Consider the following 72,089-nt stretch of genomic DNA (forward strand, 5'->3'; position numbering starts at 1 on the left):
CTTAATGAGATTCATACGTAGCTTTAATAAATACAATATTTATTGTTAATGTAAAATATATATATATATATATATATATATATATATAAATAGATTTTCATAGTGTAAGTAATGTTTATGGTTTCTAGGTGTTTGCTAAGGTTAGGCTGTTTTGGATTGTTTGTAGCACATTTTAATGCAGTTGCTAGGGCATTGCTAGGTGGTTGTTATAATGCGTTTATCCATTTTTGCACAATGAAATACTGCTGTTAGGACTAGTGGATGATAATAATGTTTTGGCTGGATGCACATTTTTATACAGTTGCTAAGCAGTTGCTTACTGGCCCATGTCATGGTTCATGGTCAGTTAACATGAATTTTACACAAGCACATATTTTATTGACCTTTGATCTTATACTCAAACAAGCCAGTTATTATTAGTACCTTCATATCTTCATTACATTAATTTACCATTTTTTCAAATGCTTTTTCAAGAACTTCTCAAGTAACTCACGTCCCACAAAGAGATATTTGAGACAAACAGGTAAGGTATGTGAAATAAGAGAACAAATACAAGAAAGAGGATTAACAAACCCGAAATAGAAGCATTACAGACGTAAGTTGACTTGAGATTTCAGCACTGTTGGGCTTCATTTGCGCAGATGTTCAGGCCGACTAGGGAAAGACATGACACACAGTAGGACTTCTCATCTTCTGCCAGTTTGATTAAAATATTATGAAAAAAGAGAGAATGTTTTATATAACCAATATACATAAAAACTTATTTTATATATTTTTAAATGACCTTTTTTGTTGTATTTTGTAGTATGACACAGAACATTTTTGTATAAAATGCATTATATTTAATGTACAAAAATATTCACAATTTGTGACTTCAAAGCACAAACCAAACCTAAAATCACAAACAACAGATATAAACATTAATCTGTTAGCTCAATTTTTACTTTGACCTGTATTAGTTTCCTTTACCAGGTCTATTTTACACAGCACACTCATGCAAAACAGACCAATATTAGGTTTTATGACTAAAAAGTACACAAAAGCGAGAAAAAAAAAACGGCATCAAATCATATGCGTGACACGGAAAACACAATTCGGACTGACCGAAAACACCTTCATCCTTCTATGTTTTCACATCTGTCTGCTTCCTCTGAGCGAGGGTGGTCGAGGTTCAAGAGTAACAAAGCAGGAGCGGAGCGCCAGTGTTTGGAAGGTTGTGGGATAATGAAAGTACTTGTTGTGATTATTGCCCAAGTGTGTTGTGTTACAGAGGCGCTCTGTTGCAGGGGCTGAAAGGCCCTCCGAAACCACAATCCTCAGCTTTGTTCCGCAGGCCCACGGTCGTCTCCTCTGGCCTGACCGCGATAAGAAACTTGGATGCTGTTACAGGAAGTTGGAAGCTCCTCTGGCGATAGGCTTCTCCTGCTGAAATCTTCTCTTGTTTCACTTTCTATGCCATTGGCTGCCTGGAAGGTGAAAAGAAGGTACGGAATATTATAAACATGCTCAGCATGTTTAGAATTGGTTTAGTTACTCTTAATTAGCGGTTAACCCATTTATCCCTAATGAGGGTGGAAGGGAGAGTTTTGTGGTTTCTAAAAAGAACAAGAGTATAATTAGTCAGTTGCTGTAAAAAAAAAAAAATACATTTACGGAAAAACCATGAGACGGGCATGTGAAGTGATCAAACATCATCGTATTTCAGACAGCTATACACATACCAGATACATAATACACGTCTTTTAAATTATAGCACAGATGCAGCAGCATACCATACGGTGAAGAAATATCCACATCAAAAATAAGAAATGACATTTTCCATACAGAAAATGTTACTTTTAAGACCATTAAGCTGTGAAATTATTTTCACCAAAATTCTCATTATTGTTCATTTATTTAATTCACTATAAATCAAAAAGTAGTACAGTGCCGAAACCGCCATAGACATTGATTCATTCTGAGCAAATTGTCGGCTTCAACATTCTTGCACTTCTGCATTCCATTGAACAGCGCTCTTATTGTTGTTTTAAAATTAACATTTTTAGGCAGATCTGCCTCGGGGGTTAAATGCTGTCCTTCCACTAAAAAAATATTTCCTGACAGGAACAGTAAATGGCAAGAGAATGTTCTGATGTAACCTGCCTCATCAAATGATTGAGGTGGCCAATCAAATCAAAGTAGGCTTGGTTTACAGTAACACAGAAGCAGCGCGGGAATTCCATCATGAGGTGTCAGTTTAAAGTTGAAAGAGAGCCAGGTAAGACAGAATTAGAGAAGCATTTAATATTCAACCACTGTTTTACGATGCAAATGATGCAAAACTACTTGTTTCATTTTAAATGCATTTTCTCAAATTTAGACATTTTGAATTGAAAATATATTATCATTTGTGTGATAAATGACATTCTTAACTGAATGTGATGAGCAAAGAATTATAATTTTGACATATTAGACATACAAATAAAGTGTAGATGTGTAAAAGACCTAACATTTGCTTCCCTGTTCTAAATTTATGCTTTATTAAAATAAATGAATAAATGAGTAAAGCATAAAATAACAAAATAATGTATTGTTTTAATATAGTTTTTGTTTTAAAGAAATTGAGGAAAATGTTTAAAAAAAATTTTTTTTACTATTTTGAACTTTATTTTACTATCTATTTAACGATGTTTTGTCATCTCCCATAGTGATGTAATGTTTTTAAATTATTTGTTTCTTGTGCTTAATATTGATACACACAATTTATTGCAATTAATTATTTGTCATTTTATGTAATTAATTTCAAGATGAAACACAAGGCATGCATATTTTTGACATTTGGTGAGATTCATCCCTCTAGCAATGATCTCACGTTGGATAATGACGTATTCTACATTCAAGGGCTATGTCTTCAGTGGTCTTGACTGATTAGATTGTGGTCTGAACAGACACACTTTCCTGTTAGTAACATTATCATCAGTGAGATAGAAAAGAAGGAACAAACATAATATGGAGCCTTGACCATGTGTGCATTAGATATGAAAATTGATTTTGCAGTAATGCATCTGTAAAGTTCAGCAGCAGACAGGAAGCAGTAACAACACAGGCAAGACTAATTCCATCTGATTTATGAGCCAGAAAGGCCAGAAAGACAGACAGACCTCTCAGTGGACTGATAAAAAAATCATTATCAGAGACAGTGAGAGAGAAATAGTAAAAGAAGACATGATCATAATATTGACTGCCATTGAATACAGTAAATGTTGACATTGTAAATGTCAAGACGTAATGAATGTTTTAAGTTACTTTAACCATCAAATGCACAGAAACACTACTGCTAAAATTCAGTTTACAAAAAAAAATAACTAAATAAATTATAACTTAAAAAAACCTTAGCAACCACACAGCCATGCCATATCAATCATTCAGAACACCCTAGCAACAAACTAAACACAATTCCAACCATCCAGAACAACCTATCAATCACCCTAAATGCATTAGTAACAACATAGAACACCTTAGCAACCTCCCCAAAATAAAAACAAATATCCCAGAACACCTTAACAACCACCTAAAACACTGTAGCAACAACCCAGAATACCCTTTCAATCACCAGCACACCATAACTACCTAGAACACCCAGGCAACAACTCCAAACACTGTAGCAACAACCAAGAAAAATCTAGCAACCACCGAAACACTGCAGCAGAACACCATAGCAACAACCTAGCTAGAACCCAGAACACCCAAGTAACCGCACAAAACATCTTATTTATCACCCAGGACACCCTATTAACCACCCGGAATGCACTAGCAACAAACTAAACATCCTTCCAACCATCCAAAACACCCTTTTAATCACCCTGAATGCATTAGTAACAACTTAGAACACCTTAGCAACCTCCCAAAAAAAAAAAAAAAAAAAAAAACAATATCCCAGAACACCTTAACAACCACCTAAAACACTGTAGCAACAACCCAGAATACCCTTTCAATCACCAGCACACCATAACTACCTAGAACACCCAGGCAACAACTCCAAACACTGTAGCAACAACCAAGAAAAATCTAGCAACCACCGAAACACTGCAGCAGAACACCATAGCAACAACCTAGCTAGAACCCAGAACACCCAAGTAACCGCACAAAACATCTTATTTATCACCCAGGACACCCTATTAACCACCCGGAATGCACTAGCAACAAACTAAACATCCTTCCAACCATCTGCAACACCCCTTCAATCACCCTAAATGCATTAGTAACAACTTAGAACACCTTAGCAACCTCCCCAAAAAAAAATAAAAAAAACAATATCCCAGAACACGCTATCCAGAATACCTTAACAACCACCTAAAACACTGTAGCAACAACCCAGAACACCCTATCGATCACCAGCACACTCTAACTAACTAGAACACCCAAGCAACAACTCCAAACAGTGTAGCAACAACCAAGAAAAATCTAGCAACCACCGAAACACTGCAGCAGAACACCATAGCAACCTCCCCCCAAAAAAATAAAAAAAACAATATCCCAGAACACGCTAACATTCACCTAAAACACTGTAGCAACAACCCAGAACACCCTATCGATCACCAGCACACTCTAACTACCTAGAACACCCAAGCAACAACTCCAAACACTGTAGCAACAACCAAGAAAAATCTAGCAACCACCGAAACACTGCAGCAGAACACCATAGCAACCTCCCAAAAATAAAAAAAAAACAATATCCCAGAACACACTTTACAGAACACCTTAACAACCACCTAAAACACTGTAGCAACAACCCAGAACACCCTATCGATCACCAGCACACCCTAACTACCTAGAACACCCAAGCAACAGCTCCAAACACTGTAGCAACAACCAAGAAAACTCTAGTAACCACAGAAACACTGCAGCAGAACACCTACAACACCATAGCAACAACCTAGCTAGAACCCAGAACACCCAAGTAATCGCACAAAACATCTTATTGATCACCCAGAACGCCATATTAACCACCCAGAATGCCCTAGCAACAAACTAAACATCCTTCCAACCATCCAAAACACCCTTTTAATCACCCTGAATGCATTAGTAACAACTTAGAACACCTTAGTAACCACCCAGAACACCTTAAACACCTAAAAACGACACAGAACACCCTAGGAACCACCCAAAATATTGTAACAGTCCAGAACAACATAGTAACCACCCAAACACTGCAACATAACACCTACAACACCATAGCAACAACCTAGCTAGAACCCAGAACACCCAAGTAACCGCCCAAAACATCCTATCGATCACCCAGAACACCGTATCAGCCACACAGAATGCCCTAGCAACAAACTAAACACATTTCCAAGTTCCAACCATCCAGAACACGCTTTCAATCACCCTGAATGCATCAGCAACAACTTAGAACACCTTAGCAACCTCCCCAAACCCTTAACACCTAAAAATATTCCAGAACAACCTAGCAACCACCCAAAACATGGTAAACACAATCCAGAACACCTAAGCAACCACCTAAAACGCTGTAGCAACAACCCAGAACACATAAATAACCAACCAGAACACTCTATCAATCTGAATGCATCAGCAACAACTTAAAACACCTTAGCAACCACCCAGAACATCTTAAACACCAAAAAACATTCCAGAACACCATCGCAATCACTTAAAACACTATACTATGTGGGGGAAGTCTTGGCCTAATGGTTAGAGAGTCGGACTTGCAATCCAAGGGTTGTGAGTTCGAGTCTCGGGCCGGCAGGAATTGTAGGTGGGGAGTGAATGTACAGCACTCTCTCCACCCTCAAAACCACGACTGAGGTGCCCTTGAACAAGGCACGAACCCCCAACTGCTCCCCGGGCGCCGCAGCATAAATGGCTGCCCATTGCTCCGGGTGTGTGTTCACTGTGTGTGTGTTCACTGCTGTGTGTGTGCACTTTGGATGGGTTAAAAGCAGAGCACGAATTCTGAGTATGGGTCACCAAACTAGGCTGTATGTTACGTCACTTTCACTTTCAAACACTTAAAAACATTCCAGAACACCTTAGCAACTCTCAAAAAACTGTAACAATCACCGTGCAACAACCCATATCCTAGCAACCACAATAGGAACAACTCAGAATGCCCTAGCAACCACCCAGGAGACCAATGAGAATTAGTACATACTAGTTTGTCAGAAAATCTAATTTACATCCAGAGGAGAACACATTTATTTTCCTCATTTGCAAGTCGCTTTGGATAAAAATGTCTGCTAAATTAAATTATGGTAATTAATTCACGCAGAATGGAACCCAAATCTGATTAGAATTATATGTTCACTCACTTACATTACTCGAGTTATAATAACTTACTAAACTAAGTACCCTTCAAATTAAGTTATGGTAATTTATTAAAGTAGGTTGGCTTCACTTTCATCAGCTTATTGATTTGACTCGAGGACCATATCAAGTTTTTTAATATAAGTGAGGGGCCGCATAGTATATGTATGACAAATGAAGCTGGGAAATTATTATTATTTTTTTTTTAAATTCTAAATTGACACTCAGTTACTGTACTGTATGTATACTGGTATATAGATGGAAGTTCTATTCTTGTACCATCTCTGCATTATTTTGACACAAGGATAAGTTGCATTGGTGTGTAAGTTGACTGAAATTACCGGCGTATGGGAAACGCACTATTCAAACTCACTTGCCTCGTTACCAATCGAAATGTGTGCGCTTAGCGCTTGACCGCGATTGCTTCATATAAGTGGCTTGGAATATAAATCGCAGCACGTTTCAGATGATAAAAAATGTGATTTATAATCCGATTTATAATTATGTTGCTGATATTGCATCAAATTAGTCATTTTGGACCAACTGCCTCACAGGCCGGATGAAAGTGCCCAGCGGGCTGTAGTTTGCCCACCCCTGCATTAAAGTGTTCCCTTATCTCAAGTCAAACATCTTTATATTTGCATTTATAATAGTAATGTCTTTTTTCCCCCTTACATGTCATCTCCATTGACTGTCTTAAAGCCTTTGAGAGTACATTACTACTCATAAATATCCACTTCACTCTATTATTTAATTTAGTCATCACTTAATGTAAAATAATCTGAGCCTAAACTGTTAACAACTTGTGTAACCCAAGTTTTTCCATGTGGAATCCAATACTCTGGGAACACCGGTCAACTTAACTGCAAGGTTTCCATAGAAACGGTTGCTTTCATTGTTCAAATGTGATTTATATGGAGATCAAATGTAAGTACGAGGAGCAACATGTTTTATGAAGAACATAAGATACAAACAATACCAAACAAGGAAAAAAAAAAGAAAAAGAGAGAGGTTTTGGCTCTCAGAAAAATTGACCCTATATGGACATGGAAAAATACACTGCCAATACTGAGCACCACACAATGTTTAAACTTCAGAGTGCATATTTTCTCTCTGTAAATACAATTCTGTGTAAATGTACACCAATATTTATTTAAGAAACACTGTATTATTAAAATTATATTAATAAATATACAATTCATTAACACTCTAATTATTCATAAGCATTAAAATGCAAAAAGAAATAAATTAAAAGTACACTTTTTAACAAAATGAAAATATATATTTATTATGTGTTTATATAAGGGGTGGGCGATATGGCAAAGAAATATCTAAATTAATTTTTTACATTTTGAGGAATATCACGATTCTTTGTCATGTGGGTTTTACTATTTTTGTCTGAGCAGCACAGCCAAACAATTTCCCCTATTTTAAAAACAAAGCCTTACAAGGTAACAAAATATAAAATAAATAAAGAATGGCAAATATTTAGGCCAAAGTGGGTGAGAACAAAAATCTTTGTCATTATTATATTTGTTACTGAAAAATAAGAACAAAGATACAACAGTAAATGGATTACATTTATTTTGCATCTAAAAAGTACTTGTATAAGTATTATTTTAAATTGATTTATTTATCACTTTGTATTTATTGTTCTGGGGGTGTATTGCAGAAAGAGCCTAACTTTAAAATCGTATTTGATCAGTTTGGAAACCACGGTAATTTCTGTTAGGACCACATTTAGGACAAAATCTATTACAGAACAGCATTTCCTAAGTGCGATATATTATCTTAAATACAGATAGGAAGGGGGTATTACAGAAACCGCCTAACTTGACAAAAAATCCTAAAAACTGTCTTAACATTGGGACAAACCCACAGCTGTCCTAACTTCATAATTATTTAAAAGCTGACGGAAAAACCACTTACAGTTGCGCTGTCCAACAATGGTATTACATTTATTAATAACTATCCTAATCAAGGCTCAGAAACGTAGCGAGGAGATCATTAAAATAATCCATGTGACATCAGGGGTTCAACCGTAAAGTAATAAAGCATCGAGAATACTTTGTGTGTGCAAAGAAAACAAAAATAACGACTTCATTCAATAATTTGTCTATGCGACACCCTGGTGCCATTTTGGAGAGTATCACATACGGGTTTGTTAAGGACTTACAGAATAATGTGAACCGGAACAGTTAACGACAGTCTTTAACCATAGTATAATCCCTGTAACTTTCCTTAACTTTTTTCTAACTTTTTTTGTCTGCCATGGTGTATAAGAGCCCAAAATTATGACACACAACATATGGTACACATGGGAATAAAAGTATATAATAAAGGCGTATGTACATAAACTGTACACATACAAAATATCAATCAAGCATCAGATTTCAATTTTGCAAGGTTAGTCTTCAAACATGGGTGGGATTGGTGTGTGATCCCATAGATAAGATAAACACATATAAGTTTTGTTTGAGAATGTCAATGTTTTGATGGATAAGTCAAGTGAGATACTCACTCTGTTGACTGGGCCGCCCGCCGGAGCCCCCTGATGAACCGGGTCTGCTGCTGCTCTGCTGGGGCTCGCTGTTGGAGAACTGGGGGGCCAGCGGGGGCAAACGAGACCTGCCAGCACTGCCTGCGTCACTGTCAGGGGTGCGAGGAATCTTAGGCCGGCTTGCAAAGCCCACGTTCTGGCCACTAGAAAGGAGAGAACGAAGGAGATGCTACTAATTTTACATTTAAATATTGCCTTCGTCCAATGCTTAGAGTGACTAGCAGACTCATTTGAACCCATCTGCATTTGCTTCTCAATCAAATATATCTAGTTGAAGAATTTTTAGACATTTTACTGTAAAATAAAACAAAACTTATTATTAAGAATAGGGTTTTTAAGGCTCTTTTCTTTTGTACAGAAAGTTTAGCTAAAAATAAAGAAATAGCATTTTAGCTTAGCATAAAGCTAAACGATAACTTCACAGCAGCCTGCACCATCTTCTTCTTGTGGCTTTATGGCGGATCGCAGACTTATAAGTGCGATCCGCCATAAAGTGGACCATTGACACTCCTAATTGAGATTGTAGATAGAGTGTTAATGGGCCACGTTGCGTCAAGGTAAAAAAAAAAAACGATATAAATACTGTACAGTTTCTTGCACAGACCGATCGTTTTGTGTCTTTACACATCAATGTATCGTCACGATCCGCAGGGTCTAATATGGATTTGTCTGTGCATGTTTTTTTTTTCACTCTCATAGATTCTGTTACCATTTGCCATGCATTGTACGACTGAGAGACTGCAACGCCTTAAGTTAAAAATCATAATTTGTGTTCTACTGAAGAAACAAAGTCACCTACATCTTAGATGCCCTGGGGGTAAGCAGATAAACATCAAATTTTCATTTTTGGGTGAACTATCCCTTTAAGTTTTGTGGTGTGAAATGCTTAGCATCCTCGTCTAAAAGCTGTGATATTTTTTCTTCGGTTACCACCACCTAATTATTTTTATTTTATATCTCAAAATTCTGAACGTTGTCTTGCAACTCTGAGTTTAGAACTGACAATTCCAACTTGAATGGTAATATAAACTCAGAATTTTAAAAAAGTCAGAATTGCTAGATGTTTTTCGGAATTTTGAGTTTACATTCCTTGTATGCAAAGACTATGTTCCTAAATTAAATGTGGTATAATGCACCTTGTGGCAATGCTGAGAATGCAACACGTACTTACATTGCATTATGAATTGCATTCTGACATTTTGAAATGCAATAACATGTAAAACATAACAATTTTATTTAGCATGCATAGTTAGGGGCCGTTAACATAAAATGTGTATTTGTGTTTAAAAACACAAAATCCAGGGCAGTGTAATGAAAAAATTAAGGTATAGAGATTTTTTTACTCACTACTTTTAACTTGAGCAGCAAGTTTTTAGAAAACCGTGCCATACGCAATACGCTGCAAAAGATGCAAGATATTATGTAGCACTAAAACACATATGTCTAATGTATATGTATCTAGAAAATCAATGGAAATGCACAGTGGACTGCAAAAAAAAAAAAAAAAAAAAAAAAAGACAAGTGAAAAAACATAACACAATGATACTGAGCAGGCGTAGTTAGGGTTTTTTCCACACAGAGCGTGTTTTTGCATTTAAAACCACAAGACATGAGGCAGTGGAATAATACAAATAAAAATTAAAAATAAAAATGCTACAAAAAATGCAAGACAACAGACACAAGCACAGTTGTCAAACACATCCATCTAGTTTCCATAGAAAAACAATGCAAATCCAAAACAATTTTCAATGTGAACGGCCTTAAGGCAAGTTTGCGTCGTTATATTTACATGTTTCAGGCTTTACAAAATAAACGAGACAGTAAAGAATTCACCTCATACGCTCAATTAGTTTTTCTGCTGGATGAGGTTAAAATTACAGCATTATACAAGAAAATGTGATGCACATGTGTTCACAGGGTTATTACATCCATGGATCTCCATGAGTCAGGTTGGACAGGGATTTGGGATGAAAGGGACCTGAATCAGCTCATTGTTTAACAGTTGTTTGATTCTCATGAAAAAGTCTGTCCTGTGGCATTGCTGACTCAAGGTTCGATGCTTCGCTCCAACCCCCAAATTCCTCTGGTCTCTCTCCAGCTCGCTGAATTCCAGAGCCAAGTTACAGCCTATGACACACTTGATAGCACTGGATCCTGTGGACCTTTACATTTTAGATATGTCTTGCCACAGTGAGCATGGAATGTCGCACCCGGATCCTTAAACCTCTTGGTATGGTAAAACAGTTGTGGAAGATCCGGAGATGGGTAATGTTGGGCTAAAAATACATAGAATGGACGGCAAACCTACCCGTGTGAGTGACCGTTTGTGTTGTTCAGGCCTGGTGGAGGTTCACGTCTTTCTGGGGACCCCATGAGCCCTGATTCCACAGAGGAACGCTCCCCTTCCGAATCGGTTGCTGATTGGAGAAAGACCAAAAGATGTCACACACACCTTACACGTGGCTGACATCATTAACACACACATGCCACAGTGAAGGACCTGAGAGTTGTTCACTTTCATAAGAAAATGTAAAGTGGTCTAGGAGAGATGTGCTATATGGTAACTGTTTGTAGGAAATTGAACAAGAATAGCTGCTAAAAGAGAAAGTCACTGAGAAATAAATGAAACAGGTGCCCCGTAATTTATGACACAATATAATTGCTAAGACAAATGCTAAAAAAGCACTATGAGAGGAAAGTCATTTTGCAGAGATTTTGCAAAGCTGATTCTGTTATTAATTTTTTTTATAAATCGCACACTATTTTTGGTGTTTGTAACTGCAAACAGCTTTGAACATGGCTCCTCCAATCAGATTGTAGAACCAGAACCATCCATTTTATAGTGCAATCCAGCACATAGCTTACAAATTATTGTCTGATGACTTTTTAAAGCACCAAAACATACAAATCCCATTTATGTACTTCCTGCACTGACCACGTTTGCCAAGTTCAACCCTGTTACTATAGTCATTAAAATGATCAAACATTCAGCCCCATTATCAAAGTCATTACCAAATTTATCAAAACATCAAAAAATCAGCCCCTTTACCAATGGAATGACAAGATGTTTTTCGATACTCAATGGTATCGAGGCAATTTGGTCAGTGCCTGAAAAGTATCAAACTCGATATCTTTTGCTAACTTAAATTTATAGCATTTTATTAATTATTTACTTTTTTTTTTCAATCACTCAAAACCCAAAAGTTTTAAACTTTATTTAGAGGTCCTAAATGTTCATTACAGGGCTGAAAAAAAATTCACATCTGATACTAAGTGAAAAGAAAAGAAAACACCTTGAGGCAAACAAACAACATATTCTACCTATGCAAATGATTAACTATGTTTCAGAGAAAACAATTATTAAATTTGACAACGCACGCACGACTTCAGCACTTCATATGAGGCTTTATCTAATATCGTGCTTGGATGGTAGCATTCTCAGACAAACCCTCGCCTGCAGGCACTGAAAACCACATCAAAGTGACTTCATCAGGCTGTGCACTTGGAACGGAACTGAGAGAACCATGAAAGCTCAGTCCAGGCTAAAGTCCTCGGAAATTGAATCATTTCAGAGAAACATTGAATATTTATTAAAGATGGAACTGTGATCTCATCTTTATGAAAGGGTTACAAAACAATGACATCTGACAATAGGTAAAATAACACTGCAAAAAGCACAACTTTTGAGCTGGATGAAAAAGGATGTAAATTAATGTAAAACAAAGTGAAAAAAGCAAATTAAGACATGCTGGAGTACATATTTAAATATTTGTCAGTCGACGGCACACATACCCAATGTTTGGTGGATGGATTCAGCAGTGCTGGGGCGGCTGCTGGTGCGAGTGTGTGGGCGGGAACTAAAGCGAGAAGGGGCGGGGCTATCGTCACTTCTCTGACGGGTAATAGCATAGACTCCATCACCACCAGCTCTGCACAGGCAAATACACATGTACAAATATACATTACCATGTCTGATGTGCTGGATCTGTTTTAAGTCAATTGATGAAACACTTAAATCCAGTTAGGAAATTCAGAAACAATATCTGTGATGGCACAATGACAGTTCCTCTAAATACACTGTAAAAAGTAATTTGTTAAGTTTACTTAATTCAATTGTGCAAACTCGTTGCCTTAATTATATTGAGTAATCTTTACTTTATTGTATTAAGTGTCATTTAAATCTCTACTTATATTAAAAGTATTCCTTATTTTGAGTTCAATTTACTTAAGCCATTTAAGTTTTTTTTTAACTTAATTGAATCTGTGATCTAAGGAACATTACTACCCAGAGTGCATGAATAAATTATGCAATTGCTTTGTTTTACAGTTGTTATTTTATTTTCTAATTTTATTTGCTGTCTTTTGTCAGTAGTTACAGAACAAAAAAAGCAAATAAAATGGTACATTAATAATATCATTATCAATAATAGATCATTAATAATAAAAAAAACATACACTAATGACTTAATTTGAAGATAGATTACTTTCTAAAAGCAACCTATTTATTACTTTTTCCTCCCTTGAAGTCTAATAACTCCAATTTCACATTGCGTTGCTGCATTAATAGGAAGAAAATTACAAGAATCCAAATGAAGTTCCAAGTGCCCAACCAAAGAGAACACTAATCACTATAATGATGAGTAAAAAAAAAAAAAAAAAAAAAAACATTTTAGGAAAATCAACATCAATTTATGAAGTCAGCTTATGTTATGTTATGTTCTCTCATATATTTCAGTTGTATTGAAAATTCAACATTCAACATGACTTTGGGAGGCGAGTGAATGCAACTAGTGAAAGATAACTGCAGACATGGAGGAAATGGGTGAAAAGTCTATTAAGACTCTTTTTCTTTTCTTCTTTTTCTGTTGTTATGTTGCTCATTAGTGCACTGCTGCCTCTCACTGGTTTATTAATGTCATTGGTCCCTTTGTGGCTACTTGAATATTTTAAGTAAATGTCACTCAAAAAAAAAGTACAGTAAATTGTTTTATATGCCTTGAAAGTAGCTGTAACTTAATAAAACCTAGTAAGTATAACAACTAAGTAAAGATAACTAAATATGTCTAAGTGGAACAGACCTTTAATCCAACAAAGTAGATGCTCTTAAGTACTGTTTACTAAAGTTGTTTAGTTGAACTTTTGCATCCACCTGAAAGTAAGTAAATTAAGTAAATTTAACAAATTTGTAAAAATCAGTTGAGTTTACTCGCTTTTCTTAAGTAGATTCAGTGATTACTTTTTACAGTAGTAAAAAAAACAACAAAAAAAACAACAAAAAACAAATACGTAAATTTCAGGGATAAAGTACATTTACATACAAATTTTTAGCTATCCCCCCGGGCTTAAATGGCACCCATTCAACTTTGTCTACTCCAAGTCCTTTAGAGATAGTAGTATATTATCATATCCAATTATTATATTACTCAAAGTTTTGGATAAATTATATATACAAAGGCTCAAATAAGTTCTCACCCAATCGAGGGCACAATCATAATGTTGTGTTCTTTCATTCATAACATTTCAAAGCCCCAAGGTTTAATAAGAGTCACGCAACCAATTGTCTGCAGTCGTTCCATCACTATTCCATACGCTTCAGTAGAAACAATGAGGACATATCTAATTGTGGATGGAGTCTTGCATATCCTGCTTGCACATTAACATTATTTGATTTAAGGGCAGAACTACTGACTTATATTGACATGGAAAAAGATGAATACAGACACATTTGCACTTCTGCTGCGGGCAAAAGAGTCACTGTGTTGGTAGTATCTTGTATAATCATCTCAAATTATGATGCCTCCAATGATAAGACCTCAATTAGTAAAAACAAATATTAAACAATTAGTGGTTACTATACCAACAAGGAATCAAATTAGTGCATCTGCATTTATTAAAGTAACAGGGCATGCACATGAACCATATCCGGGCATGATTAATTTTAATAACATGCAAGATGGTTTTAAACTCAAAGTCACATGAATAAAAAAGTTAGGCTGACTTGATGGATCTTGATTTGGGGTGAATCTATAAAACCATTCCACTATGATAATCAATTTTAAGTAATGCTAAACCCTTGTTTTTTATGTTAAAGTGACAAACAAGTATAAGATTGTTTCTAAAATAACACCAAATATTCCTGTTGATGTGAACAGGCATTCAGAAAGAGGTTCTTACATGGTGTTTTTGTGTGAACTGGGCGTAACGGGTCGTTGGAGGGGCTCGTCTATGGTGCGAGATGATGGAGGGTATGATCTTCTCTTCATCATCACCATGTTGGTCATTATCTACAAAGCATTATAAAGATACTTAGCATTTGATCATCCAGCATCGCAAACAAATCAACATGTACAACAGTTTCTCAACAGTTCACAAAGGAAACATTCTTTTGAACTGGTTCTTTTTTATGAACTAGTTGATCCAGTTCACCAAATTGGACTGAACCGTCTGAAACAGTTCATGACTCGAGAAGCACAGATCTACAAGTTACTCAATCAAAACTCACTTTCAGATGCCTGACAGTCACTCAAACTTGAATCTTATAATGCTGTTTTTTGTGAACTCATTCAGCGCTCCAGTTCCTCCAACAGTCACTGAGGAAACCGTTCGCCACTAATATGCACATATATGAGCACTTCAATGAAGAAGTAAAATTAACATTTTTATGGTTTCTCATTGCTTATGTATAAAGATGAGCTGATGAAGACAAGTTTATTCACTTTACATGCTTTAGACATGTAAAACACTTGCATTGCACATCATTATTGGGTGCTTTAATAATATAATTTCACATGTTATGTCATTGCTTTATTACATAAACCAACTAATGAATTAATCCAGTTCATTGAAACAAACTGTGCGAGAGAATCATTTAGCGGAAAATAATCTGACTTGTCTGAAGCTCTGGATTACAGGTAATAATGTTATAAATAATGTTCAGTTTCTTGCACAGACTGATCATTTCACTTCATAAGCCCTGAACATATCGTCAGGAGCCACAGGTATTAATTTTGTTGCCTGTATATATCATTTTGACTCTCAAAACGACAGTAGTTGTTGACTTGCATTTTATGCATCACCAAGGACCACGGTTTCAGCTTAAAATCTTCTTTATCGTTCTAATGAAGGAAAAAAAAGTTGTATGTTGTATGGCCTGTGGGTGAGTAAATTAAATTGACTTTGAACTGTCCTCTTGTATTTATCATTTGCATGTTTTAACCTATAATAACCTTGTATGTAAAGTTCTGAACCAGCTTCTGGTTTATTTCGTAATATCATAAATATACTGTAGGGCAGTGGTTCCCAACCCTGGTCCTGGATGCACTCCAACACTGCACGTTTTGCATGTCTCCTTAATCAAACAGTAGACTTCAAGACCTGAAATTGGTGCATCAGAGAAAGGAGACATGCAAAATGTGCAGTGTTGGGGTGCCTCCAGGACCAGGGTTGGGACCACTGCTGTAGAGTGATGTTTACCCCGAGATACTCTGTTGTCAGCAAAGATTCTCCGCTGAGCTCTTTTGGCTGAGGCTGCAGGACTTCCTCTTTATCTAGGTCTGCCTCCATAACATCTTCCTGTTAACAAGATCAAAGAATTCGATGAGTGGGAAACTGCTAATCAAACTGCTGATAAAATGCAAATCACAGTGATAGCCTTTCACACAGTCTATGTGAAATCAGAAGCCATGTTGAGCAATAATCTTGCATAGAAGACACGACCAAAGTAAATTACCTCATCATCGTCATCGTCATCCTCTTCATCATCCGACTCAGGTTCAAGTTCAGGGATGTCTACTGTTTATGGCAGAATCATAAATGAATACAAAAGAATCAGTAAAATAATCACATAAATATGGAAAATAAACTGTGGAATGCAGCAGATACATTTTTGAGGAATATCCTGGCAAATAATTGCAATTCAGTAAACTTGAATGGTGAAAAAAATAAAAAATAATAATAATCATAAAACCATAATAAAAGCATTATAAAAAGAGCCAAATTAATTTGGTGATACTGACAAGTTTGCGATACTTTTATGTGGCTTTTTCATTCCTTTTGAACCTGATAACCTAGTTTTCATTCATTTATTACTTTACTGAAAAAAGGAGACCAGGATATTGTTCAAAATGTTACTTTTTGTGTTCTACGGGGGAAAAAAAGTTATATGGGTTAAAAAAGGTGATCACAGATTTATTATCTATTTTTCATTTTTAGGTGAAATATTTTTTACTTTTTTTTTCTTACCCGAGTTAAGTTGTTTGATGATGAATTCAATCTGCCTGTTGAGTTCAGAATTTTCTTCTTTAGTGTAACAGCGTAAGATCTCCTCCATACTCTAAATGCAACCACAAAATACTCACATTTTCTGTATTATGTGATTGTAGTCATAGAGCACAACAGTGACCCATAATTATTTTATTTGAGCAGCCTTGTTTCCTGCAGGATTTTTCTTGTTTATCTTCTCCATAGGGACTCAAAAAAATAAATAAATAAACAAATTATGCAAGAGACAAGCTTGGAGAAGATTTGAAAATTTGAATATCTGAAGTACAAGAGTATAATATATGTATATATGGGTCAATATCACTGTAGGGTGCTGTCTGATGTACTGTACTATGAAAGTATGTGTTATATTAGGCTTTATATATATATTATTAACCCTGTTTAGGAAAGGGACATCATACCTTTCAGAAAATATAATTTGCATCCTAATTTTGCAATTAAAACGTATTTAACAGTAATATATATGTCCATGACAGGGTGGACATATCTTATGGTTTATGTTTTGAATAATGGCCCATAATTATTTGTAAAAATTTGTGGGAGATCAGCTAATATGTTTCTATAGTACTTGAATGTCTACTATTTATGATATGACTTAAAGTGAAGTGGAAATTAAAACCAACATTTTTGAGAATTGTGAGGTGAGGGTTGAAAGGCACTCTATGGTGATACTGACCCATATAGAGTTAGTTATCGATACAGATATAGATATATATAGTTTAGGATTCTTTGATGAAAAGATAGTTCAAAAACAACATTTATTGGAAATATAAAATTTTTGTAAAATGATAAATATTTTTACTTAATTTTCATCAATTTAATGATTCCTTGCTGAATAAAAATATGAATTAAAAAAACAACAACAACAACAACAAAAAAAAAACAAACAACAACAACAAAAAAAACCTTCTGAACAGTATTATATATAAATATACAGGTGCATCTCAATAAATTAGAATTCCGTGGAAAAGTTTTTTTTTTTAGTAATTTTAGTAAAAACATTTATTTCAGTAATTCAACTCAAATTGTGAAACTCGTGCATTAAATAAATTCAATGCACACAGACTGAAGTAGTTTAAGTCTTTGGTTCTTTTAATTGTGATGATTTTGGCTCACATAAAAACCCACCAATTCTCAACAAATTAGAATACTTCATAAGACCAAAAAAAAAAAAAAAAAGTTGATTTACTGTACATGTACTCAATACTTGGCAGGGGCTCCTTTTGCTATAATTAATGCCTCAATTCGGTGTTGTATGGAGGTGATCAGTTTGTGGCACTGCTGAGGTGGTATGGAAGTCCAGGTTTCTTTGAGAGTGGCCTTCAGCTCATCTGCTTTTTTTGGTCTCTTGTTTCTCATTTTCCTCTTGACAATACCCTATAGATTCTCTATGGGGTTCAGGTCTGGTGAGTTTGCTGGCCATTCAAGCACACCAACACCATGGTCATTTAACCAACTTTTGGTGCTTTTGGCAGTGTGGGCAGGTGCCAAATCCTGCTGGAAAATGAAATCAGCATCTTCAAAAAAGCTGGTCAGCAGAAGGAAGCATGAAGTGCTCAAAAATTTCTTGGAAAATGGGTGTGCAGTGACTTTGGTTTTCAAAAAAAAAACACAATGGACCAACACCAGCAGATGACATTGCACCCCAAATCATCACAGACTGTGGAAACTTAACACTGGACTTCAAGCAACTTGGGCTATGAGCTTCTCCACCCTTCCTCCAGACTCTAGAACCTTGGTTTCCAAATGAAATACAAAACTTGCTCTCATCTGAAAAGAGGACTTTGGGCCACTGGGCAACAGTCCAGTTCTTCTCCTTAGCCCAGGTAAGACGCCTCTGACTTTGTCTGTGGTTCAGGAGTGGCTTAACAAGAGGAATAAGACAACTGTAGCCAACTTCCTTGACACGTCTGTGTGTGGTGGGTCTTGATGCCTTGACCTCAGCCTCAGTCCATTCCTTGTGAAGTTCACTCAAATTCTTGAATCAATTTTGCTTGACAGTCCTAATAAGGCTGCGGTTCTCTTGGCTGGTTGTACATCTTTTTCTTCCACACTTTTTCCTTCCACTCAACTTTCTGTTAACATGCTTGGATACAGCACTCTGTGAACAGCCAGCTTCTTTGGCAATGAATGTTTGTGACTTACCCTCCTTGTGAAGTGTGTCAATGATTGTCTTCTGGACAACTGTCAGATCAGCAGTCTTCCCCATGATTGTGTAGCCTAGTGAACCAAACTGAGAGACCATTTTAAAGGCTCAGGAAACCTTTGCAGGTGTTTTGAGTTATTTAGCTGATTGGCATGTCACCATATTCTAATTTGTTGAGATGTGAATTGGTGGGTTTTTGTTAAATGTGAGCCAAAATCATCACAATTAAAAGAACCAAAGACTTAAACTACTTCAGTCTCTGTGCACTGAATTTATTTAATACACAAGTTTCACAATTTGAAATTTGAGTTGAATTACTGAAATAAATGAAATTTTCTACGACATTCTAATTTATTGAGATGCACCTGTATATTATATGTATAATATACTGTATTAAGGGTGTAGTTTTTGTTTGATGGTGACTTTTCTGATTCTACTTAAGGATTATGGATAGTTCTGTGGTTCCTCTGTGATTTTTAAACAAACTATTAAACTTTTATTTTAATTTTTTTTCTGAAACGTAAACTTCTCATTTGTTGCATCATACATCACTGTTTAACTTTGAAAGGTTTGACTGTTATTGCAAATGCAATGAATTGGATATTTATTACTCATTGAAGTCAAAGCAATAATCTTGATGTTGTGCACCTGTGAATGAACAGTGATTAAACACATACCATCTGTTTGGCTTCCTCTCGTATCTCTGGCATGGATAGGATGCTGTATAATGCTCCGTTCACATAGTACCGTATCTATATTTGCATACATGAACACAAACATGCAATGAACATTTGAAACTTCAGCATCCCAGACACTTTTATCCACTACCAGCCAAAGTTTGGACACACATCCTAAAATCATTTTGAACTAAACGTATGGTTGTAAATGCTTTGTACACTTTGTTTGCAATTTTGACACTTTGTTTCATATTTGATTAACTTTACATCTGTTACTGAACTAAATTAAATCAGCATTAAACTAAACTGATCTAAATGACACCACTGTCTTCTGTAGAGCTGCTTTAAAACTGAAATTGAATTTATTTTTTGTCATTTGCTATATAACAAATGAATTTAGCAACATTAACACTGTTATTTTTTAACTTATTACTGTGAAGCTGCTTTGGCGTGGCATTTTATTGCAGCGTTTGGAAGATGTGAAAGATTAAGTGTACCACCTTAGATTGGTTTAAGTCATATATAAAGGACAGGTCTTTTTTGTTTTGCATTGGGAATTTGTGCTCTACATGAGCTAAAATACATAGTGGTGTGCCACAGGGTTCTATACTTGGGCCTATATTATTTTCTTTGTATATGTGCCCATTAGGCTAAATTTTTTATGTTTAATATTATGCATAATCTACGCACAGATGACATTCAGTTATATATTCCAATTGATCCAAAAGGCTCTCAATCCTTTGATGAACTTGTACAGTGCTTAAGCAAGATTAAATCCTGGTTAGCAAGCAATTTTCTTCATCTTAATTCTAAAAAGACTGAGTGTGGTGTTTTTGGACCCTCTTCTGCAACTAAGGAAATTATAAGTATGCTGGCCTTTTATTGTGATAAGTGTTTTAGATCATGTTGAGAATCTGGGCTTAACTTTTTTTAAAAAAACTTTTACATTTTTAAAAATTAGTTTTGAGGTGCTGAGCAAATTCATTAGGGAATATAATAGTGTAGGCTTGATTCTCCATTTAAAAATGTTTCAAAAAGGGAGTGAAATCTTCAAGGTACACTAGCAAGACAAACTTTTAAAATCCAAACTTGACTAAAGTGTTCTTATTTGAGAATCGTCTGACGTAAAAAGGCCTAAGCTGATTGACGCCTTCTGGTATTCACTAATCAGAAAGGCGGTGAACAAGCTCAAATAACACGCCTTGTTTGTGCATATAGCGCTTGAGCAATAACTGATTTACCTCATGGTTCTCATGTCCCAGGAGCTCCGTCAGGACTATTAGGACATGCTTGGCCTCCTCTGCGCATTTCTTCTTTCCTGAAATGTGAGACTTACTACAGTGAACACTGTGATGCTTATAATACACTTCTCTATTTACTTTAGCAAATCAAATAAATGAGTGCAAACTAAGTAAAAAACAACAATGCAATTGTTTAAACATACCTTGATTTCTTTGACAGGTATTGATTATTAGATCATTGTGGCAGTGTATCTGTTACCTTGAGTGCGCAGACAGAGGTTCATGAGGAGAGAGATGGCATATTCAAGCGTGTAGTCAGACAGACAGTCAGAGTCGTGGAGCTCTTTGACCAACCAGCCAATCAGACCGTCTCTGATCATAGCAGATTGCTGAGCTCGCCTGCACACAGCAGAAAATATAAAAACACCCAACATTTTTGAGGTGTTTAAAATGTCTTGTGCTGGAAATGCTTTAGCTAATTTGGTTTTCCTATTCAAAACGGCTTAAATTTCTCTTTGTGCTATATTATCAAATCTCAGATTCAATCTCTGTCATTTTGTTCTCTTTCAAGTACAAGTTTTGTAATTCTTTTTGGAACCGATTTATCTTATGGCTCAGTGATCAGAGCTTATGCACCTCAGTTTATGAGTGAAAAAAAAAGGTAATTTCTAGAGCCTGACCAATATATAATTTTGTCAATTTTATCGGCCGATATGAATCTGTCACCTACATATCTGTATCGGCAATATTACATTTACATTTAGTCATTTAGCAGACACTTTTATCCAAAGTGACTTACAAATGAGGACAATGGAAGCAATCAAAATCAACAAAAGATCAATGATATACAAGTGCTATAACAAGTCTCAGTTAGCTTAAACGCAGTACACGTAGCAAGGGCTTTTAAATAATATAATAAATAAAAAGAAAACAGATAGAATAGAAAAATAATAGAGCAAGCTAGTGTTAGAGGTCTTTTTTTGCTTTTGTTAATTGTATAATAAATGAAAACAAAACAGATTGAATACAAAAAGATTAGAAAGCTAGTTAGATTTTTTTTTTTTTTAAGAATAGAATTAGAATAGTGAGTGCTAAAGTTAGAGGGTCAAATAAAGATGGAAGAGATGTGTTTTAAGCCGATTCTTGAAGATGGCTAAGGACTCAGCTGCTCGGATTGAGTTGGGCAGGTCATTCCACCAGGAGGGAACATTTAATTTAAAAGTCTGTAAAAGTGAATTTTTGCTTCTTTGGGATGGCACAATTAAGCAATGTACACTTGCAGAACGGAAGCTTCTAGAGGGCACATAAGTCTGAAGTAATGAATTTAGGTAAAGGGGTGCAGAGCCAGTGGTGGTTTTGTATGCAAACATCAATGCCTTGAATTTTATGCGAACAGCTATTGGTAGGCTGTGCAAATTGATAAACAGAGGTGTGACGTGTATTCTTTTCGGCTCATTAAAAAAAATTATCTTGCTGCCGCGTTCTGGATTAATTGTAAAGGTTTGACAGAACTGGCTGGAAGACCTGCCAAGAGAGCATTGCAATAGTCCAGCCTGGACAGAACAAGAGCTTGAACAAGGAGTTGTGCAGCATGTTCGGAAAGAAAGGGCCTGATCTTCTTGTTGTTGAGTGATTGAAATATGAGTTATTCCCAAAGAATATACAGTTTTTCTGAGAAAGTTAGCTGATCATCAATCATAACTCCAAGGTTTCTGGGTGTTTTTGAAGGAGTTATGGTTGATGTGCCTAACTGGATGGTGAAATTGTGATGAAACGATGGGTTTGCTGGAACCACAAGCAGTTCTGTCTTGGCAAGGTTGAGTTGAAAGTGATGGTCCTTCATCCAGCAAGAAATGTCTGTTAGACAAGCTGAGATGCGAGCAACTACCTTCAGATCATCAGGATGGAATGAGAGGTAGAGTTGAGTGTCATCAGCATAGCAGTGACATGAAAAGCCATGTTTCTGAATGACAGAACCTAATGATGCCATATAGACAGAGAAGAGAAGTGGTCCAAGAACTGAGCCCTGAGGCACCCCAGTAGTTAGATGTTGTGACTTGGACACCTCACCTCTCCAAGATACTTTGAAGGACCTTTCTGATAGGTAAGACTCAAACCACTGGAGTGCAGTTCCTGAGATGCCCTTTGCCAGTAGGGTTGACAGGAGGATCTTGTTGTTAACCGTGTCAAAAGCAGCGGACAGATCAAGCAAGATAAGTATTGATTTGGATTCCACTCTTGCCAGTCTTAGGGCTTCAATAACTGAGAGCAAGGCAGTCTCAGTTGAATGTCCATTTCTGAAGCCAGATTGGTTGCTGTCAAGGGAAAAACACCAGTGTGGAGGGATATGTTAATGATGTGAGTGAGTGCAGGTACAACTACAGGAGAAATGGCTTGAAGGAGATGAGATGGAATAGGATCAAGCGGACAAGTAGTAGGATGATTAGAAAGGATGAGATTGGAGACTTCTGCCTCAGAGGGTGAAGAGAAGGATGTGAATGAGTGTATGTTTGCTGTTGAGATGTGCTTCACGGATTGTGGTGTGGAAAATTGTGCCCTGATGTTTTTCATTTTATTAATGAAAAACGTGGCAAAGTCATCAGCTATTAGAGCTGATGCAGGAGGGGGAGGAGGAGGACAATTGTTAGACGAACTGTTAATTTTGTTATGGTAGTATGTCCTTTCAGCAGTGGAGACATTAGCAGAGAAGGAAGAGAGGAGTGACTGATACACAGTATCAGTCAGTAGTATTTTTGGATTTGCGCCACACCCTTTCAGCAGCTCTAGGCTTAGAATGATGTTCACGTACAACATCAGACAGCCAAAGGGCAGAAGGGGTGGTACAGCCTGGCCTGGAAGACAAGGTGCAGAAAGTGTCTAAACAAGATGTAAGAGTGGAGCAGAAAGTATCAGTAGCACTGTTAGCATCAAGAGATGATAACTGTTTAGGGGGAGGAAGCGAAGATGAAACCATAGCAGATAGCCGGGAGGGTGAGAGTGAGCGTAGGTTACGTCGAAAGATGACATGTGGAGGGGTAAATGATGTGTCAGAGACCATGTTGAGGTTAAGAGTGAGGAGGAAGTGATCTGAGGTGTGCAGTGGAGTAACCAGTACATGATCAGTGGAGCAGTGTCGTGTGTAAATAAGGTCCAGTTGGTTGCCTGATTTGTGAGCAGCAGTAGTTGACACTCGGTTGAGATCAAAAGAGGCAAGCAGAGTGTGGAAGTCTGCAGATCGAGGTTTATTTAGGTGGATGTTGAAGTCTCCAAGAATAACTAGGGGAGTACCATCCTCAGGAAAAGTTGAGAGCAGCACATCTAATTCATCTAATATTTTTATTTTTTTTTTACTTTGTTTTTGGTGCATTTTTTTTGTATTATATTTACAATTCTCTTGGTGCAGCTGATACATTTCAACATGTTTTACACACTTTTGTATAGTCAGGAAAAACTGTAAACACATTATTACAGTCTGTGTCTTTATTAACACTTATTAGCAAATGGCATACCTGAGGCTGAGTTTCTGCATCGCTGCAAGCACGTTTTCTCGAGTTACAGACTCTTTCTCTTCAGTCTTCAGAGAATCAAGCAGAAACCTCAGTAAAGAGGGTATCTGAGACAGGTACATGCGTCCTGGGTGTGCAACAGTGCATGAAACGACAATAAACATGTTTCATAACTAAAGACAGTGATGTTTATACAATTTATACTATGAAAATGTAGTGAAAATTCTGCTCCGTAAATTTTAGCAAATAGGAATTAATTACATTTTGCTCAAAATCAACATCAATTAATTATTTTGGGCTATGGTCAAAAAAAAAAAAAAAACCACTTGCCTATATCTGCCAAACGGTCACATTTGAATACAACTGAATTAATATTTATCTTGCGGAAATTCAACCAAACAACATTAAACAGTTTGAAAAAGTAGATTTCATTATAAAATGCCAAATGGCCAACAAAATCAAGGTGAAAAAAATATAAATCCACACATGCTAAATTGGTTCAGGATCAGGATTTTGATTATAGCCCATCCAGTTCAGAAGTTATGCAAAAACACACGTGTCCTTGTTTACAGTCACTGATACACATAAAGGTCACATTAGCATTGTTTGTGAAACTTAAATAATAGGTGGAAATATAAATCCACATGTTTGGTTGATTCAGCGTCAGAATTTTGATTATAGCCCATACAGTTATGTAACAACTTTGTGTACTATAGCGCCATCTAGAGCACTGGAGTGATGTTTGTGTGAGAGTGTATAATTAGCGGGTGGAATCTGGAACCATTCTGCCAAGTTTGTTTACAGTTCCTTACACACAAAAAGGACACATTAGCTACATTTTCTGCAAAAATTTTCAAGCAAAATAGCTTCTCTGGCTACTTTGAATAGCGTAATGAATATAGCGATCAATGCAATGAATGTAGCATAGCAATCAACGCAACTAATCTGCATGACCAACTTGAATTTGTGTGGAATTGCATGAATTTCTATTGAAATAAATAGATTTAGCCTGCGAAAATTCACAGAACAACGGTTAATGTTACCACACCTTAAGTTTAAAAAGTATGTTTTTCATAAAATGGCAAATGTCCATAAAATGTTTGAGGTGGACATATAAATCCACATGCACAACTGATTCAGGATCAGACTTTAAATTCTAGCCTGTTTTTTTTGCACATTATAGTGCCACCTAGAGCGTCGGAGGGATGTGTGTTTATGATCAATGAGTTGGATTTAGGACCTGGCAAGTTTTTTTCACACTCTCTGATGTGCAAACTTGTTTAAGGAAGAAAAATATTAAGAACATTTGAACAATCAAAACATACGAAGACATTTTGTGAGGAATCATTTTCACTTACCATCACACAAAGAGGCAAAGGCATTGATGAGTCGTGCCATATACTGTCTGACAATCTCATTTTTGGATTTCATCAGATTAAGAACAGTTTTCTGTAAAGTAAACACAACTGGTTAAGCAAAACCTGACTTGGCTGTATTTTTTTTTTTTTTTTTTTTTCTCCTTCTTGCTTTTTCATACAGTATGTCTTTTGGTCCAATTAGTTGTCTGCCTTCCAAGTTTATTCTGGATTTTAGTAACATGAGATATTCCACCATTCATTCAGCCTGAACAAAGACTGAAAAGTGAGATAAAAGCATGTATGCTATTATCTGACTCGACTGCCCTAAGGACCTTGCTGACAATGATTGGAAATTATGAGTCAAGATGTCACATAATGTGCTGAAACCTGATCATCCACATTCAGCTTCATCCTAAATACCTGAGACAGACAGTTGGTAAACACATTTTAGAAATGAAGTAGGTCATAGACAGCACAAATTATTTTAAGTGTTTTAATTGTTGTGGTGTAAGTGCACTCATAGTGAACCACAAAACAAACATGTATCAAAATCTGGATAGAAATACAAATACAAAAATAAATATATTAGAATTACATAAAGGGTCCATTTTCAAAACAGTTTATAAATTTGCATACTATCCTATTTTTATTTTTATGTGAAGCTCAATGTTTATTTATTCAGCCCAATCAACAGCGTGACGTCTCCACATAAAAGAAACAGATTTTTTTTTGCATCGATAAGCATAACAAAATTGAAAGCTTAACATAATTGTATAGATGCAGCACACGGCAATCAATGTTGAAAACAATGTGTCAAGATAGCTAAATACCATGTCCTGCAAGGTCATATCAGTGGCTTGATAGCCTATAGGGCCAGATTTACTAAACAGGGCAAATTAGTCGACAATTCCAAAAAAAGCACAGATGGGAGGGCAATGTTTTGCAGGCATTAAAGAACACAGACGCAGCCAGATAATTTCCATAAGACCAGCGCAATCTACTAAGAGCAGTGCAAATCACCACCTGCTTTAAGACATGCTTTTTTCTGCATGTTGCATGATTTATTTTAATACTCTTCTCCCGTTGCATCTGATGGGGAAACTCCTATAAATGCATGTTCAGTACGGTCAGGTGCAAAAATAATTGTCGCCTTTTCAGTGCCAATTCTTCACTGTGTCTTTAATAAATCCTGACAGTACTATTTTAACGCCAAAAGACAGTTTGTGCTGATGCAAGCTGTTAGTAAATCTGGCCCATAATATTTTAATATAAAGCTATTTTAAATAGTATTTTCAAACTGTAAAATTGAAATTGAAATGTTCTTATTCCTTTAAATATATTTTCCCAACAAGGGTTTTGTAATGTACCTGTTTGGAACTGTAGCGCTCCAGAAGATCATTGCTGATGAAGGCTTGTAAAACCGTGTCCCTTTGCTCACCATGTAGAGATCTGGTTAACCTCTGGGAAATTACAAGAAAACTGCCATGTAATGTGAAAACCAATTTGTTTCTCATTGTGTATTCTAAAGGGCGGAAAATATCTCAAAGATGGAGATAAAACAACAAAACACCTCATACAAACTCCTAAGTTTAAAGGAATCACAACTGAATTTTGACCATGCAGTTTTCAGCATGTTTAACCAATATTACCAGTGATTCTTGACTACTTTTTTATTTCTTTTTGTGATATTTTTTTTTGTCAGAAAAGATGGGATACATCAGTGATGTTTTTAGTTAACTAACGGTAATTTTGAGTTACCCAGCGCAAAGCTTGAAGCAGCAAAGCCTTCAGTCGATCTGATCCATTCACTAGATCTTTCTTCAGCTTCTCGTAGTCAAGGGAAGGCAACAACGGCACGTCTTTGGGCCTCCTGAGAGCAGGAAATGAAAGGATGATGAATCAGCACATGAGAGCTGGCTCTTCAGGTTACTAATGGGAATCTGTCCATCTCTGGGAACATCACATGTTTCCATAATCTGGTTTGATTGCATTTATAGAATTACATTTGAATGATCTGACAAGTACAAGAAGAAAAAAAGTTTGTTGTTTCAAAAAGAAACAAAAGTTAACACACTACTTAAGATATGAACATAAACATGTTTACAAAATTAACAATAAAGATTACAGTTTCACTCTGGTTTCTAAAGATGATCTAAAATGAAACTATTTGATTATATTGATAGCTATAGATTTTACAGAAATAAATTAATCTGGATATTGGGTTACTGTGAATACAAAAACAAACAAACAAACAAACAAACAAACAAAAAACCTTCCTATGTAATGCTACTAACTTTACTGTTGTCTTCAGATATTTTTCAGATTTAAATGTATTTTAAATCTTAATGGGTATAAAACCAAGACACTGTAAACCTATCGTAATTATTCTGATTAAAGGGTTTGTTCACCCATAAATTATTCACCCTCAAGTCATCCTAAGTGTATATGACTTTCTTCTTTCAGACGAATCCAGTCAGAGTTACATAAAAAATTGTCTTTGATCTTTCAAGCTGTTTAATGGCACTCAGAGGGTGATGCATTCCTTCAGTCCAAAATAAGTTTTTTATTGTATTTAACATAATATTTTTTTTTTTAACATTTTTTTTTTTTTTTTTTTTATTTGTACTAATGTCTGGTCAAAATAAATGAAAATAAACATTTTTTTCCTGTTGTACCGAAATCGTATAAAACCGTTTTTTCACACGATGTAAATAACTGGCCTTATAAGATATTAGGGGTTTTGGGTATTAAAAAAAATCAATCAATCAATCAATCAATCAATCAAATGTAAAAATCCCTGAATTACATCAAGTTATAAAATGTTTTTTAGACATACCTGCTACTACTGGCGAGACGAGATTTTCTAATATTTTTATTAATTAAAAAAAAAAAAATCTTACTGAGGTGCGACTGATGCCCGCAGCATTGAGGATGCCTGAATGGGGGAAAAAAGTAATGAATCGGTTGATACATTGGCTTGCAAACAAAAATAAAATGTCTGTGCACGTTAGTGAACTTTTAGATGGTTATTCTACAGTATGTGAATATTGAGGTTGTTGCAGTAATTAACTAGCATGCGTTTTAAAATGGTTGCGAGCGCATGCAGTACATTGGGGTTACGTGTACATGTACATGCAATGAATGACCTGAAACAAATGAATAGCCTGGTTGCAAAGCAGGGAGGTTGGAGGAGGGGGTTAGTGAGAGGAATTCCCCAAACTCATTACAGCTCTGCACCTGCAGTATCTAATTTCTAACTGAGCCAAAGAGAGTGTCAAATTCTTGCATCTCAAAGATGCAATTAGAAGCCGTTCCTTGGGGAGGTTTACACCGAAACCCACGAAAAGGCGGATCATGTGAGCACAAACTAAGGTGGTTCCGCATTATTTGGAGTGTGAGGAATTTCCTTTTCCTGTCATATATAAACAACCTTCTTTGAAGGGCTGTGTGAGTCATGCTAGTTTAACTTCAAACTGGTTTGAAGAAAAGTTCCAGATAGCCGGAGTTATGCACATGAACATTCTCAAGTTTGGCAAATGTTAAGTGTTTGCTCTGAATATTTGCAGTTTGTCTGCGTATGTGGATTTAACAATGACAAGGTTTTGAACGTAATGAGTGTATCCTGGTCCAGAGAAGGATTACATGGTTTACATGTATGTCAAACCTAAGTTGATTTATTGTCATTTTTTATTTTTTATAAATAAAACAATTATAAAATATTTTTTATTTCTTTTATTAATAAAAGTAAAAAAAAAAAAAAAAAAATGTTATTTTACTTTTGCTTATTATTATTAATATATCTTAATTTAAGAATCATAATTATATTAAATGTTAGGGGTGTGATGAGACACTTATCTCACAAGACGAGACACAAGATTTTTAGACTTTTTTTAAACCCTTGATGAAATATATAGGGAAAATTTTTATTTTATTCAACTGAAAAACACAATGCAAAAAAAATGTAGGTGCATTTTGAAATCAAATTGTACTTTATGAAATTAAACATCTATTTTAATAAATTTGATGCAGGTATAAACAACATGTAAACACTGTAAAAGGTTTTTGCCACAAACTCAACTGACAGGCAAGTAATTGCACAAAATTAAATGGTATACATAAAAATAAATACTAAACAACACAAATAATATCCCTTTAAAGTAGCAGTCAGTCAAGTTTATTATTTAGTAAACGGATTTCCACTTTAATAAAAAATACAAGTTTGTATTTTATTTTATTCCATTTAAATTTTTCTCAACTCCTTTTTAATAGTTAAATAAAATTGTATTAATTAAAAAGCATGTCTAACTAACTGAAATCATGAAACTTACACATTTTCACATCAGTTTATTAAAAGTTTAACAAAAATTACATGTTTAGGACCCTATGAGATGTTTTATTTTTTATCACCATATTATTTATATTTTTTATTTTTACCAAATTACGTGTTTAAGCATGCATAACTATTTGAATGCATAACACAACTTAATTTATTCATTTTATTTTTTCTTAAAGTAGACTTATGATTTTTTTTTTTTTTTCTCAGAAATTCTGTGTTGTGTATTTACATTTTTCTGGTTATCAAATGAAGGCATAATACATTAATTACATAATTTATCATTTAATTTTTGAAAATTAAGCAAACTTTATTTTTTGGCAAACAAAGGGGATTTACTATTAAAATTAAAACACAGAAGAAATGTTGTGTGATTATTCCTTAAAAATAATGTTTGTTTCATTTTAGTAGTAGTAATGGGAGGCTATGTACATTCTACTGAAAAATAGTAATAGGAGCATTGTCGTTATTTCAAAACCGTCTTTTATTTTGATGGGTTGCCGTGAATACCTTTACAGTTCTGTGTAAGTGATATGACGCTAGTTTTACTCAAATCAAATGGTAAAATGCTCATGAAGTGACTCTCAGAGCAGTTCTGGAGATGTTGTTCATGTGTTTACGTCCTCATTTAGTGAGACGGCAGACGCTGAAATCACCGGGAGCGTCACGCGCGCTTCAGTGTGTCTGTAAGAAATGAAACCGTGCGTCTGCACCATTCTTTAACAGAGACACGCAGAACATGCAGGATTCATATTTAAATCGACTTTTGCAGCTTTATATTGACAGATACTAGTCCATATCGTGATTTGATTTAAGTGTAATGACCTACTTTTGGTTAATTAATTCAAAATGTGACAAATTCCGTGACATTTAGCGTAAAACTGTAAATTCTGTTTTTATGACTGGATAAAGACTTCACTGCGTAATTTTCCCACTTATCATGCGGCCACTTGCCTGGTGTGAACATAATATCTTACATTCCTTACATTACATACCACTGGTGAAAGGGCCAGTGTAATGCAAATATATCTGAAAGGTCTGCACGAGGATATCGTCACGTTCTCGCGAGACCAGTCAGATCTCACGAGACACATCGGATCTCGCGAGATCTCGTGCCACGAGATCTTGACACACCCCTATTAAATGTTTTTGAAGGCCCTCTCTTCTGCTCACCAAGGCTGATATTTTACAGTATTACTGTATTATCAAAAATACAAATACAAACCTCAAAAACAGTAATATTGTAAAATACAATGTAAAATACTGTTTTCTGTGTGAATATCTGTTAAAATGTAATTTATTTCTGTCATCAAAGCTGAATTTTCTGCATCATTACTTCAGTCTTCAGTGTCACATGATCCTTCAGAAATCACTCTAATATGATGCTTTGCTGCTCAAGACAAGTGTTTTCTTGTTTATTTTGAAAACCGTGAAACACTGCCATTACATTTTTGCCATTACATAACCACCTAATTTTTATATATATACAAATTTACAAATTATTTATGTTTTTGTGGCGTATTATTATTTTTTTTCTGCAAAGTTTCTTCCGTCTTCCTTCACTGTGGCCAATTGGCTCAAGTTTCTAAACAAAAAGTAAGCACACTGATATGTAAATGCAGGCTGTCCTGTTTTCTTTCTTTTTTTTCTTAATCTGACACCAGGAAGTCGCAGATTATTTTAAAAGAAAAAGAGAAAAAAAAAAAATCATGCCATGACCCCTTCACTGTATATTGAATATAAGTCCTTGTTATAACAGTTTTGTAAGTATACTGTCCACTCTGGGGAACTGGAGACAAGTGAAACTCGTTCTTCAAAAGTAATCAGTGTTACATGCTTCCTTTGGGATTCAGCAAAAATATACACAACTATCGGACAAAGCCGAGCATTGGTAGACCGAACAAGGATGAATGTCCTGTGACACTAGGGCAATCTAACGGGAACTAGATGAAGTAGAGTGCTTTGGGACAAAATACAAAGGAGGAGGAGGACAGGCAGGGCTCATGGTCATACATGCAAGGCAAGAAGAAAGACAACTTACATATCCATCATCATAAGGACTCATAGAGTAATATCCCCATGAGCAGGTGATCAGACACACACAAACACACAGGGAGATATGATTGAGGACACACTAGCTGCAAAAGCATGCAGATATCCAAACACTCTAGGCAATGTCTGATGCGACTCTATGTAGGACCTGGATGTGAAAAATGTCGGCTTTTGTTGGAAAATATCTTACAAACCAAAACGTTTTGTTGTTGGTTTAAGCAACTAAATGATGATAGAAACTGAAAACAAAACATCAAATACATATCATAAAAGGGTTCACAATTGTGTGGATTCCAATTGAAATGACTGGATTTTTTCACCAAAAAAATCTGTGAACAATGGTAAATGTGACCGCCAATCATGTTTTTATGTTTAAAAATGTGAAAAACACATACACACAACAAGGTCTAAAGTCATATCAAAAAATAAGACAAACCATTCTGTGCTTAAAATTAAGCTTACTAAGGATTTTTTGCATCATGACATTTATGACAATTAAGCACACTTCACTCCAAATTATCTTCATTGTCATTATCGTAATGTGATAAAAAAATTAGCAAATTACAGATTCTGATAGTGTTTGCCAATTTAAATTATGCTGATGTAAATAAATAAATAAAAAGAAAATCTTTTTAATGTTGTTACACTTATGAATCACCACTGAGAATATTGAGAGTTGATTTTTTTAAATGCAAAAACACGTGGCACAGCAGTCAAACATGTTTTTCGAGCACGTTTACAATGGAAAAGCAGTGCATTAAAATGCAAACACTTGTTCTTTTTGAACGGCCCCTAAGGCCTTGTTCTGACTGGAAGGACCGTTTAGATTTTTTTTTTCTTTTGGTATTTATAACAAAACAATGAGACAGCAGAAAACCAATTCAAATTTGCAAGTGCTTTGAAACTGAATTCAAATCTGATCAGAAACGGGTCCCAGTGTAAACGATCAAATCAGATTTCAGGGTGTTGCATATATGTAAATTCATACGCAATGCACAGTGGTGCGTGAGTAAAAACTGAGTGAAAATTGGTGAATTTAAACAGAGTTAGAGAAGGTTTATCATGACAGACGTGAACAGATTCAGAATTTTCAAGTTTCTGTGCTTTCAAAAGTGACTGCTGCTTTTAAGTGTGAGTTTCGAGGGCATAATTCTATGAAAGCCCATTTCCACCACGGAATAAAAAAGATCATTGTGACTCTTTTTTATCACAATCCTTTTTTTTCTGAGGAAAAAAAGTGAGACCTGCAAGATGGAAATGCAGAACTGAGACATAAAATAATAATTCTGAGAAGTCTGAATTGTGAGATATAAGCTCAAAGCGGCAATAAAACAAGTCTGAATCGTAAGAAAAAGTCGTAAATACCTTTTTTTATTTTTGTATTCCGTGGAGGAATAAAACAAAAAAAGAATTGCGAGAAACAGAATTCTAAAAAAAGTCAGAATTGGGAGATATAAATTGGAATTGCAAGAAAAAAAAAGTTAGAATTCCAAATGTTAAGGTTAAAATTCTGACTTTTCTACTTAAAAAAAAAGGTTTAAGTTTAATTCATTTCTAAAGCACATTTAAAAACAACAGTAGTTGACCAAAGTGCTGTACATATAAAAGAGTCATAAAACAAACAACAATAATAAAAGGGGTAATATACAAAACATTACAAATCAGAAAACAAACAAAAACAAAAACCCCACAGCTCTCTGTATTAAACGCCAAAGAATAAAAATATGTTTTAAGACTAGTTTTAAAAGCAGTTAAATTTGGGGCCATCCTCACAGACAAAGGTAGTGAGTTCCAGAGTTCAGGGGCAGCTACTGCAAAGGCACGATCACCCCTGTGCTTCAGTCTTACTCTAGGGACCGTCAGCAGCATATGATCAGCAGACCTCAGAGAGCTTGATGGGACGTGCAATTGTATAAGGTCAGAAAGGTAAGTTGGTGCTAGGCCATTTAAGGATTTATAAGCAAACAGTAAAACCTTAAAATCAATCCTAAAACGAACCGGAAGCCAATGTAGCAAAGACAATATGGGCAAAATATGTTCCCGTTTACGTGCTCGTGTTAAAAGTCGAGCTGCTGCATTTTGCACTAACTGCGAGCGTGAGAGAGAGGCCTGGTTGACACCAACATAGAGAGCATTACAATAGTCTAAACGTGATGAAATAAAAACAAGTATAAGCCTTTCACAATCATTAAATGACAAAAAAGGCTTAAATTTAGTTAAAAGCCTTAACTGACAAAAACTTGACCTGACTACCGAGTTTATCTGTTTGTCAAGTTTAAAATCTGTATCCATTATTACCCCCAGATTTTTAACAGTAGATTTAACATAGGGAACCAAAGGGCCCAATTCAATGTTAGAGGTCATATTAGTACAGTTTGGACCAAATATCATGATTTCAGTCTTGCTCTCATTAAAATGTAAAAAAAAATGTAAGGCCATCCAGTCCTTGATGTCTTTGAGACAGTCGAAAAGAAGTTTTAAAGGACTGGCATTTTTCCATTTCAGTTTTCATAAATTTGTGTATCATCTGCATAAGTGAAACGAAATGTCATATTTCCTGAGAATTGACCCTAATGGGAGCATATACAAGGAAAACAGAGAAAAAAGGTGTGTTTTGACGTCTTTCTGTGGCTGAAACAAGATACCTTCTGACATTCTTTCATGTTTATTTAGTGCTGTAACTAGTAGTAAAGAGGAAGAAATGATCAAATGCGTTACAGCGATCTGTCACAACACATTAAAGAGACACAAAATAGTATATATTGTTTGAATTTTTAAGCACATTTAATAGTCCTATCAAATTCTTATTCAAATTCCATTCTCTCTTTTTTTTTTTCAATGACTCATTATTGTCCAGGGTTTCCCATTCATTAACTAGACTGTGGCGGCCTAATCTGTCCCGCCACAGTTTCGTAATAAACCGAAGATATACTTATACTTATAACATGACGTTCTATAACGTTGTATTTCACGCCATTGCTTTTGGCAAGTATCCGTCAAACGGATTAAAACTGAAAGTGTAATATGACTTATCAAGTCTGTTTGCGCTGCTTGCTTCAAAGTGAAGCGCGCACATTGTGCAGCGCATGCGATCAGCTCGTGATCCAGTGTTTTCTGCGTCTTAGAGAGGCTCCGTTCACAGTGAATCCAGTGAACTCTGTTATTGAATTAGCTGTGAGTTTAGCACATTTGGTTGGGAAAGGGTGTGCAGTTATGCATAATTTGCACATTTGCATAATTTTCAACATTTTAATGGGAAAATGTTTACAGTATTTCATTAAATTAGTAATGTTTTCTGTTTTCACAGAAGCTGGAGTTTTCAGCCAAAATAAAAGTTCAACTGAAGTTTCCACCAAAATAAAAGCTCAAGGGTTTATCTCTTGCAAGCATGGCCTAAAATGAACAAACAAGCACAGAGAATACTGTACAGGTACAGCAAGTGAGCTGTCAGAGAATGAATTTGCATTCTCATTCGTGTTTATGTTTCATGCAGGTTTTATCTTTGTAGTTTTTTGCAAAAACAGTTTCATGACAAGGAAAAAATATTTAAGGCCGGTAAATTTTCTCAAGTCACCAGCCATTAGCATTTGTGAAAGTTAGTTTTAGGCCCTGCTTGCAAGTGTAGAAATTAGGACAAAAGTATTGCAATTTGCCTACAGTAGAGTAAGGTAAAATAATATAACTGAAAAAAAAAAGTTATAATAATAATAATTTTTATTACAGTGCAATTGTTTTACAATATATGGCTATTACTGTCATAGGAATAATAAGATAAAATTATTATTATTATTATTGTTTTATTCTAATTTGTTTGGTTTCCAAATTCACCAGTGAGACTGAGACACTATTTCACAACTAAAAAGAGGGTTGAGTCCCCTTTAAATTTCAAGAATAAGTACATTCACCAGCTTTTTTCTTTTACTTTGCACACTGAACCTGTGTTGGAGCTCTTAATTTTGAACTTTCAAAGTGCACCAGATGTATGAATTTAACTTTAAAATGTACAAAATTTTCTTACGGGGTGGGGGGGCATGCCCCAGGACCCCCTTAGAGGGATTGAGGACCACCCACTACAGTCTCACATAATCCTGTGGGAAACACTGTTGTCAATGGTGATTCATTAATGTAACAACACAAAAAATATAGGATATATTTTTAATTTAATTGTTAAGCATTTAAATTAATTTAAGCAATAAACACTAACACAATCCACACTACCAAATAATGTTATGGTAATGACAGTTCCGAAGGAAATGTGTGCGATGTCGCGATGCAAAAATCCTAATAGTTCAAAAATATGATATATATTAATATATGAATGCAATATACATTGGATATTTCTTCTATAAACACTGTCTGAACAAATAAATCTGATTTAATTATTTGCAAAATATCAAAGAAATTGGATATGGGTGGAGTGTGGATATGCAAATAATATGAAAAATATATTTAGAAATAGATTTGCAAATTTGTATCCAATGCATTGAAATGTATATAAACATATTGTCAGTATTCTGCGGAGGCAGTGACTCACAGTGCCCGGTCTGGTAAAGTCTACACTCTGAGCAGCACTCTGTCTCATGTGACCACTGAAGAGCCGCATGCACACGCCTTGCAGGTACTCTGGGGAGATCTGCAAAACATCAGCCATAGTCCCTTGAGCATTTTAAGAGGAATCCTGTCCAGCGGAGTTATTTGCATTGTTGGAATTGTGTACATAACATGTGAGTTGATGTTTGCTTGCCATCTTTCCACGGACTGTGGCCTCCAGCGAATCCACCAGCTCGGCCGTGATGCCGATGAGGTTGTGATGGTCGGCCTGCAGCTTAGTGAATCTCCTCATGCAGATGGCTGACTTCCTTTCCACCTCAGTCAGATGGAGCTGCATTTGCTGAATCGCTTGGGAGAAAAAAAACAAAAAACACAACCAGTCAAATAAGGGGTTGGTGAACACGCATGATGCAAAAGAGCCACATCGCCACAATACAGGATGTTAACAACTTCTCATCAGATGTTCCTCATGTTATGTCACACATGTGAAAATATTTAGAACTAAAAGCACATTTTCATTTGGTGGCAGTTTGCAAGTAAAAAAAAGCTAATTAATCCCAACTAATTAGGGACAAACTTATACATACTTTATTTAAAATATTAAATTATATGATATTATCTGTTATTTTATTAAATTAAAACTAATTTAATTATTACCCACAGTAATAGGTAATCATGATTTACTGTGTGACTGAAGATTCAGGATTAAAGCTATTTTTATATTTTGTGAACTATTATATTTTTATAATTGTATGCCAAATCACATTATTCAAAAAAAAATATATATAATAATTTGTGCAAACATTTGTGCAACATTTTAGAGACACATCAGATGCAAATAAAACAGCTAAATTATACCATTAGAGACAAAATTATATAATTATATCATTTTTTAAATATTTTATTATATGAAGTTTTATATTATATATACAAGTTTGAATTAAATATACACGTCTGAATTAAATTATGCTCAGAATAATTTACCTTTGTTGCCTTTTCCACCTTCGTTCTGGTTTTGTGGTGTTTAGGAGTCATGCCAACAGGTCATTGTTCATTTTGATGGATTAATGTCAGCAATTGCCCCTGCCCTCAAACAAAAACACTGCACAAAAACATCCCAGTATGCTCATCAAACTTGTGTTCACAATCCACAGCCCATTGTAAAACATTTTATGACATTGTACAATGCGTTTAGCTACTTTGGCCCTTGCAATGTTTAATTATTATGCAACCATAATCCGCAGGCTTTCCTCTATTGCAAAAGAGATTCGTCATTAATAGGTAAAGTGAGTTTACGGTACAGTTGCTATTGTCTGATATCAAAAACAGGAAAGTGCACTGTTCAGATGCCTCAGGATATTTTAGGTTTCAGGTAAAACTATTTAAGGATGATGAGTCATAGCACTTCCTGTTTCTAAGTCAAGTATCGCTATTAATATAGCTCAATCTTAGCCTCAGCGATTAGAATATATTCCTAAACTGAACATATTTTTATCTTTATACAGGAAAATTAAAATATTATACAAATTGTGAGTCTGTAAGATTTTATTTGTAATGCCGATGATAAAAAAAATTCAGTAAAAACAGTACAATTGTGATTTTTTTCTTTTTGATTGCTGTGATCAAAGCTGAATTTTCAGCACCATTACGCCAGTCTTCATATTCACATGAACCTTCAGAAATCGTTCTGATTTGCTTTATTATTACCAATGCAGAAACCGGATGTGCTGCTTCATATTTCTGTGGAAATCATGATCAGGATTCTTTGATACATAGATAAAAATAACAGTATTTATTGCAGCATTAAAAGTCTTTACTGTAGTTTTTGATCAATTCAATATTTATTTATTTGTGTATGTATTTTATGAAACACTGCTTGTGTAATACACATTTTATTAGTAGTATATGCACTTTTTAAGTGAGATGAAGGCTATCAGACGTACTAGAAAAGGTTTATTCTATGAGTCATCTTTCCTCATGTGGCCGCCATGTTGAGATCACATGTCAATGTCAATGTCAATGTCAATTTTATTTATATAGCACCATTTCCACAACACATGGTTGACCAATGTGCTTTACATAAAACACACACCACATTTGCACAGTAAAGATAAAAGTAAAAGTTAAAAATTAAATTTAAAAATTAAAAAGTACCACAGCCATTTAAAATAATTTGACCAGTTTTATCTTTATTACCTCCATTATCTGACACTTATGCAATTAAAGGCTACCGTTGTGTTGACATGTAAAATGAAATGTATCTTTAATTGTTTTTACAACATGTTAGCTTTACATTTCTGCCATGATTGATCTGAAATGTCTACCAAAGAAAAGCCAATTACAGAAGCATCTGTAATCAGATTACAGCCATAATATTTTGATAATGTTTAATGAATCAATAAAATATAACCATTCTCATTGAGAAACCTTGTTTTAGATAAAACAAATTAAATTACCCACAGAAATTTGTCATCATGATTTACAATGTGACTAGGGATTCAGGATTAAAGCTGCTTCCTCATATAGAGATGTATAGAGGAGCTTTACTCCTGAATCCCCAGAACAGCCCAAATATCCAGCCCATCATTTGAAAGAATGACTTTCGTGACTGGATAAGTATTAACATAACTATAAATTTCATTGTCATTTAAGGTGTAAAAAGTTGGCATAATAAAACATAGCTGCTTGTTCTGATCACCTTGTTGACATGCAGGGTATTTCATGCGCATAGAAAACTGTCAGTGAATCAATGAAAATGTGCTGTTGCTTCCAGATCTTAATTACTGGAAATCACATTGTATTTGATTCAAAATGAACTCAACTACTTTTTTTAAAAAAAAAAAAAAAAAAATAATAATAATAATAATAATAATAATAATAATAATAATAATAATAATATATATATATATATATACTTTTGTGTTGTATTTTGTTTGTAACTGAAGTGGTTTTATTTTATATTTTATTACTATTTATTTTCATTACTATTTCTTTTATTTTTTATTTCTATTTATTACTTTTATTTTGTAATTACTATTCATTACTATTAAACATTATTTCTTAAGGTTTTACAGGCTTTTAAATCAAAATTTTTAAATTATAAAATAAAAAAATGCCTTGCAATATATGGTACGTACCTCGGTTTTGACGTCACGTTTCGGAATGATTTCGATACAGCAGGAGGAAAAAAAAATACTAAACTTTTTTTTTTTTTAAATAGTTATTACTGAACAAATTGCTCTTTCTTTAAATAAATTAAATTATAATTAAACTTTTCTTTAAATCTACCTCATAAAATAAAAAATTAAAAAACGTCTATGCCTAAAAATCGACCTCAGCTTCTGCTCTAAAATATAGGGAGCCCTTTTACATTACCATAAGGTTACAATTAACAACAAAGCGCAAACTTAAATTGAATTACTATTTATTTTTAACTTTAATAATCAACACTCAAATTAAAATTGTGTATGCAAATGTGTAAATTGCACTCAATGCTATTTTTAAACGAACTTCTAAATTATACAATTTCTATTTGTTTTTGAAATATAATCATTAACACAGCGGCTGTCATTACTTGCTTCATAAAATATTTATTTAAATAATCATTACAAAATTAAGATATCACTAACAGGTAAAGTAAAATATAATGAGTATATAGTCTAATTCTTTCACGAAATGCTCTTGTCTTGACTTCATTTCTCTGAACTAACGAGCTGTGGACACTGATGACTTGGCTGAGATAAATGAAATGCTACGTGACCTTATGTTTACAAGCCGTTTTAATCGCATCGTTCTATGAGTGAAACACTGATTGTGCAATTACATGAGGCATGAGATGTTAATTCATGTTTTTTTTGCGTTAAAACTAGAAGTAAAGAGAAAGGGATGATCGCGTTTTGCGCTGCCATCATATCTGAGGCGTTTATTTTTTGTCTGAATTTCCCAAAACAATTTAATGTTTTGTTCGTTACATGTGCGTACCGAACCGAAAGACCCATACCGAAAATTTTTGGTATAAATACGTGTACCGTTACACCCCTGCAATATACACAAAAAGGATACATATAAAGTCAGAAGCCTCGGTGTGTTTGAAGCTTTCAGAGTCACTGAGAGAAACTTCTCCAGCCTTTCCCTCAACTCTGGCATCCACGAATCCTATGATCCAGTAAAAACAACAACAACAACAACAACAACACGTTAAAATCTCTTCTGCATCAATCAAGTGTTCAATGTACATGTTTATCATACAGAATAATACTATTTTTCAAAATGCTACAATATGATGCACCTATAAGAAAATGCAACCTAGTATATGTTTTTCATAGATTTTTTTTGTTATGATTTTAATCAGCTGGTGTTTTGGTGACAGTTATGTGTGTTGTACCTGGAAAAGCTCTTGGAAAGACGGATGTACCGTGGGATTGGGCACAAACGGCAGGGCGTAGAACGGCAGGAATTCAGTGGTCTGGCTCAGTGCCGCCCCTCTGGTCTCCAGATAGTGTTTGAAATGTGTGATCCTGTTTTCAAACTCTCCTTTATCCTGTATTACACAAATATATTTAACAAAAAATAATTTGCATCTTGACTGAAAGATAATACCATGTCATTCAAATACTTATTCAAGTCATGTATTTGACTGCACGAGACGTTTGCTTGAATATTTTACTTTATGAGGACATCTGTTGGTCAAACAGAATACATGCATTGTAGATTTGTCTATTCAGTTGATTTAAAAAAAGGTAATATCATTACTATTCCCAAAAGTAAAGGTACTCACGTGACTTCCTACAGGTGATTTCAGTGGGTATATTGTAAAATGAATTTGTAAGTAGAATTCCAGTTTCTGAGCTACTGGATCAAAATCCCGAATCTCTGGAGGAATGGTTTTAGCCCACAGCTCAGAGAATACCTTATAGTCGCCATCATTAAAAGAGCTGAGAAAATCGTCCTATTGGGGGGAAAAAAAAGATGCTATCAATAATGAATTAACTTTTAAGTTGCTCTTTACTTTTCAATATATTATTATTATTATTAAAATTACAAATATTGAGTGGTTTGTAAATACATAAATACAAAATTAATAATACATAAATAAATTAATGTTGCTTTTTTTTTCCCCTGATATAAAAACAAAAATGTTTTTAAAATGCTTGGCAAGACGTAATGATTGCAATGTTGGGGAGATTAAAGATAATATTATATAATTGTATAAACATAACAAATCATATTGAGCGAATGACAGTCAGCGGAATGAGAGAAAAATGTTCATAACATTTGAAATATGGATATTTTTCTTACAAAAATGCATCGATTTGCTATAGGGTGCCTTTATTCATTCCCCGGAGCCATGTGAGGCACGTTTTATTATGGATGGATGTGCTTTATTTGACTACTTTTGGACTGTTGAACAGAAACACCCGCCTACTGCCATTAAAAAGCTTGGAATAGCCAGGATGATTTTTAATTTAACTCCGATTGGATTCGTCTGAAAGAAGAAAGTCATATACACCTAGGATGCCTCGAGGTTGAGTAAAACACAGGGCAATTTTTATTTTTGGGCGAATTAACCCTTGAATATCAAGTAATTTATAAAAACTGTACATTTTGGTTGCCTTTCACTTTTCAGTGTTTTTTTAAATTAAAATAAAATTCCCAAATACTGAGCAGTTTGGTAATTACAGACCTTTTCTCTGAACAGAGCAAAATGTTTTTTTTTTTTGTTTTTTTTTTATATTTATATATTACAGATTATATATAAATTATACATGCATTGTACGTGTTAACATATTTCTGATATTTAAACTTCTAAACATTTTAGAAAAAAATCAAATCAAATCTAAAATGCATGGTAGTGTACCCAACATTGCTAATCTTGAATTTAAAAAAAGACCGTACATATATATCAAATTGATTACAATTATAATTTCTTATGATAAAGTGCAAAAGTTCGGAACATTTCGGAAATCCGGCTGATAACATTAACAAAATAGAAAGACAAAAGTAATTAAAGAGACAATTTAAAAGTCAAACTTTTGTTAATATGTTGATACTACAATGGTATTAAAGCACACTAACGTAATAAAAAAATAAAACACTGCAATTTGAAAGTTTATGTTATTTTTGAATAGAAGAGATCAGAAATCAGTCTCACGTGAATGCTGATGGTTTTGGAGTCTCGCCGTGAGTGTCCTGCACTCCTGAGGACAGGTTTTCCTTTGCGTCTGGCTTCCTTTTCAAACACTTTCACAGTCTCTTCAAACTCAGCAAACTTCAGATACTGCAAATGGTTACATACCATGTCACTGTATGTCTATATCTGTTATAAATATATATATATATATATATATATATATATATATATATATATATATATATATATATATATATATATATTAAATCAAATAATAAAAGTTGTATATAAGCCGACCTCGTTGATCATTGACAGCAGATCACTTTCACTTGCCAGACCATCACCCATCTTTTCAGATTTTCTGGAGCTCATTGATCCACAAACTAAAATAATAATAATAATAAAATTAATAATAATAAATAAATAAATCTTTTAAAACTGGGATACTGTGACAGAAAATATCAGATCTCCGTATATAAATAAATACTAAATATCAGTTGTTAACAGCATTTTGGCTCGCTAGGCTGCATATAAACCTTGAAGAAATCAACACAAACCCATCAAAACACATCATTTGCTTTACAAATAAGTCACTTGAGAGCCGTTTTATCTTCTTTCTTCTTCAGCTCGAAGCAAAACAATCTGGTTATGCCGAAATACGCTAAGCATATGCTGCTAAAAACACTACACGTGTTTATTCGTAAATAACAATGAGCTGCATAAACACGACACGTACATCATTTATAAAAACAGCTGCGTTAGCTGGCGTGCGCGTGCTTGAGAGGCAGTTTGCGGTTTGAATATGACAACAGAACTCACCTCACCAACACTATTTCATGTACAGCCGTCGCTGAACATATCTGATGTGTTTATGTCAAATCCGTGGATATATATAGGCTATTAAAGACGATTTCAGCAGGATACACAGAAGCTATTTTGGCTTACTGTGATGGTAACCATGAGGAAGACGCTTTCTCCTAGCAACCGCGACGGAACCGCCGGTTGCCGGATAGATGTGTCGTAAAATGTTTGTAGTTTTCCGTAAGGTTAAATGTAGTCGTTTGTATTTTTTGAACGTTTGCGTTGCTTTTGACATTTGATTTTCAAAAAGGGACATTATTGGTTTGTTTCTTGGAAGTAAATGAAATTATTATAACCTTAAATGGAATTAATTTCCGTTATTTTATATGTTGTCCTTTAAGCCTTCTGAAACGAAATAAAAAGCTAAGAACACAACAGTCTTTTATTAGTCAATTTGATCATTTTAAGCATGCATTGGACTTTCATTTTAATGTAAATTTGATAGTTGTAATCTTACGTTTACTCAAAAAAATATACCCATGCCTATTATTAATTATTGTAATTATTATTATTATTATTATTATATTTTTTTCGTTGAGGTTAAAAAAGTAATTCATACAAAAGCAGAAATATTTTAATTTTATTTCTTTTATATATCATTTTACGTCACTATAAAATATGAAAAATACCCAACGTTCCGCCGTCGTAAACGCGAGCCATGACCCGGATGTAGTAGTAAATCACGTGGCCATAGGTGAAGCACATTGTTTCGCGGCATGTTTCATATTTGTGTTGAATGAGAAGAAAGTTGTTGTTTTTTTGCACTCTTGATATTTTCTATTTTTAACTGGAGCGATCTCGCGCGCATTGTATCTGCAGAAAGTATGTAATATTTGCCCAAATCGTTCATTCAATTGGCGATATACTACTGTATCTGATACTAACTGTTAGAACACGGTCAGAATGAGGGCTTAGCGACGTAATATTTACATGGTTTTTAAAGCAAAACAGAGTTTTATGTTAAATATGAATCTCTTTTTTGGTTGTTACCAGGATAATACGTCACCAGTTGAGGACTTTTCCGTCTGGAGCGTAAATGGCTGGAATTCTGTTTGAGGATATCTTTGATGTGAAGGACATTGATCCAGATGGGAAAAAGTTTGATAGAGGTGAGACGATTTTCAGTAAATACACACACACACACACACACACACACATATATAATGTGTGTATATATATATTACTATTTACATAATAACATTTACATTAAAATGCATACAAATACTTGTAATGCTTATAAGCATTACAAGTATTTGTATGCATTTTAATGTAAATGTTATTATGTAAATAGTAATATATATATATATATATATATATATATATATATAGTATATCTATATATATGATGTATGTGTGTGTGTGTGTGTGTGTGTGTGTATATATATATAGATATATATATATATATATATATATATATATATATATATATATATATATATATATATATATATCTTTAGCTTGTTTTGTATATCCATTATTGGAGTATTTTTACATTACATTAAATTATAATTTTTAAAGTACATTAAATAAAATAAAAAAACTTAAAACAAGACAAAGTAAAAGTTTAAATAATGAAAATTTAATAGATTTAAACTTTTATTTCTTTTTTATTTTACTCATTCATGCTTTTTTTTTTATGTAAACGCTTTACTAAGTAAATACTGCTTGAATAAGAAATATTGAGGGGAACAACCGTGGATCTTTTTATTGTAATCTTTATAAGTTAGTTTTTCAGTATCCATTATTAAAGTGGAATTTACATATTAAGAAGTGTGTTCTTTAAAAACATTAAAATACATTATTAACGTTTTAAAATAAAGTTTAAATAGAGGATTAGTTTTAATTATATATATATATATATATATATATATATATATATATATATATCTATATATATATATAGAATATATATATATATATAAATTAAGCAATGTATTGTTTAAATGTAAATACTACTTTAAGAATCGAAATAAAAAAAAGATATATATAGTATAAAAAAAAGAAAAAAATCTTATGAAACCACAATAAATGCTTTAGTGTGGGGAGCCCTGTGATAGAAATGTACTTTAAAATGACTGATAGGATAAAGCATCACCAAGAAATATCTCTCCGTTAGTTTATTCAAAGTCATTATTTGCTTATTAATCATTTTGCTTTCTGTTACAATAAATTTAGGGGGAAAAAATCAGAAATTTTAACTATTTTTGCTTTGTTATTAGTGTCTCGTCTTCACTGTGAAAGTGAGTCTTTCAAAATGGACCTGATCCTTGACGTGAACATCCAGATTTATCCTGTTGATCTCGGTAAGTGATCGCTTTGCTCTCCAGCCGTGTTGTTGTTTTGATATGTTATCCTCCTCATGATGGCGTATGGTTCGCTCAGGTGACAAGTTCAGACTGGTGATCGCCAGCACGCTGTATGAGGACGGGACGCCGGATGATGGGGAATACAACCCTCAGGATGACAGACCGTCCAGGTAACACAACAAAATATATATAACCTTTAAATAAATTATAAATAATAATGCAATGCAAAACATTCAGATGTACAAAATATTCAGCAGCACTACTGTTTTCAACATTTGATAATGATAAGAAATGTTTCTTGAGCAGCAAGTCAGCATATTAGACTGATTTCTGAAGGATCGTGTGACACTGAAGACTGGAGTAATGATGCTGAAAATTCAGCTTTACATCACAGGAATAAATTACAGTTTACAATACATTCACATAGAAAATCATCGCCGTTTTAAATCATGATTTATGGTCTTTGTGGTTCTCTTGCAGGGCTGATCAGTTTGATTATGTCATGTATGGAAAGGTTTATAAGATTGAAGGAGATGAAACCTCAACAGAAGCGGCAACACGACTGTGAGTTTCTTTTTTTAAACGTATATTAATTTATGTATTTACTTATTTATTTGCTTGCTTGCTTTATCATTGCTAAATCAATGCAAAGTTGACATTCATTCATTAATTTTTATTTGTGGGTGCCTTTCATGACACTCAAGGTCACCTAACAAAATCTTACTATAACATCAATGTAACAACAGCAAACAAGGCATACTACAAAATGCAACAAAACAGCGATTTAAAAGTGTGAAGACTGTCGCTGTTACAGATGTCCTGGGGACAAATGAGGGCAACATAATTAAAAGCCCTGGACCCCATACTTCTCAGACGAACACGTGGATGTTCATCTTGACAGAGAAGATGAAGGAAATACAGAGTTAGGCTTGGAGGACATGTAGAGCTGGCTGTTGTTGGCATAGCAATGAAAATTAATTCCAAACTTCCTAAAAATTTGTCCAACAGGCAGTAAATAAATAATGAATGAAAGAGGCCCCAAGACTGAGCCTTGTGGAACACCACCAGTAACAGGCGACAGCTCAGATCTGAAGTTTTTAAGTTGTTCGAACTGAATGCGACCAGAAAGATATGATCTAAACCAAGACAGACAGTCTTGTCTTAATCTAAAATGTTGCCTGGTTAAATAATATTTTATTTATATAATATTTTATTGTGATCTTACAAGGGTAAATAAAGAATTGGGGCCGGTTGTAGACTGGTCATAACTTTTTATATTCAGTTATGAAAAGGTAGACTGGTCTTATTTTTATTGGAAAAGTAAGACTGATAAGCTTACTGCTAGTGAGTTTTGTATAGTATTTTCTTTACTTTTTCTTTACTAAAGAGTAATATGTTATGTATTTGAAGTCTGAGATGTGGGAACAGTGAAGAGGGAGAGAGAGGAAACATTTTGCATTTTAGGTCAGGATTGCCATCTAATCAGCCAAAACTGTCTTAAATAGCCTGAACAGCACTTCATCTTTAATAACATGGGATTTTGACTAAATATATTCGATCTTGATTTTTGTAGAAAAAAAAGTAAAATAACTACAAAAGGGCATGCAAAAAGAATTCCAAGTAGAGCATGCCCCCGGTTCTCACCTTTTTTTCCACCTTACCTGTTTGCATCTCTGCAGAGAGTTTTAAATTTGTGATTTTCAGAGGTAAAAAAGTGATGGAAATAAGTCATGGGAATTAAATGTATACTCCACCCCAAAATGAAAATGTTGTCATTAATCACTTAACCCCATGTCGTTCCAAACCCGTTAAGGTTTTGTTTGTCTTCGGAACACAATTTAAGATATTTTGGATGAAAACCGGGAGGCTTGTGTCTGTCCCATATGTATTTAATTTTAAATACATATTTGAATGTAAAATTATTTATTTTGTAATATAATCACTGATTTGTGTATTTGTGTTTCTGCACAGATCTGCATATGTGTCTTATGGAGGTCTGCTAATGCGACTTCAGGGAGATGCTAATAATCTGCATGGTTTTGAAGTGGACTCCAGGGTCTATCTACTGATGAAGAAACTTGCTTTCTGACTGACCTGTAGGGACACGTGCTTCTAAGGACTGAGAAAACATGAATTTTTATTATTGTCATCATTTGTGTTTTTTCTTTTTTTTTTACCTTTGAGGCCTTCCTGTTGAGGAAACTGATCTGGAAACTGTAGCCCATGGTAAATTACATATATGTGGTTTTATATTCAAATCATATGAATGCTCAGTTGATAAACTGCTTTCTCATTTCATCTAGTGCGTGTGCACTGCTTTGGCCGAACGTATTGATTGAATCCCTGTCGAATCACATTAATGACATCAGATACATGTTTTATTTTGTGCGTTTCTTTTCTTTTAAACCGTTTATCAGTAAATGAGAAATTGTGTTTACTAGTAATAAGCTCTGGAGGCATGTCTTAAGTCTGAAATACTCTCTCTAAGATTAGGGGGAGCTAGTAATTGAGACCTGGGGAAAGATTCCTATGCATGCATATATAATTACATCCTGGGCTGTGTGAATGTAAGCAAATACAAAAAAGAACAGGCTAAGCAAAAACAGCAAAGATTGCATCCCAACATAAATGAGAATCCAGTTTAATCCGATTTAAACTACGTGAACGCGGCAGTGTGAGGACTGTAATGGAAATCACAAGACAGCTCAGTGGTCTGATGAGGGCCTGAATCTAATATTTAACCCCCAGTTATCTCTATACTGTCGCATATGAAATAATTTTACATTATACTTCAAAGTATTAGGCACGTTTTTTGAATGGTAAACAAAAACTCATAAATCAGGGCTTTTTTTTTTTTTTTGTAACTGATAATGGGAACTTGTTTCTGGCACTGAAAAAAAAAAATTTTTTTTTTTTTTCAACATTGAATATCAGTTTAGTAGACAGTCAGAATTAAAAATTATTATATTTGTAGGAGACATGGGGTGCTTTTAAAATGAATCTTTCATGTCATGAATATGTTCATTTTATGTATATATATATATATATATATATATATATATATATATATATATATATATATATATATATATATATGTGTGTGTATATATATATATATATATATATATATATATATATATATATATATATATATATATAATGAAATGAAGATTCTGTTATCGGTTGTGCGTAGTTTTAATAATTTTCTTGATAATTTAGTCGAACTTTTAATACCACGGTGAAGGAGATCAGCGTAGCGGCGACCGGTAGTGACGCCAGAGAGTGCGTGCTTCACTGCGGCTGCAGTCAAAATCACGGCGTTCAAATAATGCACGGATTGTTTTAAACAGAACTGACAAGCTGTCTGCTGCTGACTGTTGAGAAGAACTGTCTGCATTACATTGCAGCGCCGCTCGACTGTATAAAAGCAGTTCAGAGCTGTGTTTTTAGAGCTGCAGTGTGCAGTGCTACTGAGAGCGCTCAGTAATTGGTCGCAGTGTCCTGATCATTACGAGGCGCGAGCCGCGATAAGATGGGTCAAAATCTCTGTGACAAGCCATAAATATCAAAAAGAGAGTAAAGATGGACTATAGGCGCAAGAGGAGACTGACCTTCTTCACGATAGGACTGATCTTCTTACTGAGCGGGATCGAGTACGGTGAGTTGAGTCTCTGTATTAGTGCTATGAACGATAGTTTACAATCGTTTATTACACTCTCGGTGATGATAATTATTACCCGTAGTGTAATACGAGATGTGTATTGATAGGGTTATTTTAGCATACCAGTATTTACATAAGCAATATGACATTACATCATTAAATGTAGGTATTTTTTCTGCATTATTATTATTACGCAGTTCTTATATCAAATTAAATCCACATATATAAATATATAATATGTTCAGTGTTTCAGTAGTAAGGAGAATTCTTAATGAATTGATTTGAATGGATTTGAACTGGAATTTGAATTCAGTTAACCACACACACTCAGCAGAATATTGAATTGGAATTTGAACTGATTTGAATGTAAATTGGTCTGAATTAGAATTTGCCACACGTTCCACAAAATGTTTAATTGGAATTTAATGTGATTTCGAATTTACCACAAGCTCTGCAAAATGTGGCATTGAAATTTGATTTGAACTAAGATTTTAATAATTTATTTTTTTTGTTATTAGTTAATTTTATTTAGACTCCATATTAATTATATATATATAAACATACAATAATAATGGAACATGAAGTAATAATGTAGCCAGATGTTTCAGTAGTCAAGATAATTCTTGATGTAAATAACCCCTCAATAATAGTAACAAAGAGACTGTGTCACATTCATCACAAATGAATAACGTGATGTTGCTAATAACTGATTGAATTGTTACTTGTTTAGAATAAAATTATATACGAGTCATTTGCCTGTCCCAGAATCGCTCTTTGTGTTCAGAGATTCTTAAGATTTTTTCCAGAACAGTAAGTCACAGACTTTCTCTGTTAATGAACTGCCATTAGTTACTAATCTAACTAGCTATCAAGTTAATAGTTGAAATACCAGATCAGATGTGCCCATAATGTATTAAAGGTATAGTTCACCCAAAAATCAAAATTATGTCATTAATGACTCACCCTCATGTCGTTCCAAACCCTTTCCCCCCTATCCCTTTAATGTATGTCTGTTTTCATTCCAGCTGTGATTTTGCCCACAATATGGAGGTATCTGCAGACGTTAAATGCAGCACCGTACTTTCTTGGTCTCAGCCTGTCGGCGTTCAGCTTCAGCGGGCTTCTCGCTGGCCCTTTGTTTGGCTTCTGGTCAGATCGCACCCTCGCCACCAAAAAAATCATCCTGTTCGCCAACGTCTTTGAGATTGTTGGTAAGTTTGCACTTAAAGGAATAGTTCACCCAGAAATGCAAACATGCTCACCATCAGTCCATCCAAGATTAGGATGAGTTCGTTTCTTCATCAGATTCGGAGAAATGTAGCATTACTGTACATCACTCACTCAGCAATGGATGCTCTGCAGTGAATGGGTGCCGTCAGAATGAGAGTCCACTCCAGTCCATCATTTCTCCAAATCTGATGAAGAAATCTACATCTTGTATGAATTGCTCCTTTAAATGAAGACAACACTTGCAATGTTAATGGCTTGTGGGTACGTCTCTTTCTGTCCATTTTTAGGTAACTTCATGTATTTCATGGGATACTCCAAATGGTTACTGCTCTGCAGTCGTCTAGTTGCAGGTGAGGTTTCGGTCTAATTCTTTAAGGCTATGTCTATTTTAAAGCTTTAGTGATTTAACCAGTTTCTAATGCTAGGTATTGGCACCGGTGCTGGATCATCGATCTTTGGCTTTTTGACTAGAAATACAGCCCCTGAGGATCGTTCAACTGTTTTTGCTGCGGTTATGGCCTGCCGTCAAGCTGGGCTTCTGATTGGTCAGTGAAAATAAATTAGCAGACCATGCATGCAAATTAGAAGTGTGCAATAAACATTTCAGTAGTCGATACCTGTTTATATTCAGCACATGTTTTACTCAACATACAACTTAAAAAGTCCAATTTTAATATTTGACATATGACATATTCAGTTCTCTGTATTTAATTTAGTTCATACTTTGTTTCTTTTGTTGTTGTTGTGTTCTAGGTCCTGCATTCAATATCTTTCTCAGACTCTGTAACTTCCAGATCGGACCTTTTACAGTGAACAAATACACTTCCCCGGGGGTGAGATCCTGAAGATTTCCTGTCGACGTTGTTTGAAGCATCTGGAAACGCACAATAAACAAACATATCTGTTGCGTTTCAGCTCTTCATGTGCCTGCTGTGGATACTTCTTCAGTTTGTAGTCCTGTTCATGTACTGGGACTTCACCCCTCAAGACGAAACACGTCAGAGGAACGGAGTGGAGCGGGAGGAGGTGGAGCAGGAGGAAGAGGAGGGAAAACCTTTGGTTGGGCCCAACGAGCTCACTGGCTCATACGGGACGGTCACCAGCGTCCAGTCCAGAACCTCTTCAGTGGCCAACGGAGATGTGACCCATGTTTCCCCTCCGCCTTCACTCCCCCTGAGGAGGTCAGCTCCAGTCCCTTCAGGAACTTCAGTGCCAGCAGAGGTGAGAGCAAAATCACCGATTTACAAAATCAGAATAACAGGAATTAAAAGAAAAAGTTGACTAGGAAAGGGGTCACATGATGCGATTTCAAGTTTTCCTTTGTCTTTGGAGTGTTAAAAGCTGTTCATGAATAGATAAGATCCCTAAAATTGCAAAGACTAAAGTCTCAAACCCAAAGAGATATTCTTTATAAAAGTTGAGACTCGTCCACGCCCTCCTAAAACGCGTCGTTTAAACACGCCCCCACATCTCTACATCACTATGTGGGAAGATTTGCATAACACCAGCCAAATATTTACGCAAAGAAAGGCGGCGTAACTTTGATTCTCGCTGTAGTATTTGTGTTTCCAAATATGGTAAGTGGTGTGACATTTCCGTCACACGCTTGAGGCGTTCAGCCAATCACAAAGCACCGGACAGCTGGCCAATCACAGCACACTTGCTTTTCAGAGCGATGATCTTTGTAAAAATCGACGTGTTTCAGAAGGCGGGGCATAGAGGAGAAACAATAATGTACAGTATGTGGAAAATAATATGTTTTTCGAACCTTAAACCACGTAAACACATTGCATTACACCAAAAACACAAAATAACGTTATTATTTTTTTAACGTCATGTGACCCCTTTAAGGAAGCCTCGTTAGTTGAAAATAGGACAAATTTTGTGTCTTATTAAAAATGTATTAACAATTCTGGAATGGAAAGTGATTTTCAGTTGAAATTTAAAAACACCTTTATGCTATTATAATTGTATTTATTTTTTAATTTAATATTGTAAGTAAGCAATGCAACTTCTTAGTATATTAATAGGATTGCCATAGAATTTGTTGTTAGACTTTCAAAGCTGCTTTACTCAAAAGACTTTTCTTAAAACCTTAACTTATGAGATGCTTGGTAGTGTTGAACACCACACACTACATGTTTAGTTAAGTTTGCAACTCACTTGATATAAACCAGATCTGGAAACCTAGTTTGACATATTTCAATGTTTACTGACTGATCTCATAAAAACTGGTTATTGTTCTCTAAATTTCAGACTCTCTATGGGAATGAGTTTGGTTTAATATCCATCTGTGAGTTTCATTGTTTCTACTTTCAGAGTTCCTCAGAGAGGAGGTGGTTGTGCTGTTGGCTGCTCAGTTTATCACACTGTTTAATCAGACAGCTCTGGAGGTGAACACATACACACACTCCTAAAGTAGCAGGTTTGGCAAAATTAAGAATTTAATACTGTTAGTTCATGTGTTGGAATTTAAATTAAATAGACCACACTCGGCAACAAATGTTGAATTGGATTAATTTTAATTGAATTTTAACTTGATTTGAATTAAATTTGAATTAAAATTTTCACACACTCCACAGAATGTTGGATTGGAATTTGAATGGATTTGAATTGGAATTTGAATGGATTTGAATTGGAATTGATATGATTTGAAATTGCCGGACTATACAGAATGTTTAATGGGAATTTGAATTGATTTGGACTTGAATGTGAATTTACATTTGCCACACATTCCATAAATGACTGAATTGGAATTTAAATGGATTTAAATTTGAATTGATATTAGAATTGGTTTGATTTGATTTGGAAATTGAATTTTCCATACACTTCACAGAATATTGAATTGGATTTTTGGAATTGGAATTTAAATTGGAACTGAAATTGGTTTAATTTGATTTGGAATTTGAATTTGAAACAATTCATAGAAGGCTAATTTGGAATTTGAATTTAAATTTGCATACATTCTATAAAAGTTTGAATTGAAATTTGAAACAATTTGGTGTTGAATTGATTTGATTTGGAATTTGAATTGACTTTTGCCACAAGCTCTACAAAATGTTGAACTGGAATTGAATGAATTTAAATTAGAATTTGAATTAAATTGCAATCGCTGCATGTGCAGAGGATTTTGAACAAAAATTTTAATTGCCCACTCACAATTCAGATTTAATTCAGATTTGACATTCCAGCAAACCTGAAAAATTTCATCATGCCTTCAAAACAAATTTTACTTATGCAATATAGCACCACAAAGAGTTTGTTTTGATTTTTTTCGTAGAATTAAAGTTAATTTGTTATATATAATGAAACATATTTAAATTAAATACTACATATAGGTAAGACTTAGAACATTTAAATTAATTAAATGATTACATTTTTGTTTCTTCGCTAAATTTAAATTTGAATTACAATTCTGCATCCAATTTCTTTATTCAGTTCAAATTCAGGAATTGTTTTGGGGAATAAAAGACATTTACATTTATATCTGGTGGAAATCACTTGCACTACTTTATATGACAAATAATTATTTCCTAAGTGCAATATTTTGTTTGTTAATATCGTTCCTCTAGACTATGGTGACTCCTCTGACACAGAAGTTCTTTAACTTTGGCGAGTTGGAGAACAGCATCATGTACTGTCTGTGTGGCGTCGAGGTGATCGCTGGCTTTCTGTTTGTGCGCTGGTTGAGCAAGCGTGTGGCGGAGCGAGTGGTGCTGGCCGTCGGCCTCATCCTCTGCAATATCTCCTGTGTCTGGTGCCTGATCTTCCTGGCCAATCCTCAGGGTAAGAACACACGGAACTGTGGATGCTGTGCTCGTAAGCTCTAAAATCCCTCACGGCTCACAAATGTTTCTTTGGATCAGGTGGATTTGCCTGGCAGCTGGCGGAGTTCATCATAGGTGTTTTCCTTCAGGTCCTGGGCCTTCCTTTTGTGGCAGTCGCCCAGGTGTCTCTCTTCTCCAAAATTACATCAGAGAAGACGCAAGGTTAGTCCTAAGAACATAGTAGCTGCTTACCAAGTGCCTAGAAACAAGTCAGAACACTTGGCACGTTTACATTTACCATGCTTCAGCATCTGTTTTCAGGGGGCAAAATTTTGTCAATGAAAATCCAAGCGAATTGGAAAGAATTCGACATGCAAATTTCGCAATGGGTTCAACGGGTTGGTCACATGGATGCGCCCACAAGATTTTGCTAATCTGAATAAAAAATAAAAAAGTGACTTCATACCTCAAAATTGTGACTTTTCTCTCAGGATTGTGTGATATATTTTGCAATTCTGACATTTTTTTCACAGCTCAGACTTTTTCTCGCAATTCTGAATTTTTACTCGCAGTTACGAGTTTATATCTCGCAATTCTGAGTTTTTCTCACAATTCTTTTTTTTCTCACAATTTTCTCAAAATTCACTTTTTCTCGCAATTCTGAATTTCTATTCCCAGTTACGAGTTTATATCTTGAAATTATGACTTTTCCTGACTTGTAATTCTGACTTTTTATCGCAATTTACTTTTTTTCTCGCAATTGTAACTTTTCTCACAATAATTTTTTCTCACAATTCTGCTAGTTTCTCAAAATTCTGGCTTTTTATCACAATTATGACATTTTTCTGACAGTTCACTTTTTCCTCACAAATTCTTACATTTCTGACTTTTTTTTTCTTGCAATTCTTTTCTCTCACAATTCTATTTTCTCAAAATTTTGTTCTTGCAATTATGACAATTCTCTTGCAATTTCAAGTTTATATCTCGCAATTCTGACTTTCTCGGGAGTGCGAGTTTATATCTTGCCATTCTTTTCTCACAATTGTGAGATATAAACTCGTAATTGTGAGAAAAGCATCAGAATTGTGAGAAGTTACAGTTTTTATTCAGTGGTGGAAACAAGCTTCCCTAGTGACCACACCTTATCCAAAAATAACTCTCAGGCTTTTTTTTTTTAACTTTTAGGGGAGGGTTTGTCAAGAAACATACAAAGCAATAAACGTTTCTAGTTTTTCTGGTTTCCAAATCAGTGTTTGCTAAAGCTCAGGCCTGTGTTTGTGTTCAGGGTTCAGTCAGGGGATTCGGCGCTCTGTCGGAGGACTGGCCACCATTCTCGGGCCTCTCTGGGCGGGCGGTCTGACCTTTAACCTGTACGTGATGCTTGGGCTGATGATGGGTCTGCTCGCTCTACTCACTGTGAGTCCAGATGCACACGTGTGACTGTCTGGAGAAGCTAGTGCACACATGACAGTATGAAAACATGCTGAGACATCTCTGTGATTGACAGATCATGATGGTGGTGTCGTATGAGCGGCTGGTGGCGCCCGTAACTGTAGACAATCCCACAGGAAGTGAGTCAGAAGACTGACACAGGTAATCAAAGAATTTACTTTAGACTGAAGCATACTTGGTGTTTGGAACTGAACTCTAGCATACTGCTTACTGGGCAGTGTAATATTTAACAACAGTATGCAACTATGGTAAATTTTTGTCACATGACTTAATCACGTTTTTCATCAAGTATCATTCAGTTTTTTGTTTTGTTTTTGTTTTTCCTGATTTTATATATAAATGTAACTTTTCACTGCCTTGTCAAATATTGATTTAAGTCAATGACTCAATGATTTTAAAAATTACAAAGTAAATGTAATTGATGGATATAATGTATTATTTTTTTCAAACTAATAATCCATCTGATTAAGAAAAATCTCTTTTTTTTTACAAAACTGATTTATTGTTCATTAATATTTCTGTATATAATACAGACAGCATGCAGAAGCATACCGTTAATATGTAATTTGTATGAATTAAAATTTTATATTGAAAAAAAATTATTGTTTTAAAGAACTGATTTAAATTCATCTCTTCTATGCTAAACATGTTTTAATTAATAAATTAAACTTAATTTTGATATCAGATATCAGAAGAATAAAATTATTATAAAGAAACCCTGATTAATAATTTTTTTGCAAAATCTAATTATTTCATAAGAGATAAATAAATAAATAAACTGATTCATTGCTCTTTAACATTTCTCCATGTGGTACAACCAGTAAACATAAATAAACTATATAAATTATTTCAGTTGTATAAATTATAAAAAATAATGTCTGTAAAAAAAAAATAAAATAGATTAAAATGTAAATTAATTTAAATATTTGTATATTAGTAATGTTTATTTATTATGTCACCTTGTTTTTGTCAAAATGATATTACGTCATTTTAAGTTGTTGTAATTATGTTTTGTTTTTTTTTTAGTTTTTATGTAAATTTAATCAGGCAGACCAAACGCGTAGAGACCTGAAACTTTGAGGGATGGTAGTACCCTCACCTTCTACAACGTCACCAAGTCTCACCCCAATCGTCCTGAGGGGGGCGCTACAGCGATCGAAAGAACGAAATCGCTCATAACTACTAATCTGTCAGTCGCAGGCTCTAGTGTCTTCTATCACTGGAATGGAGTGCCAAAATATTTGGCTATTTTGGATTTTTTGAAAAACTTAATTTTGTGAACTAGTCCTAGGTTTTTTACTCAAATTAGAACCAAACCAGCGCAGAAAAATTCTCTGGAGAGTGAATAGCAATAAATATGTTTTTTAATAAAATTAGAACCAAACCATTTTCGATTCAACTTCTCAAAGGGACACCAAAATGTTTGAAAGGGGCGGGGCCACTTTTACTAAAATGGCTATAATTTTTCAGCGTATGTAAGACCTCAATCTGAAAAATATAAAATTACTAGAACGGCATCCGTTTGTCCGATTGGCTTGAAAATTCACATGCATTGTCTTTGTCCAATGTGTCTATGAGGACATTCAAATATTTCAAAAATCATGGCTGCCATCGGCCAATGAAATCTGAGCACCTATTAGACACGGTTAATGGAGAACATATGTGGAGGTTCAATTATTTTGCAATTATTGTAAACTTTTGTCAGATGAATTTTTAGCATATCAGCCACTGGGGGGTGACATCACATTTTTCAAGTGTGTAAACGATTGCATATTGCATTTATGTGTGTCATGATAGACGTAGCCTCAAGAACCAAGGCTGTCAACCAAATCGTTTGTTAATTAATCAAGATTGTTAAAAAAAACACTACTTTTGCGAATTAGACCCTGTTTTTTTTGCTTAACCTCAAGAAACCACTGAAGTACAATTCTTTGGGCTCTGTAGGTGAATAATTAACAGAAAGGTTGATCTTTAAACTTTGGTTGGATATGATGGGGTCGTTTAGGACAAATGTTCAAATTTAAAAGCCTATAAATCCCAAACTTACACTCAAAACTTCATGAATCTAGGTGAGCACATGCAGCATACGCCAACTTTTATGGAGAATGCTATAGGTGACGCAATAACAGTTATGCAGGTAAATAAAAAAAAAATACCTGGATTGCCAAAAATGCCCTTTTTAGTTATTGATTTTGGGTAAGAACAGGCTTGCTTAATAATATGTAACATATTTTCTCATGTTTGCCTTAAAGTGCTTGAATCCCGGTAATCACTGCTTGCAGCTATATTTTATTGTTATTTTGATACTGACCTATGTAATGTTTATTATGGAAATAGACAGATGGATAGATAGCATTTGGGTGTCATATATGGCAGGCTTATTATTTAACAATGCTCTTTCCTTGTTTGTAGGTTTGACATCATCTAGCTTGTGCCGTTGTCGGTGAGTAAGCTGATACTGAATCATTTAATTCAGTAAATCTTGAGAATTCAGTCTAGGTTTGTCTCACTGACAGATGTTAATGCAGCTCCAGCTGATCAGTGACAAGCGGACATCATCTGGATTCACTGCAGCAACAGAAATAAATGCAGTGAACGGAGACATCAGGAGTGGGTAAGACCAACATAAGCAGAATGACGAAAGCAAGCGTGAGGCTGATGGATGAATCTCTGGATGTCTTCATCTCAGGGCAAAGACTCTTTTGATAAATGGATGTTTCTACTATATTTCCTATGGAAATTCCAGTAGATGAGATGTTTTAGGATTAAGAACGAAAGGCCACATTCCGAGGGAAAATCCATTCATGTGCGTTATAATGCTTTTATATTAATACAGAGATTAATGCAATTAGTTATATATTTGTTGCTGATTGATTATTTAATAAAAGATAATATTACTTATGTGTGTTTGAAATGATGCTGAGGCTATTTGTGTTAGAAAGCTTTAGGGTTTTGTTTTTAATTAAATAAATTTTTTTTGGTCTTAAACATTATAGGATTACTGCTACTGACAAAAAAGAACATATTATACAACCTTATGCCCAAAGTACCAGAGCTGCATTAATATAAACTATAACTGGGACAATAAATAACCCCATTCCGTCTCTTTACACGTGTCTTGCATCTCGCAATTGTTATTTTTCCTTTCTGCCACAATGGAAAAAATAAAATGGGTAACTGTGACTTTTTATTTCATATTTCTGACTTTTGTCTGTTTACTATTGTCCTTTTGCATTATTGACACACTATTTTCTAATTTGATACTGCAAAGCTTCTTTGACACAATCTGTATTGTTTAAAGGTGCTATATAAATAAAGGTGACTTGACTTTTCAGAATTGCAAGAAAAAAGTCAGAATTTGGAGATTTTTTTTATTTATTTCATTTTATTAATTTATTATTATTATTATTATTATTATTATTATTATTATTATTATTATTATAGACCAAACTATTATTTTTAAATGGTGCAATCTCTCTCAGCATGGCAGGGTTGAACAGAAAGTTCTGCGTGATCTAAACATATTATTTTATTTCTTTTATTTTATTTTATTTTTTTTTTTTTTTGTATATAGCCCAATTTTCATACTTTATTATTTTTTTTTTGTAATTATGTTAGGGACATACATATTTACTAGATTTAGATAAAAACAAATATAATAAGAAATAAAATTATATATTTAAATTAATATTAATATTTTATTGTATTAATATTACTAAAATACTAGTATTTTAATAATACCATATTACAATAATATTCTTTTTTTTTTTTTTTTGCATTACACTAAAGGTTAAAGATTAATAGTGTGTTCTTCGAATCACTGTGGAATACAGTTTTGCATAAACTGCCCAATAGAGGGCGTCATTAACCCACAGAAAGCAAGTCATCTTTGAGAATAACTGAGAAATATTGAGGCATTTATGAATCTACAGTAAACTCATTACTTCCATTTTCTCATGTGCACCAGCTGGCGTGTAAAACGATGGCATTTTTTTATAATATTACCCTGCGATCACTACTACGCAGCAACATATTACTCTTTAATTAATATGTATATAAGAAAGAAGTTTTAGTTTGTGCATTATTGTTTTTTTTTTAGCAGAAAGATTTTGTCCCTTAATAATCAAACAACACACAAAAATTTCTGCTTTTAACATATTTAATATGTCATAATTTGTGTCATGGATTTGCATAATTTAAGTGTGCACTTAGTGTGTGGCCAGACAATATTTGTTTAAAGATTGTATGTATTTTTATGTTTGTTTATTTTTTTTTTGTGCTATATGTATACTATATGTATTATTATTGTGCTTAAACTATATGTATTATTATTATGTGTTTTAATTATTCTGAATTTAACTTTTCACCTTCTGATTAATTTACAATGGTCAGACTAGATTTTTAATCAAATTTGACATTCAACGTTTTCAAATAAGAACATTCATCAGCATTCCAATTATTTATTCACAAAAAAAGAAAAAAATAGCTTATCTATTGAACCATTTTTTGTTTTTCGTTTCATACGGAAAGTAATGGGATCTGTGTTCCGATGGGAATCATCCAGGTGCTTCTTGACAAAGACTTTTTGTGTGTGTGTGTGTGTGTGTGTGTGTGTGTGTTTTCCGTTATGTTGTTTTCCCGTAAAGCCTATTTTTTACCCTGTGTCTCTTAATAAACGGAAAAATGTTGCCAGGCCGGCTACATCTGGATGATTCACTTCTGTGACATATTTTCATTTCTCTTTTTACATTCTGTTACAAAAAATAAGAATTTATCTTTTAGAATTTTTCTTTTCAGATTTTGGTTGAAAAGTGTATATGATACAGATTTTTGTTATTGATTTAAATTTAAAAATAAATAAATAAATAAACCTGATCATGTTTTCCAACAAGAGCATCTCGTATTGCAGAATCTTAAATATTTCTTCTTTGTTTTGTCATTACTTTTTTTTTTTTTTTATTATTTTTTAAGTTTTTTAAATGTTTGAGTTATTTCCAGGTTTACATTATTTTAATATTTTTTATAGATGAAATATAAAGTTTTAGTGCAAACTGGAGCTACAATAATAGTACAGCATTGATATTTTTATCTTATTATTGAGCTTACGATTGCAAAACAGTTCTCCTAAAACATTTTAATATTAGTATCCACAGTTCAAATTATAATATTTAGGAATATTTTAAACAAGAAATATTAATATTCATTTACACATGAAACTTAAGCTCAAAAGAGACTATACTGAGTCTGTTATTAGCAAATTACACAGGATTATAATAGGCGTGGAAGTATCAGCAAAAAATGTAAAGTTTTAAAATAATACATTCAATTTTATAATTATACGTGAAAGATTTCTGTTTGCATCCACCAAATGAATTAGACAGCTTTGAAAACGCTCTGTAAAATTTTCCAGCTCCGAACACCAGGGGTCACTGTGTTTCCGTATGAAGAAACGGTCACGCGGCGCCAGTGGCTTAACGATGGGCGGAGCAAAGAGGCTTGCGCTCGTTAACATTCCTTGTAAACAAGTGAGGTTGTTTGGAGGCGGAGCGATTCGGTGGCCTTTCGCTGAACTCTGCTTCTAGACGAAGGAGGGGCTGCTTATGAAGGAACGAAAGTATGGCGTGTTGGCAATGGCCAGGCATTTCGGGTATGTTTTAAAGAACCGACCCATGGCCCGCAGGAGAGATCTGACCGGACGATGACCCGCCGAATGGGGTCAGAAAATGTCACGTCATAGCTGATGTGACAGTCTGTGGCTAGTGTTGAGCCCTCAAAAAACCCAAATAAGAAAATTCCCGCCAGTGTACATCTATGAAACCAGACGCGTGAACTTCAGATGAACTTTGCTTAATTCTTTTGTAGGGACAACGAGAGTTCGTATTTGGGTTTGTTTGGGTTCGTACTTTGTTAGAGATTCGACATTTGAGGAAACGCACTGGAACAATATACGATTTTTGTTAGATCATCCGAGATCTGACCGAAGTTTGACCTCGTGCGCGAGCGACAAATTCGGCTAGATGTCGTAAGCACCGCTAACTGACCTCGCCATGCCATTTGGTGTTTTGTTATCCTCTTAGTTTTCAATTTAACCACTTCATAATGTCAAAAAATGCCACTTTGACTAAGACTTTAAAAATATATTGCACTATGCAACACCATAAAATGCGTTTTTTAGGTTTTTTCCAGTCACTTTATTAAATATTAAGATTATACAGTGGTGTTGGAAGATGCTTTTAAGAGTTGTAAATCAAGGAAGTGTCACTGCCTCAAAAAAAGCCTTTGAATAATCCAGCGTGGCATTTACTGAAGTGCAGCGGCTTGTGCGATCGAGGACTGAATATCCTCCTCGATAATGGATGTGAGATGCGTATAAAGTCCACCCGAGGGCTTCTTGAAATCACGTATTAAGGGAACGGGAAGACGAGAGAATGTCGAGTGGTCTTAAAAGTTTAGGGGGAAAAGTCATGGGTGTCATGAAGGAGTTTGGACATAATTATGTTGAATTTAGTACGCTGTATTTTTCATGAATTATTCACAATTTTGATAATATTTTAAAACTACAAACAAGTGTAATGCAGTTTGAATAATCTTAATGGATTTGTTCACCTAATCAAAGTTTTTGTAAAAATCTTAAAAATACCGTAAAAATACCTTAAAAGTGTCATAAGTATAGTCCAAAAGTATCATAACTTGTACATTGTATATAAATCATCTTTTCATTTTTTATCGTTTTTTTGTTCAAAAACATTTAAATAAAAACCATTGTGTGTGTTGTATGATATCCTACAATCTAGCATCCAGCACAATCTTGTATACGATCGCAATTTGTCAAAATTATTCAATAAAGAGTCAATCAGTTTTTTTTGTGATAGTTGGTAAAAGTAATTGATTAGATAAGATTAATTTATTTTATATTGTGTTTGGTTTGGAGTTACTGTATGAATTAGTGCCATAGATTTAAAAAAAAAAAAAAAAAAATTGCAAACGTGAATATTACCATAGTCATTGGAATGAGAGAAAAAAAAAAGATTTTTCCTTTTGTGTTTCAAAGAAAAAAACACTGGTTTGGAACAACGTTACTCTCTGTGTTAGTCCTGCAGATGTCCAAAAACAACAACAAAGAAATTGTCTCAAAAAATACTAAAACATCGCAACAGTAGGTAAAATATTATTTATACTTCCACTTCCATTTTTTTTTTTTTTGCATGGGTTTAGAATTATATTACTCTGAATTATTGCTGCTGATGTAAAAAAAAAATTAAAAAAATAAAAAATTTCAATAATCACTGCAATGAAAAAAATAATACTTTTTTTTCTTTTGTGTTTAACAAAATAAAGAAAATCATACAAGTCTTGAATATCATTACTCACTGCATAAGTGTTGGTTGTGTATGTGTAATGAATTTTTTCTGTGAGATTTTTGTGTATTTTTGTTTTTTGTATTAATTTGTTGTACGTCACCCATACGAATTTGTACGATTTGTGCAAAAATCGTATGTCTTTTGCAGGGTGGCAAATTTGTAAGAATTCGTACGAATGACAACCCCAAAACCTTCCCCTCACAGAAATTAGCCACCTTATAAAATATGTACAAATTGGTTGTGAGAAAAATCATGCATATTTTATGAGGTGGCAAATTTGTAGGAATTCGTACGACCTCACTCGTACAAATAAGTGTTATTTTTTTTGAAAGTAGTTATTTTTTTATGTGGTTGATTTTTTTGATTTTTTTGTAAGATCACTCGTGTGAATTTATATGATTTGTAAAAAATCCTATGTATTTTACATGCTGGCGAATTCGTAGGAAACACCATCTCTAACCCCTCCCCTAAACCTACCCCTCACAGAAATAATACAAAATCATACGAGTGAGGTCTTACGAATTAGCCAACTTGTAAAATACGTAAGAAACATGTAAAAAAAAAAAAAAGAACTGCAGTTCAATTGCAGTTCAAATATCGCAGTAGTCATTGTAATGGGAAAAATTACTTTACTAGAAAATCACACGGTTTGGAACGCCATTACTATGCATTATTGCCGCAGACGTCTAATGAGATGTTACAGTCTTTCAAAATGGAGCATAACCTTGTTCTCTTGATAACGGGAAGCGTCTTTAAAATAAGTTGTGGGATGGCTAAATCACGTTCATTAGTCCACTCCATAAAAACCCAAAACAAAACCAGTTTGTCTGAAGAATAAAGTTCTCCTGCCCCCGGTGCATTCGCTTCGGTTTAGTGTCTGTGCACCCCTGCTCCGCTCTGATGGCCCCCGAGCTCCCCATCCTCCCCGTGAGCGTCAGGATTATCGCCCCATCTGTGTCACCCACGCAGGCCACGCTGAGCCGCCGGGTCCCCTGCTCTGCAAAGCACCTCGATTGTTAACCCTGATTAACATGATGTGGCAGTGAGTGGAGAAACAGTGTGAAAATCAAATGCATGGCATGACCTACTGCCCCGCCGCTGAACCTTGAGAGAGAGGGACTGAGAGACTGAGAGAGAGGGAGAACACAGTAGACCAGCAAACAAAACACGTGAAACCACAGAATAACATACTGAGCGGCTAAAATGGTGAGTGTTCTCAATAAATCACATGATACTTATTAAATGCTTTCCTAGGTGCTATTACACATTACTAATCTCTAGATCAAAACATGGCAGCAAGTTGAAACAAGCGATTGCATATATAAGCAGATTTTTTTAAACATATGTTTATTTATTTATTTATTTATTTACTTATTTAAAATTTACCCACATTCAAGTGTTGATTAAAAAAATGCATGAAGCTATTATACATTAACTGCATCCCAAATGACTCACTATACACTCTGTACTTATGCACTATGTACTCAACCATGCAGGTTTTTTTTAGTGGAGACTCTGCTCTTTCATTTAAATATTTCATGTTCAGATATTCATACAACAAAATATTCTGGGGGCCATGAAAATTTGGAGAAAATAATCAAAATTGCTGGCGTGGCTGGCAAAAAAAAAAAAAAAAAAAAACTGTCAGGGAAAGAGTTAATGGTTTTCATTTATTGATTATTGTTGTATTTATTTTAAATGTTATTATCTATCTATCTATCTATCTGTCTATCTATCTATCTATCTATCTATCTATATCTATCTATATATCTATCTATCGATCTCTATCTCTCTCTCTCTCTCTCTCTCTCTCTCTCTATATATATATATATATATATATATATAAATAATTGTAATAATTCCATTCATATTTTGAATCATTATTAAATGAATATAATTCTTAATAATAAAAATGTATTTAAAAAATCCAAATACTAAATAATACATATTACTATGTTTAATTTAAATATTTATTATTTTGTTTAATTAAAAATGTAATAAACTATTTCTTATATTGATATTAGCCGGTTATTACAGTATTAAATCAAACATTTTTACTTGAAATAAAAGTTGACAGAAAAAAAGCATTTTTATTTATCAGTAATAAAAGAAATTACAATAATGCACAAAACAAATCTAAAATTAGAGCTGGGCAATGATTAATCACAATTAATCACATCCAATATAAAAATATTTATAAATAAATAAATATAATATAAAAAATATAGTATATGTGTGTGTGTGTGTGTGTGTGTGTGTGTGTGTGTGTGTGTGTGTGTGTGTGTATACACAAAGTATATGAATATATATATACATACATAAATGCATGTAAATTTTTGTAAATATACTGTCTGTGTGTCTGTATATATACATAATAAATATACACAGTACACACACATATATTATCTACACAAAAACTTTTATTTTGCATGCGATTAATCACGATCAATCGTTACCCTGCACTAACCAAAATGTAATTAATTCAATTCAAAATATCACAATCTTAATGATACCAAAATCCTTAATCAGTTCTATTACTACTATTGTCTTTAAATATGATTAGCAGTATGGGTTCCCCCTTAAATACATTTCAAAAATAATAATAATAATAATATATATATTTTTTTTCAGTTTCTATAATTTAATTTAATTGTTCATTAATATAAAAAAAACACAATAACACAACATTATGAACCAATTTATCTCCATGTACAGTATAAGAGCATCAGATGAAAAGACCGAGAGGTATATCTGATCAGTTTAGAGAGGCAAAGTAAGCAGAAGTTTAGATTGGGGCTGTTAAGGAGCTTTGGCCGTGTCTCGAGATATGTTCCCATTTCAAAGCGCTGACCCGCGAGTAAACGGCCGGGACAGAGGCAGTTAGATTTGATCAGGCTGTGCCATGTTAAATCATTCATTAAATCCAATTAGCAGAGGTGCTTTAATCGGCCCAGTGCTCCGGAGCCGGATTACATGCGTTTACCACGGTAGAACCAGCACTTGAAGAAAAACTAGGTCTAAAAACACTTTTAAAATTAAATAATGAACTTTGTTGTTTACAAGGCATAATGACTAAGAAATACTTCATATTATTCAGTATCCAACCCCCCCATATTTGTGCTTATAATAAAACGTATAATACAAAATGACTTAATTAGAATTATACGTGGTCTTGGCCATGTTATTAGTGCTGTAATGAACAGTGGTGTTCCACCTGACTAGAGACGTTGTGATTTTCTGCTTCATATCAGTGGGAGAAGGATCACAGAGATCTGACCTACTTTCTGGTCTAATCTGTGCTGATGGAATCAAATATTCAGCAAGGACGATGCTGCGTTGTGTGGAATCAAAAAGTCATGGAAAATACCTGTAAGAAAGCACCGTGTTCTGGGTGAAAGATTGAAATTACTTGAATTTTAGAAATGTGTTTTTTTTCTCTTGAGCAGAGTGCTGTTAGCAAATGTTGAGATCAATATTTGAAATGTTAATAAATATTTTAAGCAGGTGTGCTACATCTAAAGAAGCAGAACATATAGATTAAGCTACAGTTTTGTAGATATATTTCCATTTTTTTTTAATACTAATTGTTTTTGTAAGTTATTTGATTCACATTTATTTTAAATTAATTTATTTTAAAGTATTGACCTTTCTTACATGATAAAATTTAACAAATAGAAAATACAAATAGAAATTACATACAAATAGAATAGAACAAGAATAATTTACACACAAATAACAAGACATAACACAGAAAAATATATACATTCACAAAATACTTTATTTTTTATTTTTTATAAAACATACATCAAAAGGCAATAACCTTTGAACTGAACATATAAATCTTCTAATTAATATTTATATTATTTGATAAGGTTTGTAAAAGGGTTTGCTATTAGATTAGATTAGTTTGTATCTTTAGTACAAGACAGAGTTTTAGTCAGTATTAGTTATGTATCATAAAATCAGAATAATTACTTTTTTACAATTTGCCTTTGCTATGTTGAATTATATTATTATAATTTTGGAAATTAATTGCACAGTCCTCAGAATTGTGATGCATATGATGCAAATATAATGAATGTTACTGTTCATATGGATTTACATTTTAATATGCTTTCACAAAATAAATAAATAATAATAATAGTAACAAAAAAAACAAGCAAAAAAAAAAAAAAAAACAACAACAAACAAACAAAAAAAACAGGCAATAACAATTAATACAAAAATCCCTGATGTAAGAAATACAGTATGTATGTATGTATGTATTATGAAGTTTTACCAATACTTAAGACAAACTTTGCACTGAGATTTTTATTTTTTAACTAATGCTTCATGTGTTATCCTTTGAGATATTAATGTCCAGTAATATAAAAAAACAAGGTAATGCTTAACCATACTAACATTTGATGATCTAATTTATAATACATAGATTTATAATTGCAACTTGTCTAAAATAAATAAATAAATAAAAAATCAAGCCATGATGCAATAGCTTTATTCTGTAGTTGAAAAGATCACATAATACAGTTGTTCAGAGATTTTATTTGAATAAATAATACATTTAATTGATTAAATGTATTTTACGGCAGTACAATTATTTTACATTCATTAATTGAATGAATTGTCAATTTAAATTCTAATGTGTACTGTTTACAACAAAGTATCCATCTTCTTTTGTCGATGCAAATGTACAAAAGAAGTTGCAGTATTGCCATGATCTCATTCTTTTCTTTCTTTCTTTTAGCATTTCATGGTCTGTATCTAAGAAGACGAAATATCACCCAATGCCAGAGTTAAGTTATAGTGTCAGTTTCATAATATTCAAACCATGTACAAACAGATTAGATGTCTTCTGAAGACTGTCTGAAATACGCATTTACTGTATTCCTGCAAGCATGATTAATGAATTCTACTGTCATTCTAGAATCGTGGAAATATGAAACCAAAATCTACATGAAAACAACCCACCTCTCTGCCTATACAGTCAGAATAATAATTTAAATGTTAAATTAAAGAGCATACAAAAAAAAAAAAAATTAAATTGGGCCTAGTACACGTCCAGGTGGCACCCCTACATTATTTTTGTTACAACAGCCTTTTACACTTCAATGAAAAGCCTAAACCTACTACACACCACCGTGACTTGAGTTTTTTAAGCTGTGATGACTATGTAGATGTTGTTTATTTCAGAAAACATTACAGCAGTGTGCACTTCAGGGGCTGCTAAAGTCAAGACTGAACTCTTGACCCCATCCAGTGATCCTGGTTTAAATATAGGAGAACCAAACTGCCGCAGTCGGTGAAAGAAAAGCATGAGGAGCTGCCTTGGTGGCTCTCACTCACTATAGGGCAAGAGCTCACAAACATACCCTGGCTTGGTGTCCTAATTACATCAACATGTGAGCAATTTCCCTTTGGGTCAGTAGGGCTATGCCAGCTGCGAGGCTGCTGTCTCTCTGTCTTGCTCTATCTCTCAATCCAGCCATATCCTGTCTTTATTGAATGGATTTAGGAAATGTCAATGTCACATCCATTTGTGAATGCTGAGTGTATGATCTGCAAGCAGATTAACTGGATATCTAGGACAATATTTAAGCCATCAAACTTGATACGTATGTCTGAACTAGGGTCAGAAATTAACCAGGACTGGAGGCAAAAATGCCACATAAGTGACAGTAAAATGCCCTAGATATTTTGAATTCCTCTACGTCATGTGTCTGGCACTTTCCACAAATAGGATACAAAATGCAACAAATGGTCTGTGAAAGGAGGCATTTAATCGTCAGAAAATGCTGATAACCAGTAAATGGAATGAAATTAATTATTTTATTTTATTTAAAATAAAGCTAATTTTCCCCCTTAAATGAAACTTTTAATAAACATGCAAATTAAACAGCCACATTTAAAATAAAATAAATTAATAAACTAAATATCAGTTGGCAATTTTGCGTAAATGAAGCTGGCGGTGTGTAGTTATTTTTACACATACTTCTGTTCTATATATTTTCTTTAAATTGAACAAACAAACATATATTTTTGCCTATATATTTATACATTTATAAACTCCTTGAAAATGTTTCTAAACTAAGTATGACCTTTCTTTATATGTCTCTAAATAAAAATGAAATATTTTAATAAATCTACAAATAAATATACAATTAATCTTGAATTAATGTATTTAAAGCTAGCAAAACATATACAGTGCCTTTCTTATTAACAGAGTATATGCTAGTAGTTTATAATACATTATTTTATAATTCTCACAATAAAACATTTTGTATAATCATATTATTTGCTGTCCATTTTTTATTTTATTTATTTATTTTTTATGTTTTATAATATCTAGTCATGGGTTTTACCACCATATTTACCATTTCAATTTATCAATTTAGTTTTGTAGTTTAGATTTTATACATTTAGGAGCATTTTAGAAAAAGAACTCTTGGGAAAATAATGAAAAGTCACTATCAAACTGTTTAAATGATGAAAGATTTCTTCTGACTCCTGGATATAGAATATTTGCTAAATAGTCAGGCCATATATATATATAATATATATATATATATATATATATATATATATATATATATATATATATAATATATATATATATAATACACATAAAAAAAATAAAATAAAATAAAAAAAAAACTAGAAATGAATGCAATGCAGATTATGCAGACCTATATTTCTATTTCTTTGTATCCTGTATGTGCGCTCCTAAGCATCCGCCTTTGCATCTGTCCAGATTTCTGCTGCAGGTCAGTTGTGTATGACAGTATGTCATATGTCAATTCTAGCACATTTATTTTCAAAATTCAACAAGCGTGATTAATCAAAGCTGTAGGGGAAAACGAGTGTGTGTATCACTTGTAAATATGTTTCTAAAGCACTACATGTGTCTCATGTTCCCAAATATAGAATGTTCTTCATGTGTGGATTAATGTTTCATAAAAAGCAAGAAACCGTGAACAGAGGTAAAACTGAGGTCATTTTGTTTCATTTAACAGAATAAAACTTGCAGCAATATGTTGCAAGAGTTTATGTTGTGGAATCCGCACATAAAGACCAGTACAGAGTGACACATTTAAAATAACAATAATAATAATACATTCCAAAATAGATTAACTGTATTTTTTCCCCTCTAATTTCTTATTGAAACTTCATTTCACTGACTGCAGTAAATGCTGCATGCAGTAATAAATATTACATTTATTATATAAAATAAATAGATTACTGGTAAATAAAGAAAAAAAAAAAAAATAAATAAATAAATATATATATATATATATATATATATATATAGAGATTATATATATATATATATATATATACAAAATAAACCCATATAATCTTTTATTGGCTTCAAACCATGATGTGCATTTTAAGTAATACTACTTTTATTTTCATATTTAAGACACTTTTACATTCATGCATTTTATATTTTAATATACACATAATTATACTAAATGTATTATGTATTCTTTGTTATTGTATTGTAATGTATTATACTTTATAACTAGTAACTTCATTTTTCTCCATCTATTTTTTTTATTGAAACTTCATTGCATTGACTACAGTTACTGCAATAAATAAATAATAAAAAATAGATATACTTTTAATATTATAGAGAAAATGAGATAGATGATTTGATACAGATATTGTTGCTATTATTTATGTAATATTAATGTTTTTTTTTTTTTTTTTGAATGTATTTTAATTGATTCATCTGATTCATACTACATACAAATGCTTATTATTATTATTATTATTGGATGATAAAAAATCATGTTTATCAGTGTTTAACATTTATTGCTTTTAAACCAGTCTCCATTTCACCCAAGAACTCATCCTGCTTTTAGTCTAGTATAAATATTTTCTTGGTTATTTGTTGTTATTATTATTATTATTATTATTATTATATTTAAGACATTTTAGCATTTGTGCATTTTATATTTGAATACATATACTAAATGTGCTATGTATTCTTAATTGTAAATGTATTATTCTTTATAACTAGTAATTTCATTTTTTCCCTCTAATTTCTTATCAAAACTTTATTGCATTGAATAAAATCACTGCAATCAATAAATAAAAAATATATTTACAAATTAGAGAGAGAGAGAGAGAGATGATACTTACTGCAGATAGATATAGATTTAGATAATGTTGCTATTATTTATTTTTTTATGATTTAATATTTATTTATTTTAATTGATTTTTAATTTATTTATTTACATTTGACCGTTATCTGATTTATACTGAATACAAATGTTTTTATTTATTTATTATTGGATGATAATAAATATCAGCA

The 72,089-nt window shown here is 33.8% G+C and overlaps 3 protein-coding genes across 10 annotated transcripts; 2 read left to right on the top strand and 1 right to left on the bottom strand.

Moving 5' to 3' along the window:
* Positions 1 to 824: 824 nt before the first annotated feature.
* Positions 825 to 44,114, bottom strand: LOC109080969 (lisH domain-containing protein ARMC9). 7 transcript variants are annotated; one of them, XM_042749075.1, is made up of 26 exons: positions 43,957 to 44,114; positions 43,435 to 43,520; positions 43,159 to 43,284; positions 41,785 to 41,955; positions 41,392 to 41,547; positions 41,070 to 41,162; positions 37,992 to 38,016; positions 37,201 to 37,358; positions 36,991 to 37,089; positions 32,446 to 32,481; positions 28,972 to 29,006; positions 27,830 to 27,941; positions 27,439 to 27,531; positions 26,072 to 26,162; positions 24,717 to 24,840; positions 21,467 to 21,606; positions 21,208 to 21,284; positions 19,967 to 20,041; positions 17,105 to 17,195; positions 16,593 to 16,654; positions 16,337 to 16,435; positions 15,038 to 15,147; positions 12,656 to 12,792; positions 11,172 to 11,280; positions 8,825 to 9,006; positions 825 to 1,466 (listed from the first exon to the last, which is right to left on the bottom strand). In XM_042749075.1, exons 2-26 carry the CDS (start codon positions 43,507 to 43,509, stop codon positions 1,444 to 1,446), a joined length of 2,499 nt encoding a protein of 832 aa, XP_042605009.1. In that variant the 5' UTR covers positions 43,510 to 43,520; positions 43,957 to 44,114; the 3' UTR covers positions 825 to 1,443. The 7 variants fall into 7 exon arrangements, with proteins under 7 accessions (XP_042605009.1, XP_042605010.1, XP_042605008.1 ...); XM_042749076.1 differs by having other exon boundaries at positions 43,962 to 44,111; XM_042749074.1 differs by lacking the exon at positions 43,957 to 44,114 and adding an exon at positions 43,695 to 43,864 and having other exon boundaries at positions 37,201 to 37,355.
* Positions 44,115 to 44,642: 528 nt separating this feature from the next.
* Positions 44,643 to 48,602, top strand: polr2h (RNA polymerase II, I and III subunit H). 2 transcript variants are annotated; one of them, XM_042749588.1, is made up of 6 exons: positions 44,643 to 44,692; positions 44,992 to 45,107; positions 46,218 to 46,301; positions 46,381 to 46,474; positions 46,785 to 46,868; positions 48,276 to 48,602. In XM_042749588.1, the coding sequence occupies exons 2-6, from the start codon at positions 45,035 to 45,037 to the stop codon at positions 48,391 to 48,393; spliced, it is 453 nt and encodes a 150-aa protein (XP_042605522.1). In that variant the 5' UTR covers positions 44,643 to 44,692; positions 44,992 to 45,034; the 3' UTR covers positions 48,394 to 48,602. The 2 variants fall into 2 exon arrangements, with proteins under 2 accessions (XP_042605522.1, XP_018951530.1); XM_019095985.2 differs by having other exon boundaries at positions 44,680 to 44,820.
* An 886-nt stretch (positions 48,603 to 49,488) lies between these two features.
* On the top strand, positions 49,489 to 59,609 carry mfsd8l1 (major facilitator superfamily domain containing 8-like 1). The gene is given in 14 exon segments (XM_019095980.2): positions 49,489 to 49,962; positions 50,991 to 51,176; positions 51,483 to 51,545; positions 51,621 to 51,740; positions 51,949 to 52,028; positions 52,111 to 52,360; positions 52,363 to 52,416; positions 53,515 to 53,588; positions 54,768 to 54,981; positions 55,062 to 55,184; positions 56,248 to 56,378; positions 56,470 to 56,555; positions 58,827 to 58,857; positions 58,931 to 59,609. Coding segments are annotated over 12 exon segments (1,452 nt in total). The 5' UTR covers positions 49,489 to 49,886; the 3' UTR covers positions 56,551 to 56,555; positions 58,827 to 58,857; positions 58,931 to 59,609.
* Positions 59,610 to 72,089: the final 12,480 nt, after the last annotated feature.

The sequence above is a fragment of the Cyprinus carpio genome, chromosome B22 (assembly GCF_018340385.1).
Source record: "Cyprinus carpio isolate SPL01 chromosome B22, ASM1834038v1, whole genome shotgun sequence".
NCBI lineage: Eukaryota > Metazoa > Chordata > Actinopteri > Cypriniformes > Cyprinidae > Cyprinus > Cyprinus carpio.

Coding starts and splice junctions, on each gene's coding strand:
- LOC109080969 (XM_042749073.1), bottom strand. Junction 41,163..41,391: donor CTTTCCAAGAGCTTTTCCAG/GTACAACACACA, acceptor ACTGGATCATAG/GATTCGTGGATGCCAGAGTT. Junction 38,017..41,069: donor CGAGGCTTCTGACTTTATAT/GTATCCTTTTTG, acceptor CCACAAAACCAG/AACGAAGGTGGAAAAGGCAA.
- polr2h (XM_042749588.1), top strand. CDS start 45,035: ATGGCTGGAATTCTGTTTGAGGATATCTTTGATGTGAAGGACATTGAT. Junction 45,108..46,217: donor TGGGAAAAAGTTTGATAGAG/GTGAGACGATTT, acceptor CTTTGTTATTAG/TGTCTCGTCTTCACTGTGAA. Junction 46,302..46,380: donor GATTTATCCTGTTGATCTCG/GTAAGTGATCGC, acceptor TGGTTCGCTCAG/GTGACAAGTTCAGACTGGTG.